This window comes from Lissotriton helveticus, chromosome 11 (assembly GCF_964261635.1).
Source record: "Lissotriton helveticus chromosome 11, aLisHel1.1, whole genome shotgun sequence".
NCBI classification, from domain to species: Eukaryota; Metazoa; Chordata; class Amphibia; order Caudata; family Salamandridae; genus Lissotriton; species Lissotriton helveticus.
The window spans coordinates 735,576,085-735,648,173 of NC_136072.1; the positions used below are offsets into that span (position 1 = coordinate 735,576,085).

Genomic DNA, 72,089 nt, shown 5'->3' on the forward strand with positions numbered 1-72,089 from the left:
GCCAGAAACCGGTCCTTGGATGCTTGATTCCGGTCTGGGAAAGACATGGCTTGGTAGTTCGGACTGGACTGTTCCCATGAGGCACAGGGTCAGAGCTGATTTGCATATAGCCAGTGTCTAACCCAGGGTGGTGTGGAGTGCAACAAAACGATGGATTTAGGCCCAGATCTTTGTACTGGGGTGAATGTATGACATTGTTCTACATTCTGTCCATCAACTGTGTTTTTTGCAATTTTCACCCCGAGTGGGCTGGGTATGCTCAGACGTGAGTCCCAGGCTCTCCACACCACTGGAGTCAAGCTATCCAGTCTGATGAAGGCTGATAACCAGAAACCGGTCCTTGGATGCTTGATTCCGGTCTGGGAAAGACATGGCTTGGTAGTTCGGACTGGACTGTTCCCATGAGGCACAGGGTCAGAGCTGATTTGCATATAGCCAGTGTCTAACCCAGGGTGGTGTGGAGTGCAAAAAAACGATGGATTTAGGCCCAGATCTTTGTACTGGGGTGAATGTATGACATTGTTCTACATTCTGTCCATCAACTGTCTTTTTTGCAATTTTCACCCCGAGTGGGCTGGGTATGCTCAGACGTGAGTCCCAGGCTCTCCACACCACTGGAGTCAAGCTATCCAGGCTGATGAAGGCTGATAGCCAGAAACCGGTCCTTGGATGCTTGATTCCGGTCTGGGAAAGACACGGCTTGGTAGTTCGGACTGGACTGTTCCCATGAGGCACAGGGTCAGAGCTGATTTGCATATAGCCAGTGTCTAACCCAGGGTGGTGTGGAGTGCAAAAAAACGATGGATTTAGGCCCAGATCTTTGTACTGGGGTGAATGTATGACATTGTTCTACATTCTGTCCATCAACTGTGTTTTTTGAAATTTTCACCCCGAGTGGGCTGGGTATGCTCAGACGTGAGTCCCAGGCTCTCCACACCACTGGAGCAAAGCTATCCAGGCTGATGAAGGCTGATAGCCAGAAACCGGTCCTTGGATGCTTGATTCCGGTCTGGGAAAGACATGGCTTGGTAGTTCGGACTGGACTGTTCCCATGAGGCACAGGGTCAGAGCTGATTTGCATATAGCCAGTGTCTAACCCAGGGTGGTGTGGAGTGCAAAAAAACGATGGATTTAGGCCCAGATCTTTGTACTGGGGTGAATGTATGACATTGTTCTACATTCTGTCCATCAACTGTGTTTTTTGCAATTTTCACCCCGAGTGGGCTGGGTATGCTCAGACGTGAGTCCCAGGCTCTCCACACCACTGGAGTCAAGCTATCCAGGCTGATGAAGGCTGATAGCCAGAAACCGGTCCTTGGATGCTTGATTCCGGTCTGGGAAAGACATGGCTTGGTAGTTCGGACTGGACTGTTCCCATGAGGCACAGGGTCAGAGCTGATTTGCATATAGCCAGTGTCTAACCCAGGGTGGTGTGGAGTGCAAAAAAACGATGGATTTAGGCCCAGATCTTTGTACTGGGGTGAATGTATGACATTGTTCTACATTCTGTCCATCAACTGTGTTTTTTGCATTTTCCATATACTCAGCCATCCTGGAGCGGAGACCAAGTACATAGTCCACTATGTTGGTTGCAGGCTTTTTGAGAGGTCTCTCCCATCCTTCCTTCACCAAACACAGGGGTCCTCTTACAGGATGCCCATACAGAAGCTCAAAAGGGCTGTAGCCAACCCCCTTCTGTGGGACCTCTCTGTAAGCAAACAAGAGGCAGGGGATCAGGACATCCCATCTTCTCCTAAGAGTTTCAGGTAGTCCATGAATCATCCCTCTGAGGGTCCTGTTGAATCTCTCAACAAGCCCATTGCACTGTGGATGGTAGGGGGTGGTGAACTTGTAGTTGACACCACACTCCTTCCACATTGCAGTCAGATAGCTTGACATGAAGTTTGCACCTCTGTCAGAAACAACCTCCTTAGGGAAGCCCACTCTGGAGAACACTCCAACTAGGGCCCTTGCCACTACAGGTGCTGTAGTGGTCCTAAGTGGAATAGCTTCAGGATACCTGGTGGCATGATCCACTACCACCAGTATAAACTTGTGCCCTGATGCTGTCTGGGGTTCCATTGGACCAACAATGTCAATCCCCACTCTTTCAAAGGGGACCCCCACCAGAGGTAGTGGTATGAGGGGGGCCTTTGTGGTGCCACCTGACTTACCACTGGCTTGGCAAGTGACACAGGAGCGACAAAACTCCTTGGTATTCTCATTCATGTGGGGCCAGTGAAAGTGTGAGACAAGCCTGTCCCAAGTCTTTGTCTGGCCTAAGTGACCTGCAAGGGGAATTTCATGGGCCAAGGTAAGAAGGAAACCTCTCTGAGACAAGGGGATGACCAGCCTCCTGGTTGCACCAGGCTTGGGGTATCTTGCTTCAGAGTAGAGGAGTCCATCATCCCAGTATACCCTGTGGGCACCTGTGGCATTCCCTGCAGCCTCGGCAGCAGCCTGCTGTCTGAGGGGTTCAAGGGAAGGGCAGTCTAACTGTGCCTTCCCCAGGTCTTCTCTGGAGGGTCCCCCTGAGCCCAGAAACTCAACTTGATCAAGTTCAAGTTCTTTAGGCTCAGTTTCCCTCAGCTCTCTCAGATCAGCCTCCTCAGAGACTTGATCTTCAACCTGGGGCAAGGGGGAAGGCAATGCCTTAACCCTACTGCTCTTCTTCTTGGAAGGTGTCTGGTCCATTGTTCCAGGATCCAGCACCTGTTCAGTGGGGCATCTTTTGGCCTGTGACCTAGTCACAGCAAGCACATGTGCTGGCAAACCTAACATTTCCATGTGAGTCCTCTGCTCCACTTCTGACCATAGTGATGACTCCAAATCATTGCCCAACAAACAATCAACTGGGAGGTCTGAACTGACTGCAACTTTCTTTTGACCCTTCACCCCTCCCCAGGAGAAAGCAACAATCGCCATACTATGACTGGTAGTGACGTTGCTGGCATTGGTCACCAGGAAATCTGTACCTGGCATGATCTGTCCAGGGTCCACAAAGTTAGGTGTCACCATGGTGACACTGGCACAAGTGTCCCTATAGGCCTGAGCCATCTTGCCATTTATCAAAGGTGTCTGCCTGTATTTGCCCAAAGTATTGGGACTGAGGTCAGGGGATATATCCATATCCCCTGTACAGGCAAGGACAGCCTGAGTGAGTGTGCCAACTAAGTTGTCAGACCCCTCAGTTCCCAAGGTTAACCCAACTAATGCCTTGGGAGGTGCACTACCACTACTGACTGTACTAGGGGGTGCAGTTGCCTTAGGGGCTGTAGTGGTAGGAGTTTGCCCTCCTCTCTTGGTGCACTCACTAAACCAGTGAGACTTACTTTTACAGTACTGGCACCACCTTTTTGACTGGCCTTCTGGAGTCTTCTTTTTCTGCTGTGAAGCCTGACCCCCACCCTCTTTGGTTTGTTGGGGACCTGCTGAAGACTTCTGGTCATTTTGTTCACTTTTGTTATTACCCTTCTGGTCTGCTTTCTTCTGACCACCCTGGACTGGGTCTGGTTCTGCTTGATCCTTGTTCTGACCCATTTGTCTGCCTTCTTTCCCAATTCTTGGGGAGAGGTCAGATCTGAATCAACAAGGTGCTGGTGCAACAACTGGTTCTGACAGTTATTTAAAATCTGTTCTCTCATCATAAGATTATACAATCCTGTGTAATCTGTAACCTTGCTAGCCAGCAACCAGCCTTCCAAAGCCTTAGTGGCACAATCCACAAAGTCAGACCAGTCCTGAGACTGAGTTTTCTGGGTGTCTCTGAACAGCAACCTATACTGCTCAGTGGTTAAGCCAAACCCATCAACCAGTGTATTTTTCAGGACCTGGTAATTGTTAGCATCCTCAACTCTAGTAGTGAGGAGCTTATCTCTACCTTTGCCATCAAAGGAGAGCCACAGTATAGCTGCCCACTGACTCTGGGGGATGCACTGGACAGTGCAGGCCCTCTCCAAAGCAGCCATCCATTTCTGGATGTCATCCCCTTGCTTAAAGGGGGGCACTATTTTTGTCAGGTGTTTAGTATCTAAACCCCTTTCCTTATCTCTTGGGAGATTGCTGCCACCAGTAGGAACTATCCCACTCATCTGCTGCTCTCTAGCAAAGCCAAGCTTTTCTTTGGCCAGGGCAAGTTCTTCCCTTTCAATCCTCAGATTAGCCTGCCTCATTCTTGCTTCATGCTCTATTCTCTGAGGGGAAGTCAATCTCCTCTGGGGAGAGTTCCTTCTCCTCTGAGAAGAGGCATTAGAGTGCAGAGATCTATTGGAGTCCCTAGAATGAGATCTATCTCTTCTAACTCCAAGGTTAGGCCTCATTAGGGTCAGTACTGGGGGTCCCCCAGCTCCTCTCCCAAATAGGTCTAAGTTGGCCCTACTGAGTCTGCTGACTAGCTCAGGACCCTTGTCTGCCTCATCCCCAGAGAGTTCCTCTTCTTCCTCCTCCTCAACTGCATTTTCAATGTCAAGGAGGTCTGGATCACCAAGGTGTCCCTCTAGGGCTGGCATATTCCCATCTCCCTGAGATGCTTTCCTAGCATCATATGTCTCTAAGAGACCTAACAGAAAGGGAGTGGTGGGGTTAGACCCCTGTTTCAATTTCCTGGAGGTACACAAGTGTCTCAACTCCTGGAAATTGAGAGCTGCATATCTGGAGATGACCTGTGGAGGGTCAATCACCACTAGGGGAGTCTCTGAAGACTCTCCATGAGTAGACATGCTTTTCTAGTGAGGTGTAAGTGGTGCACTTACCTACACTATATGTTTACCTACTGATCCCTTGCTAAGAGTTGTAGTATAGGGTGTGCTAAGCCCTATGGAACTACAACAGCTGGTTCAGTAGAACTCAGAGTTTTCTAAGCTAAGTTATATGTACCTTGGCACTTATGTGATCTTTCAAATGATATTCTTAGGATACGTGTGGTAAAACAACAGCAAGCTCAAATCCCAACCGCTGCTCACCAATGTGAGAAGTTGGCCTGATATGCAGTGCTCACTATTCTAGTGATCACTATGTATCAGTCCAAACAACCCTTATTGATGATTGGTTGTAAGTCAACCTTATAGACCAGCTATCCTAGTAGCATGGATACGAGCAGTCTAAGGCTAAGACTCTAGAGGGCGTGTTAAGCCAGCTGTTTTACCATCACATTACCCCTTGAACACCAAGTGAAAGGACACCACACAAGTTGTTATGAAAATAAACTGTATATTTATTTATAACAAGACTACCCTGGCTCTTTATGAGACAGGGAGCTAAGCACACAACAAAACTCTTAAAGAAATACTTAAAGTCGCACAATTTACACAAATGCCAGAGGGGCACGAAAAACCATATACTGTACAAGTGGAATGCGAAATTACTAGCAGGTAAGTAATACTTTTCTAGACTGTAGAAACGCTAGGCCTACAATACTAAACCCTTAGATTAGAAGCAGGAGGCCTAGGGACGCCGTGTGCAGAGTGGGAACTCTCACGCGTAAGGCGGGCACAAGTCTAGGAATGCTAGCAATTACAAAGTTACTGTTCTCGGGCGAACCCGACTAGGTGGGACGAAAACAAGAGTGGATCCGAACACTTGGAGTGTTGGACTATGCTGGAGCACCGGAGTACTCGGTTTACCTAGCCCAGGGGCTGCGGCTGCATAGGGTTCAAGTTGCGTCGGAAACCCTCGTTGACGGACCAGGAGCCTGAAGAAAGAAGTTGCTGGCAGGCGGCCAGTGAAGAAGTTCGTGGAGATCCAAGCCTGGATCAGGGAAGAAGAAGACCTGTAAGCAGAGGGGACCAAGTTCTGAATCACTAGCCAGTGATTAAGTGGGCACCAGGATGGCACCGGGCGAAGTCACCTCGACCAGGTGAGTGGGCGCTGCTGGGCTCTGCAGTCTCTCGGACCAGGAGGTGTTGTCGGCGACCAGGATGGAGGTGCGAGCTGTCCCGCGAAGATACTTGCTGTCGACGTCGCTGGACCCAGGATTGGGGCAACAAGTCTTGGCAAATTCAAGCCCACGCGGTGGACTCAAAATGGCGTCTGAAGTGGACCAGGAGGGTCCGGGGTGCTCCTTTGTTGGAGGGGAGCAAGGGCCAGTCTGGAGCAACCAGACCAGCAGTGTTGTCGTCGACGTTCGTCGTCAGGAGGGCCACTAGCCAACGGGCAAGTGACCTGGACAACGCGGTGAGCAGCAAAGAGCAGAAGGGCCCCACGCAGATCTCGTGGATGCAAGGGGGCTGGACTTCGGTGCTGGAGCTGCTCAGGGTCGGGGCTTCTCGGGCCCCAAAGCACTCACGTGAGGATTCCTCAGAAGTCGTGCTGGGCAAGCGTCGTGCAGTTTTGAAGATGGCCGGTCCCTCGAGGTCTCGTCGCACCCACGGATCACAGCTGGGCTGATGATGTAGGTTGAGGTCAGAGGTGCCAGGGAAGCCGGTTCTCGTCGTGCTGGGGCAGTCTTGATCCGGAGGAGAGACTTACAGCAAACCGCGATGCTTGGATGGTGCCTGCTGCTGCAGGGTGACTACTCCTTAGTCACAAGGGAGAAATCTTGAGAAGAAGTCTTGAGTTCCTTTCGTGGAAAGTCGGTTCAGGATTCAAAGATTGATCTAATTTGGAAGGGGGCCTGCTCCTACCTTTATCCTGCAAAAGGGGGCTGGCACGCGACTAAGTCCTGCCCTATGGGTGGGACTAGGAAGGGGGGTGGTTACACCCCTCTCCCATGTCGGGCTTTCCTCAGCTCAGGGGCTGGTGTGCCCCTGGAACTGGTTCTAGCCGGCATATGCACAGTGAGCACCGGGGTGCCACTTGCAGTCACCTTCCTCTATAGCCCTGCCTACCTGGGATACACAAAATCCTGTCTGGGACGGTGCTGGCACCGCCCCAGGCAGGAAACCCTTTGTCCTTGCCTCCTGCTCTGGGAGGACTCCCAGCAGCAGGAGGGCAGACTTGTGTCTCGGTGGCAGCATCCATCTTGTGGAGCTGAGGCTATGTTCGACTTTAACCGGGGTTACAGGTTACCAACATGTCTTCTCCCTCTAGAGGGGTGGAATGCTACCCCCGTCGCCAGAATTGGCGAGGGGGTAGTATTCCAAAGCGTATGACCCCTTACACAACATGTTTTGATAATGTTATACCAAAGTTAGCATTTGACTGCGAGGTACATAATGCACTTAAGAATATATGGTATAGCGTTATCATGGAACAGCTATTAGGACTTCGTTCCACAAGCTGCAAACGGGCTCGGCTCATGCCAGAGCACCATTTCACATTATTCCAAGCACTCTGCCTTCAGGATTGTTAAGGCCTGCCATAGGAGTGACTGATAGGAATATATGTGTCCATTTTAGGGTTAGATATAGGAATACTATATCTAAAGCAAAGGGGGATTACACCACCTTGCCCCAGCTGTCAAGCAGCCAGTTGTGTCTGTTTAGTTAGTCAGCCCAGGGGTGGCATAATACATGCTTCAGCCCCTGGGAGACTTCTGGGTGCACCTCAGCCCTGGGTACAGGGACTTGGAGAGGGCCCAGTGCCAATTCAGTACCTGAGTACAATTTGGATAGAGAGAACAGCTAGGCTGTGGGTCTGATTAGCAGGCCCACAGCCAGGGAAAGTCGTAAACCAGTGAAGCAAAAAGCAAACATCTGGGTGATCATAGGATTGCAGACCCTACTGTCCTACAGGTTTCACCTTGTTTTTTTTATTTTTATTTTTATTGCAAACATATATCCATCAACACATGTCCATAGCAATCTTTAAACCGAATATTTATGTAAAAATAACATAAAAGCATATTTCATTAATCAAGTGCTAAGAAGACAATAAATATACACATTTAGGCCTGCTAATATATTTTCCTCATGCAACAACATTAGGAGATAAAGTGCCCGTGCCTCATATAATTGCATGCAGATACAATTTATTGAGGGCGTAATTCATTATATTAGCATTGGAAGAAAATCCCCATACTAATCCCTCCCTGGAGCCAGCCTCATTAAACCATGAAGTACTCGGAGTCCAGATCTTTCGTCCCAGAGTTTTTTTTCCTTTGTCCTTTCATATTGTATAGGGAAGTTTCTATGTTTTAAATGGCCAAGGCCCTAGCCCTCCAGCTACAAAATGTGGGTGGATCCGGACTTCAGCATTGCGAAGTGATACAGAGCTGAGCAATAGCCATTGCCAAGAATAGAAAGCCTGGCTCTGTCATCTCCACCTCACTTGTTTCAGTGCTATCTAATACCTTCAAGATCTTTCCTGCCAGATTAATAGAAACTGATGAACCTAAAATATTTTCCAGAAGCTCCTCGAGGTCCTGAAAAAATCTGAGCAGCATAGGGCCAGAATAAAACATACGGAGGGTATCGGCTGCTTGCAGCCTGCATCTGTTACATTAATCCCCCCTTCCTGGTGCCCCATTTAGCTAGCTTCGCAGGTGTGTACTGGAGGTCGAAGATAGACATATAGGGGGTGATTACAATGGTGGGCGGATTGCCACCACTGGGCCGGCGGCGGCGATCCGCCCCGCATCCCAACTGCATTTAACCCCCACCACATTATCATGGCGGGGGTACCGTGGTGGACAGAAAGTCCGTATGCCGTTTTTCCACTGCTCGGCAATCGTTACGATTGCCGACTGGGCAGAGCTGGGGCATGATATGGTGGCGGTGCCTTGAAGGCACCGCCATCCATATTACGATACAGGGTTCGAAAGGCCTTTCCATGGTGGAAAGGCTGGTGGGGAATGCTTTGAGGGTCCAATGTGGACCCCCGGAGGGGTGGGGTGTGGGGGGCTGCACTTGGGGGGTACCTATGGAACCCCCCGTCATTGCCATTCACAAGGTGACAGGCACAGCGCAGTGCCTGCCACGTTGTGCATGACAATGCACAACATGCCTCTTTGACATTGCAGCATGTGCTGCTTACAGCAGCACCCGCCACAATGTCAAAAATGCGGAATGCGACCGCCACAGCACCGCTAGGGTGGCGGGTGGACTAAAGTCCGCCTACCATCCTAGTGGACACCATAGTGTTGACTTCTAAGGCTCCGGGTGATTAGCACCTTAGTTGCCAATTCCAGTGAATTCTCCAATGGAAGTGGTTACACCTTGTATTAATTATCTTCTAAGTATTTTACCTAGGAGGTACTAGAAGGATTTATGCAAGTAAGTTAGTGTCTGTAATAATTCACGTGAAGCAGATACAGAACCAATGAAGACACCTCCAGTGCTTTTCTAACCCTTGCCCCCATTTTATCCCAACCAATTTCATAGCCGCTGAGCTTCTGCCGCTCAGAGCCACGCCATTGCCCGAGGGTGGAGTCTTGGTTATTAGCATGGGTATCCACCAAACGTATCCCCTGAATCTTGAATATCACTGGAGGCAGAAAAGATGTAGATGAGGATCAGTGATGACATATGTTATATCTTTGCGTATTGACAAGCGATATCAATTGTATACCTTTTTTAATATACTACCGAAACCTTTGCCTTACTGCACACTAAATATAAGCATCCAGCAATTTTGTACTTCAGTGTTGTGCATTGCACACTTAGCCATTTAGCCTGACTGTACAAGTAACATAGCCTTGTGAAGTTGGCATAGCCATGAACGGACGGCAAATTACGTGGTCAGCTTTATGCTACAGCCCACTGTATCTTCCTTCCAAAGTTTTCTCCGCTTTCTTCACAGGAGATGATGTGAGCTTGGCATCTGCTTGTTAGTGTTGATTTTGAAATTCAGTTTAATCATATGTTCTTCCCTCTGCTTAACTGCGTTGAACGAAATGTATAGAGAAGTAGAGCCAAAATGTATAGAAATCATCATGAGGTGCTCCAACTGTTCAGACTGCAAAACTCTAGTTCATTGACATTGCGAATCGTATTTAGAATATTTTTTTGCTGTTAAGCTATGTTTTTGCCTTAAACATGTTATGCTTCCGAGAGCTTTCTGAGTGTCTGTTTTCTTTCACACTAGTAAGACCAGAGCTATGAGAGCCAGAAGAGATTCTAGGCATATATTTTAGGATAGGCCCTTAGTTGCCAAAATCACACCACTTATAAGACTTTCCTAGTTATTCTTCTTTGGCCACACCTACACCCCCTTTAGAGATCCCCATCTTTTTTATCACTAAACGCACTGTATACAGCGCTGGTCAAGGAAGGTTTCTGATGGGACTTATCATGACTGGCCTTCATGCATGCAGCTGCAGGGCAATTGCAGAATACCTCCCTCCCCTCTTTCTTCTCTTTCTTCAAAGATATTATTGTCTACTACTGATTCAATCTGCTGCTTATGCGTCACACCTTATTTCTCATGAAATGTCCCCGAACGCAAACACGCCAATGTTCTTCCGCACACTTCCCGTGCTATCTTCGGGATAAGTATTTTAATTTTTTTCAAATCCCATCAGCACGTCAGCGGTGCCGGTGTGGGCTGAGTCATCGGAAGGGCCTGCTTTCAATTAAACTGATACAGTTCCAGCTTCGGCCATTCGGCAGTGACTTCAGGTTTTACAAACGGATGACATACATGTACCCTTTCGTACTTCCAAGGTGAATGCAGTGAGGGCTGTTTATGTGCGTGATGCTAAAAATAGGTTTACAACGATATGAAACTGCATGTCTCTGACAGTAGGCACTAAGTATGTACATGAGTTCTATTTGTACAGCGTGAATCTAGCTCAGGCAGCAGAGCGCTCTACAAGGTCGAAGGCAAGGATACCGTCTACAGGTGATTTAAGAGGTAATGAATTGGTTTGTTCACTGTTGCTCCACTATATATTAATACAAATTAATATCACACTCTATTCTAATATTCATATCAGAGGCGCAACTAGAGCCAAATTTCGGGGGGGGCTAAGAAAAAATTTCGGGGGGGGGGGGGCTGAAACTTTAATCAGTAGGCAGAGTGGAGCTGCAGGGCCTCCAACAAGGGGTGAAACAACAGCAAGGCCTAATTAACATTCAAATGGTCTTTTAAAGACCTGTGAAACGTTCGGGTGTGGCTGTGTGTGTGCCCGGGATCTGTCTCATCCCGGGCTGCCACACACGACGGGGAGGCGGGCTGAAGCCCGGTGAGTCCAATGGGTGTTACGCGCCTGATTCATATGTATTTCGGGCCTCATTTACGAAAAGTGACGCATTGCTGCGTGAAAGCAGCGGTGCGTGACTTCTCAGTGCACCCTCCTTGCGACATGATTGATGTGTCATATTTACTGTATGATGCATCATGTCGCAAGGAGTTACAGATACGTCAGTATTTCTGACGTATCTGTAGGGCGCAAAAGTGACACATTGCTGGAGTGTGTCACAAAATTGACGCAACTCCAGCAATGTATCCTTTCACATAGGGCAAGAAAGGGCTGTGTCAGTCTTACACCTGCTGTGAGGCAGGCCTGAGATATTGACGCATTTGCGTCCTAGAAGTGGCGCAGTCAAATCTCATAGCTTTCACTGCGTCACTTCTACGACCCTTTCTTGCGTCAATACGCCCCCCCTTGCACACATTATACCTGGCGCAGGCTTAATGTGGTGCAGTGGTTTACAAAGTGACGCATCTACCTAGATGCGTCACTTTGTAAATATGGCGCAACAAGGCACATTTTTCACGCCACTAGTGTGTCACAAAAAGTGACGCACCAGCAGCGTAAAAGTGACGCACAGCTTCATAAAGAGGCCCTTCGTTTTTAAAAGCTGTATATGCATTTTCTGGTAGCCAATTAAAATTGTTTCATATTATTGATTTTTCAAAGCGAAGAATTATGTGTCACATGACATTACTATGCGATAACCGTCCCAGCTCTGTAGGACCTACATCCTGGCAAGTAACTGACTTTGCCACAGCCCTAATAGTATTTCGTTTGACACTAGGGGCCTCATTTATTATGTTTTGCCGTAGGGCAGCGCAGCTGCTGCGCTTCCCAACGGAAAAGAAAAGGGCAGGAATGCGCCCTATCTCTAAGATACGGCGTATTCCTGTCCTTTTCCCCTGCGCCGGCGCACAATGGGCTGCCGTGCGCCAATGCAGACACCTTTGCACCATGGTGCAAGGGGGCCTGCGTTGCGGGCATGAATATTTTTCTACAGGAAGAGAAACCTTGCTGTACAAAAACATACACAAGAGGCTTTTTCCCCTTTCTATGTGTGCTGCAGAATGGAAAAAGGAAAACACGAGGAGAAATAAAGATATTTCTCCTCGTTGTGCCTCCCTTACACCGCCCCAGGGGAGGCGTATGGTTTTGGCGCTGCCTCAGATTTACGATTTCTCGTAAATCTGGGTCAGTGTCAAAAGGCCATGGATGTTGCTGGGAACACCCCCATCAACACCCATTGCACGCCCCTTTAACGCAGAACACTGCGTTAAAGGGACTGATATTTATCAGGCAGCATTAAGCCAAAAAAAGTGGCTTAGTGTTGCCTGATAAATATTATGCAGGCTTCTGCGCCACGGAACGTCACAAAAAGTGACGTATCAGAGGCGCAAGGAGTCTCATAAATGAGGCAGTCAGTTCCCAAGCTTACAGCCTTTCTGGACAACTAGTCTGTCATGTAACTGACAGTGCCCAACTCTGCCAGCATTTCAATGGACCCAGTGGTGTCAGGAATGTAGAGTGTGTACAGCTTGGAGTCTAGTAGAGCATAGAGGAGTGAAGAATATGATGAACTTTGCCCATGATCAATCCCTTTTTCATAGACACCAATTTGTCTTAGTATATGGCTGACTTTGGCCAAGCCCTGCCTGTCACTGTTGTGATATGTGATGGAGCCTGCCCTAAGCCACCCTCATGGATGTCAATAAGGAGGCTTGCCCTTTGCTACCCCCAGCACTACCTTTGCGACCCCCGTCCTCAGAGCCGACAAATTCCATGAGTGGCCTGTGCAGGTGGGAGCGGTGAGGCGGGGTGGGGGGAGCTTAACAGCTAACGATGAGGTAAAATGTAATAAATAATTCATTTTCCCTCATTGTTAGTTGAGTCCCCCCAACCCCAACCCGCCCCACTGCTCTTACCTGCACGGGCCGCTCTCTGCAGATTCAGTGCAAGGAACACAGAATTGGGAGGACCAGAAGGGGGAAGAAGAAGGCCAGGATAATTTAGGAGAAGTAGTAAGAAAAATGTTATTAGTACCAGATGTAAAATGTGGACCAGGCACATGAGGAGAAAGAAGAAGAGGGCCAAGAGGATGAAAAGGATCAGGAGGTGAACCTGAAGGAGGAAGACAAGGAGGAAGGGATGGACTAGGAGATGGATCAGGAATACCAGCAAAAGGAGGACCAGGACCAGAAGCAGGAGAAAAAGGTCAGGCAAAATACAAGTAGGACCAGGCGGAAGGAGGTTAAGGAAGTATGTGATCTTGTGCTGATATCTTACTTCTCCTGTGTGTACCATACTGAAACTGCATACATTTTTCAGGTGTAAAACCAGGGTAATATGGCCATATTGCGTAGCATGTAAAAACAACTGATTGAGGGCTTTCAACAGAGGATCATGTAAGCCAAACGTGTGTACTGGGGTGTCATACTTCACAACCATTCTTTCCATGTCACGCTGGAGGCACCCTACCACTATTGTACTATCTGCTGCTTTTCAGGTACCTGTTTTGTGTGCATGTTTTGGAGACAAGTCCTTTACAAGCACTTGTATAGTACCTGATTTGCTTGATTCCTATTGAAGGCACTAGGTCAAACCACACACACGGGGTAGTGTTCTTATCAGCACAAATTTGGGAATGCTAAATGGTAGAAATGTTGTGGATTCCTGCAGATTCTGGAACTTTAAGTCACAGAAATGTGAGGAAAGTGAACGATTTGATTCAAAGTTCAGGGCACTGTGGTTAGGAAAATGTAATGGAATCCATGTAAGGCACACCACTTTAGGGTCCCCATGGTCTCATGTTTTCAGAAATGGCTGGATTTAGTAATTTTCCTTGGGTTGCAACTGACCCCAAGCCTGAATAGTGTAGCCATGCAGCATGGCAAGTGGAACAAAAGTGGGATTTATGCCCACTTTACTGGTCCATGTGCTAAAAACTACACCCAGAAGACTAGAAATGTTCTTTTGCTGGCCATAGAGATGGAGATGCTTTAGTTCCCAGAGGAGTAGAAAGACGTTTGAGGCTTTTGAGGTGAGTTGATTTCAGGATGGGCCAGACACCACCCCTCTATTTTATAAAAAAGATATTCCTGGCATAAAGTAGGCTTTCTTCCCCCTTGTGAGGCAAATTGGGACAAACCTTCCTCTTTGCGCCCCCGGTGGTGCAGTTGCTCCTTCTCATACTAGGGTATGAACTAAATTCAGGATGGGATGTGTCTACCCTTTGTTTTGCTTAAAAGTAAAATCCATAGTGGCTAGTGGACTTCCCATCCCCCTCTAGGGCAGATTAGTGGAAAAACTTCATTTGGGCAGAAAGACTCTTTAGCTGTTCTGTGGTGAGAGTTTGGCCCCATAACAGGATGGTCCTTTGTTTGTTTTGGCATTGTTTTTAAATCCCTGGTGTTCGGTGGGCTTGCTATCCCCTGGGACCAGATATGGAGCAAACCCCCTAATCGGGGCAAATTCCCACCTTATCTGCCTCCTGACATGACATAACATACATTGTAAAGAGCACGTTCACCCAGAAGGGTATCTTGGCACTGAATAACAGCTCTTTATTTTTACCCAACTCAATAGTGCTCATTTTATTAACCTCGGAAGGATGAAAGGCTGAATGGACTTGCCGGGACTTGCACCTGTAACCATGAGGTGAAACACAGGCTCCTACAGAGGACGTATTAGTCCACTAAGCCACCAGACCCAGCTTCAGGGTCAGAAAGACTGTGTTGGGGTGGAGTCATGGCCCTAAGCCATGAAAGGGAATGTCTGACAAAATATCGAGATTCACAATATCGACGTACAAAAATATCAGAGCAAAAATATCGAAATCAAAAATATCGGGTTCCTATACTTAACTAGATATATACACAAATATCGATTTTTTAATATCGATATACAAAAACATCGTTTACTTTTATATCGACTACATTAACATTGGAAAACAAAAATATCGCTATCTACAAAAAATAATGACATTAACTATAATATCGACATCAAAAATATTGTGCACTTCAATATCGGATTATCAGCTATATCGACTTTTTATATGCATCTGTCTGCATAATTAATTAACGTTTTATATGTTTTCACATCTAAATAAACACACAATACTTAAATTAATACTATAGACACACTATTAATTTGTCAAAAATATCCTATTGGTATAATTATATCACCTAAACATATAAAAATATTCTATACTACTTTGTATAATTTTATAATTTGTTTTTGTTTTTCACTTCTATTACAAAGTAATCACAACTGAAATTCAAATATACTAACTAACCAATCACAAACCTAATTTTTTAAATGAACCAATAGCAAAGTAATTACTACTGACACTCCCCTATATAAACAATTAAAATCTAAGCACAAACTACTTGCCAAAAGTCACTGAAGGAGATTCATCTCTATCCGAATTGCTGCACAACAACTAGAAGAACCAGACTATCAACCTACTATCACATCTTCTAAGTAAGTAAATAAAATAGAAAGTGCATTATTTGCTAATACTACTTACTTACCTGCTAAATACCCAGTGCCCCTTTGCTATTCATACTACTTAACATGCTAAATAATTATATGAAACTATTTTTTTTAGATACAACGAGTACTGAATATTCTACTCAAAATAACTGTGAACAAACCCTAGGAATACAGATTCTAATAACTATGTAAGTAATTTCACATTGATTCATTATGTGCACATAAATCTAAACACACAGAAATAATGACTTTTGCCCCACATATTTCTTTTTTTCTGTAGATTCTACTACTGAAAACTGCACTACTAATGAACTAAGGACATCAGTACTATTTCTCCAATACATTTTACTACGTAAGTATTATGCAACTGAAATAAATGTGGAAAAACAATACAAACATTTAGAACTGTTCTAATTATGTTCTATTATATATTGTTTATTTACAGAGCAAACACAATGAATAGATATACAGACATAATACAGAACTCCACATTCTGAATAATACAGATAATAATCACAAAGTAAGTATATTAAAGAACATAATTACCAGATAATCTATTAAAAAACATACCAACATGGTGATTATTCTGATACATATGTTCCTTTTTTATTTAAGATAACACTACAAACTACTCTCCAGAAGCTGAAGAAACAACTATACTGGCAAAGACCAACCTAAAAAAATATGTAAGTATCTTCACAATGTGAATCATGAAGATACACTTTTGTAGTAGAAATGAGCTCTAACATTGCAAATGTACCGAAACATTAATTAATAATATACTACTTTCATGTTTTTCATAACAGCTACAACAACATCACAAACAATTATCCCCAACTAAAGAAGCAAGCAGCTCCTAATTTTGCTGTAAATTCAAAAACACGTAAGTATAAACATTCCTACTTATCACTTACATAGATTATTTATCACATTTAATTTGACATTAACTATTATATATACATTTTATAGATATACAAAGTACAAAATGACTGAAGGAGCCGAATTTGTGACCAGCCAGAAAGGAAAACTATTACTATGCTACATGGGTTACACTTATACACAAGAAAAGCAATATGGCATGCAAGTTAATTGGAAATGTTGTAAATATTATTCTAACAAGTGCTATGGCAGAGCAACAACTAAAGAAGCTACAGTACTGTATACTAGGGAACACAATCATCCACCTAATGTTACTGAAATAGAAGTTAGAACAGCTTTGGAAAATATAAAAGAAGCTAGTACAGGTTCCCAAAAGCAAACAAATGTCATTTTAAAAGAAGCCATTCCTAAAATCCCCAAAACTGCCACTACTCAAATGCCAAATATCCTCTCCTTAAAAAGAACTATAGCACGAACTAAAAAAGCTACTACTTCTACAACACCATCTCCCAGAACATATCAGGATATAAATTTAACTGCTAACCAAATAATAACTTTAAATAAACAACCATTTATAGTTTACGACAACGAAAACAATGACAAAAGGCTTATAATTTTTGGTACCAGTATGAATTTAGTTAAACTGCAGCAAAGCCAATATTGGATGATGGATGGAACATTTAACATCTGTCCCAAACCATTTTTCCAATTATACACAATACATGGCCTCTACCACAACTGCAACATACCTTTGCTATATGCACTATTACCAAACAAAAATAATTCCACATATATGGAATTAATAAATATAATTAAACAAAAAACTAATGATTTTTCTCCTGAAAGTATCATTCTTGATTTTGAGCAAGCAATGCTCTCAACTATCATAAAAATCCACCCCCATACCTGCATTCAAGGCTGCTATTATCATTTAAACCAGTGTTTATGGAGACACCTTCAAAAAACTACCCTAAGTGTCGAATATGCTACAAACTCATCTTTTGCTTTCCAAATTAAAAAACTCATTGCACTTGCTTATGTACCTGAAACAGACGTAGCTGAACACTACAACATTCTTATAGACAGCCCCTTCTACAAACAAAATGAAGCTAAATTAAGTCCATTTCTCGACTACTTTGAAGACACCTGGGTAGGCAGACTCCACAGATCTGGCCACAGACGAAATCCCAAATTCCTCATACCCTGGTGGAACGTTTACAGAAGTACCCTTAACGGAGATTCAAAAACTAACAATGCAGTGGAAGGTTGGCACAATGCATTTGTACAATCAACTGGCAGAACCAAACCTACTCTAGAACATTTCATTAAATGCCTACAGAAAGAACAGAGCTACCAGGAATTTAGAATGGACCAATCTGTAACTGAACTTGTCCCTAAAACATCCAAGCAAAATAAACAAATGCACAAGTACCTGGAAGAACAAGTTAAACTTTACCCTAGTACAAAAGGCATAGAATACCTAAATATCATTGCCAAAACACTACTCTAATTAATTCCCAAAATGTTATAAAACACTAAAAGTATCACCTAAGTATGGAAAAATATGTAACGTGAGCTTCTAAAGTATTTAATGTATGCAATATATAGAGATATTATTATAATATATGCACACATTAAAACTAAATAACAAGTAAAAAACTATTCCATAATAAAAATAACATTACCCACCCACACAAAATAAGAAAGCAAGGACTTACCAATCATGTTGTCAATCCAATAACCTCCTTGTCCACCAAAGTAATCCAGGTAGTGCCAAAGTAACCCAAAAAAAAATGTACAAATACAACTGTTCCAAAATTAAGACATCCACGTTATCCAGAGCCATCGAATAAGCATAAAAAACCCGAAAAATTAGAAAAATAGAAAGAATCGCTCCAGCAAAACCGAAAAATGTAAAGAAGTGTTTGTAAAGCAGTGTTGAATTAAACAAACAAACACTTCCTTTAAAAAAAAACGGAACTTCCGATGTAGCGTACACCTATGACAAAAACATAGAAAACAGACATTCCCACCCACATTAATTAGCTAGTAATTAGGTACCAACATATTAAAATAGATGATTTCACTTGTAGATATACCGTAAAAGACTAAAATTCACTCTATATATAATGAGTTAACTAACTAACACTACATGTATATACCATAAGTAATTATCTGTTTTCGAAATCTAAAACATACCTCCCTCACATTCAACAACACAAAATATAAGGTCACTAATCTCAAAAAATCATTAAAATACACATAAAACATATAAAATAAACCTTACCTGAAGCGACGTGAAGTGTCTCCCAACCGCGATCAGCCCTTCTTCCAAATAACCCAAAACGACCTAACCCGGTTACAAAATAAAGCACCCAAATGCAATAAAATAGTCCCAAGTATAAAATATAATATATATACTTCACTAAATATGCAAAAATGAACATTAAGTTTCTATTATTGTAAAGAAATATTTACTTTAATCCTACAATGATTTGATTAACAAATATGTAAATGAATGTAATAAATACATATTATGAAAAGAATAATATTTATATTAACAATGTCTAGAAATATAACTACATTGTCAAAAATTATAATAATTGAAAAATTTGTTAAAAATATGTGACTTACATAATAAATATTTTATGTATTGAAATAAAGTGTAAAAAATACTTTTGTTATTTCTACATTTCTTTATGAAATTACAATATGTAAAAGAGATAATAAATAATATTCATTTTTGTACAAAAAGTATGAAAATAATAATGCTTCTGTATAGTTGCTTATCATTGTGTTTATAAAATATGTTTATAAAACCAAATGTAATAAAAAGATTTTTGTAATGAAATATTTTATTTGTGAAACATAAATAAAAATAATGTTTCTACAATCATGTTGAACTATTTGTATCATTATCTTACTATAATGTAACAATCTTATCAGAAATTTTGCACTGTATATTAAATGTGAGTATATGTTGGTCTCTAATAATTTAATTATTACTATACCAAATCCAGCGTACATTAAATTAAAACTGACCCTGAACCCAAAAAATACCCTTTTACCCAAAAACTGAAAACTGACCCTGAACCCTAAAAATACCCCTTTACCCAAAAACCCAAAACTGACCCTGAACCCTAAAAATACCCCTTTACCCAAAAACTGAAAACTGACCCTGAACCCTAAAAATACCCCTTTACCCAAAAACCCAAAACTGACCCTGAACCCTAAAAATACCCCTTTACCCAAAAACTGAAAACTGACCCTGAACCCTAAAAATACCCCTTTACCCAACAACCCAAAACTGACCCTGAACCCTAAAAATACCCCTTAACCCAAAAACTGAAAACTGACCCTGAACCCAAAAAATACCCCTTTACCCAAAAACTGAAAACGGACCCTGACCCCTAAAAATACCCCTTTACCCAAAAACTAAAAACTGACCCTGAACCCAAAAAATACCCCTTTACCCAAAAACTGAAAACTGACCCTGAACCCTAAAAATACCCCGTTACCCAAAAACTGAAAACTGACCCTGAACCCAAGAAATACCCCTTTACCCAAAAACTGAAAACTGACCCTGAACCCAAGAAATACCCCTTTACCCAAAAACTGAAAACTGACCCTGAACCCAAGAAATACCCCTTTACCCAAAAGCTGAAAACTGACCCTGAACCCAAAAAATACCCCTTTACCCAAAAACTGAAAACTGTCCCTGAACCCAAGAAATACCCCTTCACCCAAAAACTGAAAACTTACCCTGAACCCAAGAAATACCCCTTTACACAAAAACTGAAAACTGACCCTGAACCCAAAAACTACACCTTTACCCAAAAACTGTAAACTAACCCTGAACCCAAGAAATACCCCTTTACCCAAAAACTGAAAACTGACCATGAACCCTAAAAATACCCCTTTAACCAAGAACTGAAAACTGACCCTGAACTCTAACAATACTCCTTTACCCAAAAATAATTATTATTATGTAATTACAAATTAATTATTAATTAACAATAACAATAAAGTTAATATATTAGCACATTAGCTGTAAAGAAATAAATTTAATTATTATGATTATTTTTTCCAAATTAATTTACAATAAGTAAAAAATATATATTAAACTAAATGAAGCTAATTAATATAATTAACTAATTTATATTAATTAATTACCAATTAATTATTATTTAAAAATATGTAAAAAATTATATTAATTAATTAACTAATTAATAATAATTAATCAACAATTATTTATTATGTAAAAATATATACAAAATTATATTAATTAATTAACTAGTTAATATTAATTAATTACCAATTAATTATTATTATTTAATTACCAATTATTTATTATTTAAAATTATGTCCAAAATTATATTAATTAATTAACTAATTAATAATAATTAATTACCAATTATTAATTTTGTACAATTATGTACGATATTATATTAATTAATTAACTAATTAATATTCATTAATTACCAATTAATTATTATATAAAATAATGTACAAAATTATATTAATTAATTAACTAATTAATATTAATTATTTACCAATTAATTATTAATACATTTTTTTTACAAATATATATTAATTTATTAATTATTTTTAAATTACTTCCCACCCTTATCCCCTATAAACCCAATAACCCGCTCCTAAAACTATATATGTTTTTTTTAAATATTTTTATATTAAATATATTGTAATTTTTTAATATAGACCTTTTTATCAAATTTTTATTTACAATTATTATATTTTTTCCTACACTATTTATTTTTTCCATTACTACACGATATTTTGTATTGTCGATATTTTGTCATACGATATTATTTTTTTCGATATTTCTACTTACTTACCCATTACGATATTTTTGTATCCGATATATTTGCTTCCCAATATTTTTTACCTTCGATATTTTAACTTCGATATTTTGTCTTTCCGATATTTTATTTTCGATATTTTGTCTGTGTACCCATGAAAGGCTGTTCTCACCACATTTATTGTTTTACTTTCAGTTCCCTGGGTCAACCAGACTTTCTAACACCCACAATCTACTTTAGGATGGGGGGACAAAAATACTACATTTGCCCCTTTGGGGTGGTGGCACACCCTCATGTCAGGAAGGGCCTCACCCACCCCTGTTCCAATGAAATTTCCAGGTGTCTAGTGGGATTTCTGCCAGCACAAAAGTGATTCCTACCCTGAGTACTTTGATGTGACCTTAAGACCAATTCTGGCTGGCCATGAGCACTCTTGACATGAAGGTCATGTCAATAGCACCCATATGGGTAAATTTCATATTTCTCTTTTGTTGATGATCTAGTTCATAACTGGGTTGAAGAAACCTTGGATGTCCTTATCATCTCTTCACCCACTTGCATTGATGAGCATGTGGTATTTTTAGACCTTGAAGCTAGCCAAAAGGCAGGAAAGTAAGGTCAAAGACAAGCATACAGTCAATGAGTGAACAAAGTGGTAGATGGGTTGTGGACAGTGAATGCATTGTGGTGTTGTTCAAAGAGGTGAGCCTTCAACTCTTTCCTAAACTGGAGCAGTGTTCGGGCAGTCCTGATGGATATGGGGATGTTGTTCCAAATCCTGGACGCATAGATCGAAATGACCTGCTCCCGTGTTTGTTTTCTTTTTTACACTTCTGAGTCCACAGACTGATGTTTTCCTGGCTGCAAGTGTGTGAAGAATCACCAGAGCTGATAGTGACCTTATCTGCAAGATGAGGATGGAGAGAGTGGTCATGATGGCTTTGTTAAAATGCTGTAGCAGGATTTGAAGATGGTGTGGGCCGGCAAGGAGAGTGAACTGAGTTCCATCACGATGGGGGAAATGTTATTACATTTTTTCAGGTCATGAATATGCAGCGGTGTGTTTGATGCTCTTAATGGGTGTCAGTGTGGAGTCTGAGTGGCCATGGAGCAGGGCATTATCACCATCCAGATGCGAGAGCACGAGGGCTTGAACAGCAGTTTCACTTTCTGTAGAAGAGAGAGTTGGTACCAGTTTTTTGTTGTTGCAATATGTTCCTTGAGGATGAGGTTGGTGTCCAAGGTGAATGCCAGTGACCTGGAATTTGGTAAAAGTTTGCGTTTGAAGTCATCAAGGTTCATGTCCTTGAGCCAGATTTGTACTGTTTCTTGTTTTTTGTTTTTGGCAAATAACATGCATTTGGTCTTGATTGGTTTGAGTGTCAGGTAAACGCTCAACATCCAGGTCTGGATGATGTACAGGCTGTTTGAAGCATTGCATGTCGGAAGTAGAGGAGAGTTTTATATAGAATTGTGCATCAGTGGGATTCCAATCTCTCGAGAAGACACAGCTGCTGGCCCAATGAGGGGCAGCATGGATGCCACCACTCAACATAGTAACATACTAGCATAGCATCCTGAGCCACCACTTCTTACCCCAATAAGATACAGCAAGCATTTACTGATAGCAGGAGCTCAAGTTTCCTGACATATTGCACTGTGTCCCACAGCAGCTCTCCTTGGGATGTGCATTCTTAAGCTGCATAAGTGGTGATTTCTTTTTAGGTTTCTGCCATTGGGGTTGAAGGGATTGTAAGGTTGGCTGACTAGACAATGGGTACCTACATCTCTTGTAAATGTTATCCAAATGATGCACAGAAACTACAAGTATGCCACTGGATACAAAACGACCCACAGCTTAGTCCAATAATGAATGTTGTATGGCGATGTAAAGCACTACAGTAAATAGTATGGAAATAAATATGTTTTAGTGTGGCAAGGAACTGTAGAATAATATTGCAGTGGGTTAAAAGGTCATGTAACAGTTACACTACCAGGACAGACCTAAAAATCCATATAGATAATGACTGTACTCCTCCCATCTGTGCACCTGCCAGAGAAAAAAAACATCTTGCTATTTAAGAGGTTTCAAAAGCATTACAATGTCTTGTGTGTGCCCTTGAAAGTTCCAGTCTCAGATTGCTCCATAAATTAACACAATGATCACTGCTGTGTGGAGGGCAAGCACTTTTTTTGTGGAAGCACATCACTTCTGAACAATCAAAACATGTACTCCTGGCTCCCAACACAGACCTTAAAAACGACATAAGAAACATGCATCCACTTTAATTGTAATTAAAGTAACTATGTAAATGTGATAAAATACATGCCAGGTTCTTCTTTAAAATCAAGTAATGTGTTTTTTTTTCTTATTTAGCATTTTTTTTATTTTTTTTTATTTTACAGAGTTTTATATAGCGCGAACTTGACCCGAATCGGGTATCAGTGCGCTTTACATAGCACCAGTTGCATTACATGGGGACACATTCATTTTTTTCTTTTTGTTGGGCAGGGGGAGTTTAAGTGGTTTGCCCAGAATCACAGGATGTTAAGCGTCATTGCCGAGACTCGAACCCAGTTCCCCAGATTCGAGATTCTTTATTAATAACATTGGATAAATGTTGTAGTGCACTGAAATGCTTATTTAGATCATACTTATGTAAGCATTTGTTTATCATGCAGATTTTATCGCTTTTAGTTCAGGAATTCCTATTTTCAAAATAATTTTCGCTTTGAAGAAAGTAGTTTTATACTTCCTGCCAATTACTGCTGCTTCTGGAACATTTCCACTCTTGCATTGTGATGCAATACTCACTGTGCGGTCTAAAAAACCTAGGGGCATATTTACAATAACTGGCGCATCCCTGCAAATCAGCAGGTATGCGCCAGTTATTGTGCGCCACAGCTCCGCCATCATGGATGCGCCGCATTTACAATGCGGCACACCATGGTGCAAAAACGGCACAGATGCGTTACGCATCTGTGCCGTAAAAGTGACACATTGCTGGAGTTGCGTCGCAAGCGCGACGCAGCTCCAGCAATGCTCTGGGGGCCCAATCTAGTTAATGCTGCGTCAATCCTTACGCCTGCTTCAGGCAGGTGCAGGGTTTTGACGCAGCATGGGCCTAAAAGTGACTGAATGAAATCTTGTAGATTTCACTCAGCCACTTTTAGGAGGCGTTCCTGCGCCGGAACGCCCCCCCCCCCCTGCACAGGAACGCCTACATGTGGCGCAGGGCATTACAAAGTGAATCATCTCCCAGATGCGTCAAGTTGTAAGTACCCCTGCACCATAGAGCAGGATTTGCGCCGGCGCTGCGTCACAAAAGTGACGCAACAGCGGCGTAAATGAGGCGCAAGGGGCTTGTAAATCTGCCCCCTAATACCAGCATGGCAGTAAATAATGGGAAATCCTGTTGGTGTATCGACAATACACATGATACTTTGAAAAAGCAAATGTCGTTCTCAAACCAGCCAATTGCTGACGTAGAGCCTCTCTTTATATTTTTTTTATTCATTACTTGAGTTTTGGTAGAGTGCTTTATGCCAGACCTAAAAAACAAAATCCTGCACCATTCCTCTTTCATGTGTTCATAATGGGATGCTGTGCAAACATTTTTAGATTTACTTTCTCCTTGATCTTGAATCCTAAAACATTCTGTAGTAATCGTGGCATGAGGTAAACATGACTAAAGGCAGCTTGAACTTCAAAAAAAGTTTATTCATCATTTGAAGATCCCATCCAGAGCCCAACAGCTTTCCTACCACAACATTCCAGTTTCCTTGCTGACATAGTGACGTTCTAATGACAACATTCCACCATGTCAGCAGCAGCCAGCCAGGGATCCGGATACCACACATTCCATGTTCAAGCAGAGCCAACCTTTGCTAAGATAGTTCTTGGGTGTTGATGGAGAGAAATGTGGCGCCCTTCCTGATGGTAGTGAATTAAATGAGGCTGCAGGGGTTCCTTTTATGTTCACTGGTCAGTACCTGGAGGAGCAGTGACTGGCCCCTCGAACACAAACTTCCCCAGACCTCCCCCAGCTCACCTAAACCACCAATAGCTTAGCTGCCTCATGCAGATGATGGTTTTGTAGATGTGTGCTAGCAGGGTTCAGAGGTAGAAGGAAGGGCGAGGGGTGTTGAAAACATCACTCACAGTCAATCAATCAATTGATCACATCATTTGTATAGCGCGCTACTCACCCGGAGGGTCTCAAGGCGCTGTGGGGGGGGGGGGGGGTCCGTTACTGCTCGAAAAGCCAGGTCTTGAGTTGCTTCCTGAAGGAGAGATGGTCCTGGGTCAGTCAGAGGTGGATGGGGAGGGAGTTCCATGTCTTGGCTGCCAGTTAGGAGAAGGATCTTCCTCCGGCGGTGGCTCTGCGGATGCGTGGTACGGCGGCGAGGGCCAGGCTGGTCGATCGTAGCTGGCGGGTGGGCGTGTAGAAAGTCAGGTGGTTGTTGAGGTACTTGGGGCCCAGGTCGTGGAGAGCCTTGTGTGCGTGGGTGAGGAGCCTGAACGTGATCCTCTTGCTGACGGGGAGCCAGTGCAGGTCTCTCAGGTGGCCGGAGATGTGGCTGTGTCGGGGGATGTCCAGGACGAGTCGTGCGGAGGCGTTCTGGATGCGCTGGAGTCTTTTCTGTATTTTGGCTGTGGTTCCGGCTTAGAGGGTGTTTCCGTAGTCCAGTCGGCTGGTGACGAGTGCCTGGGTGACTGTCTTTCTGGTTCCGGGGGGGGTCCATCGGAATATCTTACGGAGCATGCGCAGGGTGTTGAAGAATGATGATGAGACGGCGTTGACTTGTCTGGTCATCGAGAGGGAGGAGTCTAGGATGAAGCCCAGGTTGCGTGCGTGGTCCGTTGGCTTGGGAGTGGTGCCCAGGGCAGGGGGCCACCAGGAGTCGTCCCAGGCGGAGGGCGATGATCCCAGGATGAGGACTTCCGTCTTGTCTGAGTTCAGTTTCAGGCGGCTGTTCTTCATCCACTCGGCGACATCTTTCATCCCTTCGTGTAGGCTGGTTCTGGCGGTGGCGGGGTCGTTTGTGAGGGAGAGGATCACCTGGGTGTCGTCGGCGTAGGAGATGATGTTGAGGTTCTGTTTGCGTGCGATGGCTGCGAGGGGGCTCATGTATACGTTGAAGAGGGTTGGGCTGAGTGATGATCCTTGTGGCACGCCGCAGATGACTTCGGTGGCCTCGGATCTGAACGGGGGGAGGCAGACTCTCTGGGTTCTTCTGGCGAGGAACGAGATGTTCCACTCCAGTGCCTTCTCTTGGATTCCGATGTTGCTGAGGCGCTGCACTAGGGTGCGGTGGCAGACAGTGTCGAACGCTGCAGAGAGGTCTAGGAGGATGAGGGCCGCTGTGTCCCCGTTGTCGAGCAGGGATCTGATGTCGTCAGTGACTGCGATGAGGGCGGTTTCGGTGCGGTGGTTGGCTCGGAAACCGGACTGTGAGGGGTCGAGGGATCCGTTCATCTCGAGGAAGGCGGCAAGCTGTCTGTTGATGGTCTTCTCGATGACTTTGGCAGGAAAAGGGAGGAGCGAGATGGGGCAGAAGTTCTTGAGGTCGGTGGGGTCCGCTGTTGGTTTCTTCAGTAGGGCGCTGAGCTCGGCGTGCTTCCAGCTCTCCAGGAAGGTGGCGGTGATGAAGGAGGCGGTGATGATGTCCCAGAGTTGGGGTGCGATGATGGAGTCGGCCTTGTTGAAGACGTGGTGGGGGCAGGGGTCGGTTGGTGATCCGGAGTGGATGGTGTTCATCGTGCGGGCGGTGTCTTCGGAGCTGACCGGGATCCAGGCGCCGAGGGTGGTGGTGGGGGGTGTTGGTTTGGTGGTAGGGTGCGTGGTTGGTGCACCGAAGCTGTTGTGTATGTCGGCGATCTTGCGGTGGAAGAACGAGGCGAGTGAGTCGCAGAGGTCTTGCGAGAGAGTGATGTCGTTGTTTCCGGCGCTGGGGTTGGAGAACTCTTTGACGATGCTGAAGAGTTCCTTGCTGTTGTGGGCGTTGTTGTCCAGTCGTTCTTTGAATGTTGTCCTTTTGGTGGTGCGGATCAGCTGGTGGTGTTTGCGGGTGGCGTGCTTGAGGGCAGTCATGTTTTCTGTGGTCTAATCGTCGCGCCAGGCTTTCTCGAGGGTGCGGCAGTTCTTCTTGGAGTTCTTGAGTTCGTTGGTGAACCAAGAGGCTTTCTTGCTGCCGGGTCTGCTGGGAGGGTTCTTCAGTGGTGCGAGGTCATCTGCGCAGTTGGTGAGCCACTGTGTGAGGTTGCTGGCTGCTTCCTTGGGGTCCGTTGTGCTGGCGGGATGGTTCTGGCTGAGGGAAGGTGATGAGCTGGTCGGCGGTGATCTTGCTCCAGCTTCTGCGGGGAGCCTGTTGCGGGTGGTGGTTGGTCGTGGTTCTCCTGAAGCTGAAGTGGATGCAGCTGTGATCAGTCCAACGGAGTCCGGTGGAGTGGCTGAAGGAGATGTGCTTGCTGGAGGAGAAGACGGGGATAAAGCGTGTGGCCGGCGTAGTGGGTGGGGGTGTTCACCACTTGCTTGAGTCAGAGGTTGTTGAGGTTGTCCAGGTTGTCCAGCAGGATGGTGGTGTTGCTGTCTGTGTTGTTCTCCAGGTGGAAGTTGAGGTTCCCTAGGAGGATGTAGTCTGAGGAGGCGAGGGCGTGCGGGCTGATGAAGTCTGCGATGGCTTCGCTGAATTGTGTGCGTGGTCCCGGGGGTCTGTAGATGAGGGTGCCTCTGAGGGTGGTCTTGGGGTCGGTGTGTATCTGGAAGTGGAGGTGTTCGGCGGCGGTGAAGGTGTCGTCGGAGTTGGTCGTGATGCGGATGGTGTTCTTGTGTACGATGGCGATGCCTCCTCCAGTCTGGTTGACGCGGTCCTTCTGGGTGATCTTGTATCCGTCCGGGATGGCTATGGCGATGTCGGGCGCAGAGGAGGCGTTCATCCAGGTTTCTGTGAGGAAGGCGACGTCTGGTGATGTTGTGTCGAGCAGGTTCCAGAGTTCCACGGCGTGCCTGTGGACGGAGCGTGTGTTGAGCAGGATGCACTTGAGGTGGTTGCTGCTGGTGCTCGGCTTGGCGGGTGCGGTGCAGGTCCGGAGGCAGGTGAACTTGCAGGCTTGGCAGGTGAAGGGTCCGTGGGTGCATTTCGGAGTGGCTCGGTAGCAGGCGGGGTTCCGGTCGGGATTGAGTGCGTTGAGGGTGGTGGCGTCGTAGGTCCGTCGTGTGGGCTGACATCCTCGGGGGCCAGGGGTTCTGGCGCTGGGCGCGGTCCAGGCACGGACGGGCATAGACGGGCTTGCCTTTGGCGCGCCTTCGGCGCACAATCGACGCGCGCGCTGTGCACGTCCGCTGCGCTTCCATGCAGCGACCTCCATAAATGGCGAAGTGGGAGGGAGGAGCAGCTGGGAGGCGGGAGTGGGGTGGCCTATGGCGGGAACAGAAGAGAAAAGGGGGCGGGGCAGCAGGGGAGCAGCAGCGGGAGCGGGGAGGGGAAGAAGCGGCAGGAACAATCACGGGTGCACGGGGACGGCTAATTAACAGGTGCACAGCTAAATACAAGACTGGCAAAAAACAGCAATACAGAAGAGATAGGGATTGGAAAAAAAATTGGGGCACAAGCAGAGACAACACAATACTGGCACAAGTCACAGGAATAACGCAACAAACCGGTGCTCAGCCAGAGCGAGGCAGCAGCGGAGGGGTCAGGGGTCCTGGCACTCACGGGGGGGGGGGAGCCGCACGGTGTATTGAGCGACCGGCCCTGCAGGCAGGGTCGAAGGTCACAGCTCAACACTGTGCGGCGACCTCCATAAATGGGCAAGTGGGAGGGAGGAGCCGCTGGGAGGCGGGAGCGGGGTGGCCAATGGCGGGAACAGAAGAGAAAAGGGGGCGGGCCGCAGGGGAGCACCGGCGGGGAGCGGGGAGGGGAAGAAGCGGCGGGAACAATCACGGGTGCACGGGGACGGCTAATTAACAGGGACACAGCTAAATACAAGACTGGCAAAAAACAGCAATACAGAAGAGAAAGGGATTGGCAAAAAAACGGGGGCACAAGCAGAGACAACACAATACTGCCACAAGTCACAGGAATAACGCAACAAACCGGCGCGAGGCAGGAGCGAGGCAGCGGCGGAGGGGTCAGGGGTCCTGGCACTCACGGGGGGAGCCGCACGGTGTATCGACCAACCGGCCCTGCAGGCAGGGACAAAGGTACGATAATGAAGAACTAAAACTACTTTGATCTGCCAAATTAGACAGAAATTAACTGGCAGGGACAAGGACAAGGCTGGAGCAAGAAGAGAAAGGCGCTGCTGTTCGCATAACCTTAATGCATACAGCTCCAAGCGCACCTCAGAAATTAGCGCCCTGGGTCTGGGCCCAGCTCAGCCATGCTAAACGCCAGCACTGCGCGCAGGTACCAGGTTATGAGGACTTGTTAAACTGGGGCCCCAGCAATAAGGGGTTGGGGTGTCAGAGACATATATGGCAGGAAATAAAAGCCACCTCTCATTCGCATACCTTTAGCACCTAACTATATAACATTCAATGCACCACTTTCACTTTACTTCCTGAAAAACTGATCTTTTTAACCAAGCATACGATTCCCTTCTGTTAAAATTCCATGTTGACTCATTCATAAGGTCAGGTCCTAAATAATTGGAAGATATGCATGTGATTTACAGTAGCAAAATAAATTAGACAATGTTTTCACCTCTCCATTTGGGATAAATGTATAGTCTGTTTTTTTATAATGCTCAGTCACGGGGCATTTTCAAGGCACTAATAAAAGCAAGACAAGATATTAAAACTCTTAGATCCCAGCGTGTGATTTATAATCAGAAATGTGCACTGTGTATCGTATATTAACATGCATATGTAGTAAAAATTGCCAAGCTTTTACCTCACCTCTGTCTGTAAAAAAAGGCACAATAAAGTTGTACAGCTCTTCATATGATGCACTGGCGTTGATGCACATTGTCCATTCTAATTTCCCCCTCCTATTTTTATTAGGACTTGATCCCTGCTTTCGGGATGGCAAGCTTGGGCGTCAAGCACTGGCTGGTTGTTGCTGCACAAAATGAAAAAATACGTTTCTTATTAATTCTTCCTAAGTTGTGGCTTGTTCTTCCATTTTAGGTTCTTCCCGTGGACCATCATGCATGTGACTAAGGATGTCCTGTGGGACATATTCTCCATCTTGCATCACCAAGGTACTGCTAACATAACATAACATAACATAACATAACATAACATAACATGTGTATTTGTAAAGCGCACGTTCACCACTACGGGTATCTTGGCGCTGAATAACAGATCTTTGTTGTTACCCAACTCAATGGTACTCATATGACCGTGGCCCTACCAAAACAAAATGGCGAACCTGACTCCCATGGTTCTTCCCCGATCAAAACTTAAATGGTTGGATTTGGGTGTTTTTCAACGTAGCTCCTGTCTTTTAATTAAATGTCAACATGGATAAATCTGAATTATTGGCTGTGGTCTGTTCTTCATTAAATATTTTCATGATTTGACCAGTTTCTTGCTCTTCCTTCTAAATTATCTAGGGGCATATTATCAAGCCTGTGCGATAAAATTATCGCAGCTTTATCGGCCGAAAACGGCCGATAAAGCGGCGATAATGGGCTTGATAATATGCTCTAAGGAATTCCAATCGAAGCCCATGTTAGATGTGAAGACATCAAACATGGGCTTCGATTGGAATTCCATAGAGCATATTATCAAGCCCATTATCGCCGCTTTATCGGCCGTTTTCGGCCGATAAAGCGGCGATAATTTTCTCGCACAGGCTTGATAATATGCCCCCTAGTTTTGTGTTCTTCTTTTGTGATTTTATTTGGTTGTTACACACAGAGAAGAGCTTGCACAATACATCAGCAAGTAGTGCTGCACTGTCCTTTCTTGGAACGGTAGTCCTTGCGGCTGTTGTAGCTCTGCATTAAAGTGATGGCTTCATGTTGTTTTAGAGGTGTACAGTGCACTGTAATGCTAGACCAATGTATAAGCATGCACTATTCATAAATACGTATATGTTATTTTCAATGCACACGACACTGTATTATTTTGCTCCCTTCCCCTCGCCACATTTTTACTCTTCCTGACTGTGCTGCAAGGAGAAGAGATGGGGCTGCGAGGAAAAAGAGGAGGCGTAACATAAACACAGTTAAATAGCCCGTTATTTCCCTTGAGGCTTACACTTCTAAACTGCACTGTTGGAGCTGGAACAAGAGAAACACAATATTAGGCCTGGTCAACATATGCATAATTTCCTTAATGAGAAATTACACGAAATGCCCCAAAAATATACAAAATTCCACAAATGTCAGCCTGGCGTTTTGTGCTTTCTGTTTAGTGTATCCGTGCATTTATTTTGGACTGAATGATTTTTTTCAGTGCTAAAAATAGCACAAAATCATGTATTACGCAGACATCAGCCACTCTTGCTCTGTTTCTTCCTGTCATGCATCAATAGAATTTTTACCCGAACGAAATCTCAATTACATGAAGTGGTATAACTGCATAATCTCTGGCATTTTGTGTAACAAGATCAATAAAATGCTAGAAATTATGAGCGATTAATACGTAGTAAACCAAATATCACCTGGGACTAAAAAATATGATGTCTGGAATCCTCATGCTGCAGACAGTGTTTTGACTCTTCTCTGTCCCCCTACTCACAGCACCAGGTGTCACTGTGGACTGGGATATCGGTAGATCAGACAACCTCATTGCATACTTTTATGCTCAGAGTATGACATAATGCACACACGCAGTTAGGAAGCATTTCCTAAATTATCTCAGCGGTACATTGCATCTAAATGTAGAAGACAAGAGGCAATTTTTCAGTGATAGTGACAGCACTACTTTCATGCTGTCGCCAGGTCATTAATTGGGGCGGGTCATTTCAGGATTTCAGACACAGCATTCATTAAAATCTGACAGTTATGACAGGCCAGGCCTTATATTCATTTCCTTAACTTTAAAAGCGAACACACTGATCAAGTCCTCAACAATGTCTTAAAAACCCCTTAAGATAAAATATAAATGTCACGTTTTACTTCTTCTTGTGTTCACTAAGAGAATTTGCTTTTTTCGGACGTTGTGATTCCGAAATTTGTGTTTAAAACATCAATCTTGAGAAGCTTTAATTTAAAATTAAATGGGCGTGGCCAAGTGGACAAAGATGGCCTCCTGAGGCATTCTCTGTCATCCACCGCCCCAGCGCATGTCATTGACCCGCCCCCCCAAACACCTTCTTTTACTGCCGAACACGTCGGGCTACATGCTGCTGGGAACAGGGAGACAGCGCAGAGACATTCAGGAGTCATGGGTCTGCATAGCTAAGCTGCACTACATGCCGGTACCTGGTCCTCAACACCAGGTTGCAGCGGAGTGGATTGTTTGAAGAGCTGCTGGGGCCCTTGGACACGTGGCCAGTGAAGATGAGGGAGGGGAACAGCTTCGCCTGCATGGCTGTGGAGAGACTCATTAGCGGTTGGACCTACCCAAGACGAGGTACCCAGAAGTGCAGGGAGGTTGGGTAGTACCATCATGGCAACAGGCCCCCACCCCTCTTAGCATGCATCCCGCAAATAAAACACTCCACACAAGTGTTAACTTGGGAAAAACTGCTGCAGGTTTATTACATACAACATTATGTAATCATTGTGGGTTAGCTTACGGGCAATCCAAGGGCAGGCAGCATTCTCGCCACCTGCCCACCTGATGAGCCAAGCAGCACCGTGGCGAACCACCTATGTACTGCCCCTTCTGGTAATCCCTTTCCAGGATCACATGACCATTGGTCCCTTGTACTCAAGCCCCTTTCGGGGCGGAGCGTAGCTAGGCAAGCCCCAGGTTACTCAGGCCCACAACCGCCCGAAGGAATAACGGGGCGCCGACACAGGTTCCAGGAACCTCCCAGGAGGCCCCTGGGGTTAGGCTCTGGCACCCTTATGTGCCGCGCTGAGGTACCCTTCTGTACCCATATGCTTCCAGATCGCCCTGTAACTCTGCCACAGCCCTGGAGGCGGCCACAGTCGCCGCCAGGGCCCCCCACTACCCCGCTCTTGTCTTTTACCTGCAACTATTCTGCTCTAAAGCTTCTTGCAATTCTAGCAGGAACAAGTCCATCCCTACTGGTGATAGGTGGACCCCATCAGCTTCATAATATCCTTTGATCCTCTCCTGGATCAATTTATGTCTAATGAAACCCAGGCCCCTCTGCTCAGTGAATTTGCCCTGGAGCTGTTAACGTGTCTCCTGGAGCGCTCCACCGCCTCACAGGATTTTGCCCTGTGCCACACCCTAAACTGCACAATCTCTGACCACCAGAGCTCACACTGCCCCATGCGCTTGCTGACCTCCAGCACTTGCCCTACATCTCTTATGGGAATTTCGCCCACTCAGCTCCCTCTGGTGAAGCCCCCTAGGCCAGCCAGCTTAGAGAATCTGTCTTCTGTTATGTTATGTTATGTTATAAGTTTATTTTTATAGCGCACGGCTACTCCGGGGGAGTGTCCCGGCGCTTTATCAGGCAGCTCAAAATAAAAAACATAACACCGATGCAGACAACAAACAAAATGAAAAAAAAAGAAAAAAAGGGGCTCCTAAAGATTAAAAAGCCAAGTCTTCAGGCCTTTCCTGAACAGGAGCAAATTCGAGGAGGAGCGTAGCGTCAAAGGCAGGGTGTTCCACAACTGAGGGGCCCTCAAACTAAAGGAGCGACCCCCCGTGCGTGCCTTCCTCACTCGTGGCACCACGGCCAGAAACAGAGACTCTGAACGCAGTGATCTAGTTGGACGATAGAAGGTCAACCTGCGTTGCAGATACCTTGCTCCTGCACCAAAAAGCGCTTTATGCGCCAAGGTCAAAGCCTTGAACATAACCCGCTTTCGGATGGGCAGCCAGTGAAGCGACTGCACCAATGCGGAAGCTCTCGCTCGCCTATGAAGGCCGAAGATCGCACGGGCCGCAGAGTTCTGCACAACCTGCAGCCGCTGGACAAGATAGTCCGGGAGTCCTAGATAAAGGACATTCGCATAGTCCAATCTAGAACCCACTAAGGCTTGTACGGTGATCTTCCTATGCTCTTCTGAGAGCAAAGGTAGGAACTTCCGGAGCATTTTGAGCAGCCCATAGCAAGTCCCCGTCAGACCCCGAATATGTGCAATCAACGACAGGTCATTATCCAGCTTCACTCCCAGGTTTTTGGCCACCAACGATGCCTGGGCAGGAGGACAGCTATCCACGGGCCACCACGCACGCCAATCAGGGTCTTGGGAGCAGCCGAAGAACAGCACCTCCGATTTACTGGGGTTGGCCTTAAGACTGTTCCGCTGAAGCCAGCTGAAAACCAGCTCCAAACACCCCCGGATGTTCTCTCCATCAAAGGCCTGATCCTTCCCACACGCAAACAGCAATTGCGTGTCGTCCGCGTAGGACACGATCCGGGCCCCAAAAGACTCCACCAGTGCCGCCAAAGGTGTCATAAAGATGTTAAAGAGAGTCGGACTCAACACAGAACCCTGTGGAACCCCGACTCCCAATGGCAGCATTTCGGCGGAGCTTGGAGAGGCCCAGACCGTTTGTCGGCGGCCCTCAAGAAAAGATGTAAACCAATTGAACACCGTCCCCCTCAGACCGATGTCATGTAGTCTGACAAGGAGCACCCCATGGGGGACGGTGTCAAAGGCCGCCGATAGGTCAAGCATGACCAGCATGGCCCTACCTCCAGCATCCAGAGTCTCCCTAATGATCTCCGACACCTCCAACAGTGCCGTCTCCGTGCTTAGATTAGGGCGGAAACCGGACTGTGAAGAGTGAAGCAGATCGCTGGACTCGAGATAGCCGGAGAGGACGCCATGCACATGCTTCTCCGTAATCTTAGCCAACGCTGGGAGAAGGGAAATCGGCCTGTAATTGGCCAAAACCTCAGGGTCCGAGCCGGCCTTCTTAAGAAGGGGGATCACCATGGCCCTTTTCCAGGGCGACGGGACCTTCCCCTCACTGAGAGACAGATTCACAAGTGGATTAACCAGTGGGTTAACCACGGTAGCCATCTTAGCCAAAAATTTGGCCGGACAGGGGTCTAAAGGTGAGCCCGATTTGAGATTGGCCAAGAGCGCTAGGGAGGCCTCGCTGGAAATAGCAGGGAACTCTGAGAGAACCGCAGCCGGCACGGACAGCCGTGCCGGTCCTGTCCCCGCGCTCACACCCTCCCCTGAAGACTCCACTGTGAACGAGTCCTGGATAGTTTTAATCTTCTCTGTAAAGAATTTAGCCAAGTCACAGACCCACAGCTCCGATGGAACAACCCGGTGAAGGTTGGATCTGGGGGCCATAAACTCCCTGACCACCGTAAAAATATCCTTACAAGAGTTGGAGGCGGCATCAATCCTCCTAGCCAGATAGTCTCTTTTTTCCTGGAGAATATCGTGATGGTATGACTTAACCATGGTCTTATAGGCCAATCTCGCCCCCTGATCATAATTAAGGCGCCAAGCCCTCTCTGCAACCTTGCACTGGCTACGGACAACCCGCAGTGCCTCAGTGAACCACGGGGCCGAAACCCTCTTAGCCGTCTCCCGCAGGGCCATCGGGGGGGCCAAATCATTCAGCCTCTCCAACAACCATCCCTGCAGGGACTCGACGTCCTGTTCTAAATCGCCTGTAATAGGGCACGGATGGTCCGCAGCGGCCATGGCTAGCAGATCAGGCGTGACTCTATGCAAGGCCCTCCTAACAGGGCCAAGTTGCCTAGGCGCACTACACGGGAGAGACTCACTGGCCAGTATGGAAAATCTGGCCAGCCTATGGTCAGTCCAGAGCACCGGCAGGAGCTCAATGTCGACCAGAGGGAATGAGGAGAAAATCTGATCTAGAGTATGCCCTTTATCATGTGTGGGGCCCGTAAGAAAAGGGACAAGACCCAAAGGAGCCGTAATGTCCAACAGTTTGTTGGCATCCGAATCGTCACCCACATCCAAATGAAAATTAAAATCTCCTGCCAGCAGGCAATGCTGTGTGCTCAAGGCCAAACCAGCAATCACCATCTGAAGGTCGTCGAAAAAAGAACCAACTGGACCAGGGGGTCTGTACACCACCAGTCCTTTCACGGCTTGTTGCGGGGTCAATCTAATAGTGAATGCTAAAGACTCAGATCCTGTAATGGTATTAAGAGAAAGAATAGAACAGGATACTGACTTATTCACTACCACCGCCACCCCTCCTCCTCTGCCTTTAACTCTATCCTGTCGGAAGATATTATAATCCGGTGGAATTGCCGCCATGATGTCCGGATTGGACGTCTCCCCCAGCCATGTTTCCGTCAGGAGAAGAAAAAGAGGTTTTTCTCTGACAAGGAGATCAAAGATTTCCAAGGCATGCTTACCTACCGATCTGGTATTTAGCAGTAATCCGAGGTGACTAACCCCGGCATCCCCCCTCCCTCGTGGCACAGCGGGGGTAAAAGTAGGCGCCCAACCACATCCAGGACACAGACGTTTCCCCCTATAGCGGGCCGGAAACACTGACCGGCAGGCACCAGAGTATTTATGCAAAGCGCCGAGTTCCAAAGCTTCGATACAGGGCGCACTGTCTGTAATATGGTGCCTAACATTTGATGTGGGAGATGCCACACCCCGCCTAGGTCATCTGAACCTTAAGGAGCACACCATTCTCCCCCATTCGTACCTTAAAATGGGACTGGCTCCACCCCGCTGTAACACTCCTAATGGGCTGTGTAAATGCGGCCCCGGATGACCTTAAACAATCAGCTTGGTGTGCCCATTGAGCTTGACACCTTGTTACCCCATTATTGGGACAGCAACACACTAGGTTGGCTGACCGCATCCCCACCAACCATGGTAAGTGTCGGAAACCCAGGTTCAGTTTCATGTTAGCTGCAGCACACTTCCAGTACCGGGAGATACCACAAACCGCATTGGTCATGAGAACATTAAGAAGCACCCAATTCTCGCCTAGGCGAGCCTCTAAATGATAGTGGCTTCACACACCTCTTAAATCTATTCACTGGTTCTTGCTACTTGGCACCCTTGTGGTTGACGCTCAGTCTGTGCAGCGCACGTGCCCGTGGAGCATGAAGCTGCTGAAGAGCTAGTGTCTGCTACCCACTTGCTTGTACTTATCTACTGCTAGCTGCCCTTACCTATATTTAAGGAATGCTGGATGCATCCTAAGGACTGTAGACTTAATGCTCCCACCAAGTTTGACCCCATAGCTTGGAGAAGACCCAAGTAGTAATCAGGCCCTTCATGGTACATCTACCCCAGTGTAGACTATCAATTATTTCGGGACACCAGAGCAGAAGATGCCCCTTCAAGTCTCAGGCTCTAACCCATAGAAGTAGAACCCAGGGGGCAGGCCAGTATGTGGGAACACAATGTGAACTTTCAGTGCAAATACCTGCCCCTTCCTGAATACTGAAAAATGCCAAAGTCAATAATACCCTGTCGCCATATGGCTCTAATGTTGTGTTTACCAAACTTATATGCACAGCTGCACCCCTGTTAGATGACACCTGCACCACCCGCCTGCTGCCCTGGCTACAGCGTGGGTGAATACGTCTTAACTGAAGTGACCTGAAACCTGCCCTTGGATGCAGAGGAATGCCCCCCAGTGTATATCTAGACATGTTTCTATATGGTGCCAGCCGATGCTCCTCATAAAGGCCCTCAAAGCCAATTGCCCTATGCAGTCAGCCTTTCGCAGCGCCTCTTTGTGCATACCATTCTAGGGTGACTAAGTCCTAAAGGGCCCACCTTACCTGGATGATCCCCGATACGAGGGTACCGACTGAGAGCCAAATGCTGCGACAGCCAATGAACATGTAGGCATGGCGCGAATTTACACTATCTTATGCCCTACAAGGCCGCTCGGTGTGCCACTTCGCCTAAACCAAGGCAAGGGTGGACCACCCCGTCCTTATAGCCTGCAAAACCCCTCTGTCATGTGCACTGACAGATGCTGTGTCGGCACCTCCTGGATGCATGGTTAATGCATATGTGTGTGGGTGACCCATACTCTGACATTTTGCCTAAGCTTAGTGTGCGGCCGGCTGGCATTTCGCAGTTTCTGTTCTTGCCTCCAGCTGTATAATGCACAATGACACTATACCTGCAAAACGTCGCTACCATTGTCTTAAGCCTGCTTGTTTAGTCGCATATGGTAAATTAGGCCCTAATTTAATACTTGTTGCATAGCGCACTGAGAATGCTCCATTCTTTAATGGTGGGTCTGTCACTCTTAATGTGTTGATCATTGAATTAAAGTGTCTCAATTCACTCGAAACAAGTTGAGCCGCAAATGAGATAATCTCACATCACGAACCAACGGAGGTCCTGTACCGCTCCATGAGGAAGCTAACTGTGTGTAAAACCAAGCGTCGCCAAACGAAACCTCTAGAAGGGAAGTGGGACTTCCTTGGTACTTCCACAACAGCCAGACAGAACACCTGCGTGCATGCCAGGTGCCGAAACCAGGATGCGGCAGCAGGGTTGAAAATTAATGGCAGTGCACAATCCTCCCATAGGAGACAAAATTGGCTTGTGCCGGCATCCACCCCTCACTGTTATGTTATGTTATATGTTATGTTATGTTATATGGGGGGATTTCTATAGCGCTCGGCTACTCTGAGGAGTGTCCCGGCGCTTCAGATCCTCCACTGAACAGAGGGGTGGGAGAGCAGAGTTAGTTTACTGAGTGAACAACAGGGTTTTTAAGTTCTTCCTGAAAGCAAGCAAATTGCCCGTGGTTCTAAGGGACACGGGCAGGGCATTCCATAACTGAGGAGCGAGGAGTTTAAAAGAACGACCGCCACACCTGGCCCGCCTCGTGGTAGGAACCACGGCCAAGGCCAGGGTGGCCGATCTAAGTGATCTGGAAGGCAAGTAGAAGTTCACCCGCTTCCGAAGATACAAGGCTCCCAGGCCGTGCAGTGCCTTGAAAGCCAACGTCATTGTTTTAAAGAAAATCCGTTTTTTTATCGGGAGCCAGTGAAGAGTGGTGAGAAGAGCACTGGCACTGGCCCTCCTGGTCAGACCAAAAATGGCATGCGCTGCCGAGTTTTGAACAACTCATAGGCGAGCTAAGAGGAATTCGGGGAGGCCCAGATAAAGTACATTTGCATAATCTAGGCGAGCACCAATCAGTGCCTGTACCGTAACTCTTCTGTGGTCAACTGATAGAAGGGGCAGAAATTTCTGAATCATCTTTAAGATGACAAAACATTTGCCCACCAGGCCCGATATCTGGGATTTGAGGGTGAGGCCATTATCAATTTGAATCCCAAGATTTTTGGCGACAACAGAGTCGCAGGCAGGGGTAAATATGGCGGGAGGCCACCAGGCCTTCCATCTGGGATCAGGGGGGCAGCCAAAAAAAAGTACATCCGACTTGTCAGAATTGCACTTGAGGCAGTTCAGCTGAAACCAGCCGAAAACCGCCTCAAGGCAATCTCTGATGTTCTTACCATTAAAGTCGGAGCCCTTGTCGCATGTAAAAAGGAGCTGAGTATCATCAGCGTATGACTCAATCTGAGCTCCGAGAGCCTCTGCCAGAGCCGCCAGTGGGGACATATAGATGTTAAAGAGCGTGGGGCTCAATATAGAGCCCTGATTCACTTCCACTTCCAATGGCGGCATCCTGGCAGAGAAAGGGGGAGCCCAGACCATTTGTTGGCGATCGGCAAGGAAAGATTTAAACCAGCTGAACACCGACCCCCTTAGACCGATCTCCCAGAGTCTAGAAAGGAGACGGTCATGGGGGCCGGTGTCAAAAGCCGCCGATAGGTCAAGCATCACCAACATGGCTTTTCCCCCGGCGTCCAAAGTTTCTCTTAAGGCCTCAGTGACTTCGAGCAATGTAGTTTCGGTGCTCATGTTGGATCGAAACCCGGACTGTGATGGGTGAAAGATATTGTTAGATTCAAGAAAGTCGGCAAGAGTACGATGGACATGCTTCTCAACCACTTTTGCTAGAGCGGGCAAGAGAGAGATCGGTCTGTAATTTGCGTGGACTTTGGGATCAAGATTGTTTTTTTTTTAAAAGAGGCAGGATCAGGGCTTGTTTCCACCGCAAAGGGACCATTCCAGTGCTCAAGGAGAGGCTAAGTACAGGGTTAATTAGGGGGTTGAGCACATGAGCCACTTGTGCAATACATTTTGCAGGGCAGGGATCTAAGGGGGAGCCGGATTTTAAATTAGACAATGAGTCAAGAGAGGCTTGAGAAGTAATAGGTGGAAAATTCCAAAGAGAGGGGCTCAACTGGTTAAGAGAGAAAGAAGACAAAAACACATCGGTAATTGCAGGAGCAGCAGCTGCAGCAAAAGAGGCTTGAATGGACTGGATTTTGTTCGCGAAGAAATTGGCCAGCTCAGTGATCCAAGGCTCGGAGTGGGTATTCCTGGGGGTGCACCAGGGGGGGAGGTGAAATCCTTTACTATTCTAAAGATCTCTTTACAAGAGTTGGAGGCAGCTTCTATTCTTGAAGCATAGTAGGACTTCTTACCAGCAATAATATCCTGGTGGTAAACCCTCAGCAGAACTCTATAGGCTTCTTTAGAGTTGGCGTCATATTGCTTTCGCCATGCTCTTTCGGCTTTTTTGCATTGCCGCCGTTTCTCCGCCAACGCAGAGGAAAACCAGGGTGCAGACGCTCTAGACTGATTGGTCTGAAGGGCTCGGATGGGAGCGAGTTCATCTAATTGCCGGGTCAGCCAGGACTGGAGAAGCTCCAGGTCAGTCTCGAGCACTCCTGTCAGCTGGCAAGGGTGAGTACATAAGGCCTGTGCCAGCATATCGGGAGAAACCCTATGGAAGGCCCTGAAAACCTGCGCTTGGCGGGCGGGCCCACTGGGTGGCCCTTTCCCGGAGTGAAAGATCTGAAACTCCACCAGAAAATGATCGGACCAGAGGACTGGGGCGAGGGAAGATAACTCAATCGGGGTAGTGGAGAATACCTGGTCCAGTATGTGACCTTTACAATGTGTAGCGGCCGATAGATAGGGGATAAGACCCAAGGAAGAGGTGATTTCCGACAATTTGATGCTATCTGTAGAATCTTCTATGTCCATGTGGATATTAAAATCTCCTAGTAGTAGGCAGTGATTGGACCTAAGACAAAGCATGGAGATAACCGAATGGAGTTCTTCAAAGAAGGGACCCAAGGGGCCCGGGGGCCTATACACCAGAAGCCCAGTGCATGATTGATTGGGTGTCAGGGTAAGCGAGAAACCCAAGGTTTCGCAGCCCTGAATGTCATCCGTGGGTATGATATAACAGGCCGTTCGCTTATCAACCACCATGGCGACACCCCCCCTTGCCCGCTTGCTCTGTCTTTCCTGAAGATCACATGGCTGGGGGGGATCGCAGTGGCAATATCAGGACCAGAGCTTTCTCCCAGCCAGGTTTCAGTCAGGAAAAGACATGTGGGATATTTGTCACAGAGTAAGTCGTGTAAGTCCAGGGCATGCTTTCCCAGGGATCTGGTATTAAGTAGCAAACAGTTGCTTTTGGTGGGGGGGGGTTTGGGGAGGGAAATGCCTCTCTTACCAGGTAGCCATCCACACCCTGGGCAGCGTCTGTTACCCTTAGGTGGTGTGGGAAAGACCGTACAGAAATTGGTTCTAAGGTCCTTGAGAGCGAGGAGCTCTTCATGGGTATACCTAAGCATCCTGGCAAAAAAAGCCCACCCGACATGCACCCGTGCGCCTCCGGGACGCTGACGGGCGCAGACGGGCTTTCCTTTGGAGCTCCGCAGCGCGCCTCCGCAGCGCGCGTCCGCTGCGCGGAGGGGAGTGCACCTAGTTTTAAGGCGTCGCTGGCCGTCCGGCGCGAGTCAGCACCACTAGACTGCCGCCCGCGAGCCTGCCTACCACCAAGATGGCCACCAAAGAAATGCGCGCCTGCAGATCCAAGAGTATCCCCCAGCACCTCGATGTACCGGCTGGAAGGGTAGGAGTACTTCGGGCAGAGCAGCGCGGCACGAGCAAGGGTGAAATGAGAGGTAGGAAATATGAAAGGTGCTAAGAGGCCTAAGGTCACCCGGCTTTACGCCTCAGGTGCCTGAGAGGAGAATAAAAAGTGCAATGTGCAAATAGCAGCAGCAGAAATGAAACGAAAGCTAGTAGTCAGCTTTTAAAATACAGTACAGTTTATCAGAACACCACAGGTTAAAATAATGGGTAATAAAAATGTTTAAAACCGCTTGTAGTCAGCACGATAGTTGTCACTCGCCCACACCCGGCTTCCGCCCCAGGTGAATGAGAAAAGTGAGGATCTGCGCTGATGGGGAACACCGACTATTGCCAGCTGGACTATCTCTTTTATTTGACCATGGTGCTTTCAGCGAACTGGAAAGTCATGAGGGGAGCTACATCTACCCCTAACCTGGCAATTCTCACCGGCACCACACACTCAAAAGTCAACAACGCTGGTGCTCCGAGGTCCAAGCCGGTAAAACAAGGCACAAAACCTTACCTCACTTACCCAATGGAGGGCTCTGTACATGTTATGCTTCTGGCGAGAAAAAACACAAACCCCACTTTGCAGCACCAGACAGCGGACTTTGCAGAAAACTAGTGGAAAGATATTATCGCCATGTTTCCAACTTCCCCACAGCATCTGACCTAGTAGGAGCCCTACTCGAAGTAGTAGGATAAATGAGGGACTAAAGTGTTAGTGCCAATTAAGTGCAGTCATAACCCTTCGCAGTGGGTTAATTCACAAACTGCACTGTATCACTTAAAGCCGTTCCAAACCAGTGCCCCCCATGATTTGGCCCAGGGCAGCTGTTATTACAGCAGCAGTGCTGTTGCTTACGAGTAGCTGCACTCCTGACCGCCAAACACCAGGATGCCATGTTTTAAATGCGCCAGCGCCACGCACGCGTGTTGAGGGATGCAGTGCCTAGCCTGGTATTTAGCAGCTATGTCCGTGCATCCTTGTATTTATTGCCAACGGAGCACTACTCCTACGAAAGGCCCATCTATTAGCTTAGTTAATGCTCATTGGTTGCATAGCCCGCCGAGATCTGGCCGCCCCCCTCCATAGCTGCCAGGTTTTAATTGCCATGTGTGACCTTTCTATCATTTCAGTGTCTTATGAGTGGCCTTGACTGATTGGCAAATATGCAGTCAGTCTGAAAGCCTGGCACCGTCAATACCGGAGGTGGGCACATACAAACTGCCAGCCTTGTGCGATGCTGTAGTGTAGTTCCTATATTCCCAATAGGCTCTGCGCATTGGAATAATATATTCAGCAGTGTAGACGTAGGACTGAGGTTAACTAGGTCTCTACTGACTATATTAGACTTAAGGTTTGCCAGCTAGCTCAGAGGTCACTAGAAACTTTTTCGAATGTTCAGGAAGGAATTAACGTTCCTGATTAGAGAAGAAGGGATTAGCTTTCGACAACCATATAACATGACAACTTTGCTCCCTCAGAATAAGAGTGTATCTCTAGAGTCGTGTGAAAACAACAGACAGCTATTTCACTCAGTCAAGTGTGCATACTTAGTTTCACCAGAGTGCAGAGAAAAGAGAGACGGGCGTTTTCAATAAAAGGTGTTATTTATTGAGCAGTCTTCTTTCTCATGCAAGAGAAATGAATTGCCACAATTGCAAAACTCATTGTAAAGTAAAGTGCGTACAGTAAAAGGAGGATTATAAAATAATACTGTAAAAGCATTGATATGGTTTCTTAGCCATATGATACTTTAAAATAGATCAAATATATATACATATATACATTGACTAACGCACTAACTGGTGCTTCTAAATACGCCTACCCCGGTGTACCTGACCTAAGCCTAATACGTGGGAAGGAGTAAGTAAGTAGCAGTTTAAGTTAAGTTGGTTTTGCCAAGAATCTGACTCAAGAATTCTCTTTAAGGTTTTAGTCAGCTCCGTACCTGGGTAATTAGAAAGCAGGAGGTCTTGTATCTCTCAGGACTCGATATCCCAGTAACCTGCGAAGGTATCTGAAAACACCGGAGCTGGATTTCTTGGCAGGAGAAAAGACAGCGTCTCTCTCAGTGCGTCAAAAGGGAGGGGCAGCATCCGTGGGCTCTCGCATCAGCTGGACTCTCAGGCAAGTAGATAGCTGCTCTGCTCCAAAACCACCACCGTGTGTTTGCTTAAGGCAACGTTGGTATATTTATACCTGAAAAGTGCCGGGTTTGACGTAAGGTTGGACATAAGACGTCAATAAAGATGTCACTAAGAACTGGCCGTTCTTACAGTGCTTTACAGGAGTTCTAGGACGAAATCAAAACAAAAGCAAGGGGGATTTCCCAGGTTGCTGGAGGTTTGGTTTGTTTAGAGAACTCGTTGTGCTTTCTAGGAGGCCGGGGAAGTAGCCTTGCTTAATGTGACTGCATGGGCTACTTTTAATATGGATATGATTCCTTATGCCATTATAGGGATATTATTGATTATAGCCGAACAAGGGCATAAAATAGAAATATCGATTTAGGTTCCTAGATAAAAACACAATACCCACTCCACGATCTAATGTCCATCATTACTAAAACTAAGCAATAGTAAACATATAAAAGTGCATGTGTATTTCAACCCACCCCAAAATACATTTTTAGCATTTGAAATGGTGCATACGATATACACGAAAATGATTATAGGTACTGTACGCTATTCAAGCAGTGTAATCATTCAGTAAAAAAGATGCAGATATATATCAGCATGAATGATTTGCGAAATTTACACATGAAATGGCTCTTAATACAGAAAAGAAGGTTGAGACCATTCCATCACATATAAATACAGTTGCTGTAAATGTGCTAGAGGCTGAGGTAATATATTGTCTCTAGAGTTCCTAAAAATAGAAGCTCTGTTCTCTAAGAATAGTTCTACTTTAAGCAGAGTACATGTGCCAGAAAAAAGGTAAATATTTTGGAAATGGAAAAAAAATAATTTTGCTTTCAGCGGGAAGAAGAGAAAAAATAGTTCCAAATATTTTCAGTAGCTTTTGTTTATCAAAGCCGAAGGCCGAATTCAGAGTTCAGGGAACGCTGTGTACTTTGTCGCTTAAAAGTTATTCTTTTTGCTCAGGGGAGAACATCATTTCAGACAGACTCGCAAAAAAGGTGGTCTACCGCTTCAGGTGAAAGTTCGACCAAGTTGGAAAATGCCGCAACTGTGCAGTCGTGAGAATGATTGCTATCATCGATGTCAGGATCAGCAATGCTCACAGAAGGTCGTACCTGGATGATGTTGCTCTCATCTCGTACTTCACTACCCCCTAATTGTAGTGGTGAAGTCTCAACGAATGCCGTCATCAGAATGGGTAGCCGCTGGGGACAACACGATGCATGAGCCGTTACAGGACTTAGCAAAGTATCTATATCCAAAGGTACTGCTGATGGTAGTGTAAGATAGACGTCTAGCACGCATTCTTCTCCGCATAGCATACATCGAAGCACAGGTAAGATGCAATTCTGCCAGATGGGTCTAAATGAAAGAAACCAGGTCATATTTAGATCTCTTAGCCGGGCTAACCCAAGGACTTTAGTTATGCGGTCCCGATAGCTTATAGCTAGGATCGTTTCTTCAATCGTTGCTGGAGTCTTGTCTGCGACTTGGCTTGCCATATCGGAGCAGAAGTATCAAAAATAAAATTCCTGCTACGAGTCCCAAAAGGAGTGGTAGGCCGCCAAAGACAGAATGGACAAAATTAGGAAAAATGCCCAGAACTGTTTTGAAGGGTGTTAACAGTCCCGAAAAAATTGTCTTAAAATATATGTGGGATACCACTGGTATCAGACATATTTAGGATTTGGCTTAGCATTTCTGCCAAATGCACGGGGCAATTTGTTGATAAAAGGCTATGTATCTCTGCCGTTGTCCTTGCAACTTGCAGATCATACGTTTCTTTTGATGACGTCAAGGGCACAGTTGTCTGTAAAAGAACAGACTTCATTCTGCTTAAAGTATCAATTCGAATAGAAGAGATATTCAAAAAAGGCAAAATTTTCGCCTCCGTGTCTGAAGTGCTGTTTGGATACAATACTTGCATACAGCAAGTGACCATGGAACTAACGCTCACAAGATAAGCTTTTCCTGGCACCATGCCACAACAGCTGTGGTCCACTATTAGAATATAGCTCCCGTTAGAAAGCCGTCTAAAGAATGGCTCTATTCGTGTTGCAGGTGTGCCATGCTGGTGACATGAAAGGTTATTTGAAGTCCCCTCACAGGCCCCATGCAAGTTAATACCTTGACACAGAAGTATACCGCTTAGTGATCGTTTACAATTGTTACCACTAAGAAATACATTCTGTTTCTTTTCACTATAACATGTGTGTGTGTAAGGCAATTTCCATGATGACTTAATGTACCCTTTACCCAACCTTTCATACTGGCCTGCAGGTATATACTCTTGACAGCATTTAAATTGGAAAGTTGTTATCGGAATTGTTATTATTCCGTGTATTATCCATTCAATGACTGGTCTTTCTGACATTGTCAATGGTAATCTCTCAAATTTTTCAATGCTCAGAATCGTATAGTCTGCTCCTTTTTGTGCCTAACTGATTTGTGTATCAGTAAGGTTAAAGATAGAGAATAATGATGTTGTGTTGATTAAACGCCAGGGCACGTAGCCTGAACGCAGATTTTGCAACGTCCAGCCAAGCTGTACAATAGAACGTAATTGGGACAGACCGTGTTGTAACATTAGTAAGTCCTGCTCTATTATATCAATAGCAGATCATACAATACTGTCCAGTGAATATATTCTGGAAGACAGAGTGATTAACCCATTGTCCACAACAGAAAGTGATTTTTCCAAATTAATACGGTCAATTTCCCGTATTTTTTCTGCTGTTTCAATTTGCATTACTTTCCAAGCTTCGTTGTACGCAGCATATACACCCGCCGCTATGAAACGTTTTTGACGCTGTTTGCGTGGTCCCATTATGAAATCACGCAAGTCAGCACCGTCTTTAAGTAAAGTCAAGTGTTGCTTAATTTCTGCCAGTGTAGATTTCTGTAGCCAATCTAGGCAGAGTTTCCCTACACTGTATGTTGTAACTATCTCTGGATGTTGTCTCTGGGAGTATCTAGGGTCTGGCCTGGCCAATTTGAACCCCTGTATTTTGTTCAGGAATCTATCTTGACAGTTATTTGTGTCTGTGGGCCAGATCAACCATTTTTTCCAATCAGGATGTGTTCTGTTTTGGTTAAAAATATGGGATACGTCTATCTCAACATCTGTAGTGCTATTACTGTCAGGTGTTGGCTTTGGAATAGACGGTTTGTTTAAGTCTTTAATTTTGGCTAGGCCAAGACAGGTTGTCTGTTGAATGGTGTCATTCAAGAATATAATCTGTTCTGGGATCATGCAGGCTCTAAATATTGATTCTATACCTTGGACCTGCCAATCTTTGGTATCCCAGATGGTTTTTGTTTGAATGTTTTTTTTCCAAAAATCAAAACCAAATGTAGTCATTTTTTCATAAAATGTTTCTGAATAAATCAATTTAGTATTTGTCAGCATTGTTTTTACCCCTGTCTTATTTAACAGTTTGAAATAAAACGTTTCAGCATCACTTGTGTTAAACTCTGAGAAGTATGGGAATTTCTCGTAAAATGTTTTTGAACTACCTTTTGGTGGAGTTGCACAATGTTCCCATTGATTATAATTAAAAACATTTCTAGGCTGAGCAGATTTATGCAAATAGTGATGTGCAAAGTGGTTGTAGCAGTACATTTTTTCATAATTCGATGAACCCTGTAAATAATCATGTTCTGTAAATTTTGCTGACATTACTAAATCTGACATCATATCATTAATACTTTCAAAGTCCCAATCATCAGAGAATGTACTCGGTTTTACAAAGTCACTTAATGAAACCTTGAACTGGTGTGGATATTTCAAGAGCTCGACCGGGCCATAGATTTCGTAATCAGTTTTGTCCCAAGCTACCCCACCGGGTATTGGATTGGCTGTGACATTCACTGGTGATAGTTCTCTTTTCTCGATGTGAGATGACTTGTGTGGCTTTAGGACCAAGTTGATGTTCTGACTTGCTGTGTCCATTGTACTGTATTTTCCCTCAATGAATTTTCCCAAACAAAGAACCATGATGAGCCAAAGCAGGAGGAAAAGTACACCTAACACAATCCAAAATTCAATCCATGGAGAAATCAGATAGGTTTATTTGAGTTGATGAAAGAGTTCTGTTGCTTTGTCTTTAAAAGTTTTTGTTGTTGGCTGTTCTTCAGGCTTGCTTAGATCTTCAGAAATGTCATCAAAATTGATGAAGTAGCCAGATGCAGTTCTGTCAATTGTTGGAATCGCTTCCGGATTTTCATTTGCTTTTGGAATTTTCTTTGTTTCATTAGCATAGTCTGAGGCTACATCGTTGTAGACAGGTGTTTCTTGACGAACTGTTGCAATTTGGGTGTTAAGAGGCATAAGTTCCATGGCTTTGTTGCATAGTCCTTTTTGATTCACTGTAGGTTTATCGAATGTGATTAGTCTCTCAGTTTGAACCTCTTGTATTGTAGCACATTTTGGTGTTCTGCTACTTCTTGGGAGTCCACTGGGCCTACTACTTATTATTGGCCACATGATTGTGGTTTTACCAGGTCGATGGATACAACTCGGTTCTCCTTTTTACCAGCAAGGGGCGGTAGTACAACTGATCTTGTTCCGCTGATAGCTAAGACAGGTACTGCTTTTTTGTAAGAAGGCCCAAATTCCTTCTTCACGCGATCTTCTCTCTGACCAGATCCCCAATCTTTGGAATCCAGACAGGCCTTGCTGGGACAGGTGGTTTATCTTCAGTGTGTCGTGTATTTCTATAGGTTCTGAATCGATCCCCCTATTCCTGACCCTATTCTGGTTAAACTAACTATCAAGTTAACTAACAGTCAGCCCATGAGGCAAGAAAACCCCCATGATGCAGATACCGTTATCTGACGCAGTCACACTACGGCACAGGAACGTGTTATCTGATTAGGTCATAACGCTTGAGATCTAATTAGACAAGCGACATTCCTCCAGCCCCTGATAAGGCATACGACGTTCTCATAACAAATCAAACCTATGACAACCTGTAAAATCCGTGCGGCCATTGTTTTGATTTCACAGAGAACTTTTGCAAAAGAATGTGCTAACGAGCAAGTCGTATGACATCTTTATTGACGTACCTATGTCCATCCTTACGTCAATCTCGGCACCTTTAAGGTATAAATATTGCCGACCTTGCCCTATGCAAACACACGCGTGGTGACAAGACGGAGCAGCCATACTTGCCGAAGCCGAGAGCAGAAGCAGACCCCGCTGGCAGCAGCCCCGCCTTCCTGACGCGCTGAGAGACGCGCTGCTATCTCAAGCCGAGAGACCCAGCACCGGCGCTTCTGGGCAGCCCTCGCAGGCAGCCTGGAATATCGGGAGCAGAGAAAGAGATACCATTCCTCATCCATCCTAAATTCCAGGTACAGAACTGAATAACCCCTCACAGAGAATTCTTTAGTTATTCACTTGGCAAAAACAAACTTAACTTAAACTGTAACTTTCTATTCCCGCCCACGCATTAGACTTAGGTCAGGTACACGGGGTAGGCGTATTTAGAAACACCAGTTGAGTACGTTTAGTCAAATGTATATGTGTATGTAAATATATTTTAATCATTTTAAACATCATATGGCTCAGAAACCATATCAATGTTTTTACAGTATTATTTTATACTATTGCTTTTAATGTATGCACTTTACTTAACTATAAGTATTGCAATAATATCGATCCATTTCTCTTGTACGAGAAAAGAGACTGATCAATAAATAACATCTTTTATTGAACACGCCCGTCTCTTCCTTTTCTCTACATTCTGATGAGACTAAGAATGCACGTACTGACTGAGTAAAATAATTGCCTTGTGCTCACACGACTCTTGAGATTGACTCTTGATTAGGGGAGAGCAAAGTTGTCATGTTCTATGGTTGTCAGAAACTAAATCCCTTCTTGTCTAATCAGGGGAGTTAATCCCTTCCTTGAACATTCGAGAAAGTTTCTAGCGAACTCTGAGCTTAGCTGGCAAACCCAAAAATTAAGTCTAGTATCGACAGTAGTAGACCTAGTTAACGTCTGGTCTAGGCCTTTACTGCTGTAGGTACTATTCCAATGCGCAGAGCCTATTGGGAAAATAGGAGCTACACTACATGGCGCCCAACACGTTTGGAAAGGGCGATAAAACTAACGTAAGACATTTAGAGTAACTCAGTCGTGCTTTCTCACTCAGACCCCTTTTCCCAAATACTCCAAAGACGTCTGGAGTGGGTGAAAGGTTATATCCTCCAAAACCTCGCAGGAGGGAACTCCTATGTATGGTTCTTGGTCAAGTCAACGTTGAAGGATAAAACAGTTCCGAAATATTGTGCATCTAATCTCTGTTTCCATAAAGAAACCTGATCTGCAAATAAATATAATACCATTCTGTCAGTAAAATGGACAGCGATGAAGAAAGAGAGGCTACTAGATTAGCAGCTGAAATGGCAGCAGCTGATACTACAGCACTCGAGGCAGACCCGGATATAATACTCATCCAGGTCGCCAAAAGAAGATCTATAACTCTAAAACTTATAGAAAATGGACTGACACCTAGAGGTGGCACAGTCATATTCGTAATCGAGGCACACGAATATCGGCAGACAGAGGTATACTATTCATGGATACATTTTCCAGCAGCAAATGCTGTAACAAAGTACTTCCACTATTACAAAGTAGAGGAACCTCCTGAAACATACAATCCTTTCGAGGAGGTGGAAGTACCACTCAAATTCCAAGAGCATTTGCTCTTATTTGATGGCGCCCTAATACATAACAATCACATTACAAGGCTCGGTCCTTTAGGAAGACCAGGAGCAACGTGGCCGGTCTTAGCCGGATACACACCACATCCAGACATCGAAAGAATGCCTGCAGCAGAGCTGTTAATACAGCTAAAACAACTACTAAAAATTCATAGACAATTAGTTCAGTATGTAATGCGGACTTCAACAATTCAGCCAGCGATTAAACTTCCACAGCTGACCCCTCACCAGGGGAACACAAATAAAATTACACCACAGAACATCCAATCCTGCCTAGGTAAAGTTCCAGCTAAACGGGAACAAATACCATTCTGGTTGGCACAGAAAATCACCCAAATAGAGGCGGTGTTTCCTGACACCACCCCGCTGGAAAAACACAGGATTCTGACTATATGTCTCCCAATGGGAATCGCACCACACATTGAGGACTGTGACACTTGGGGTACAGTCTTTGCTTCCATCTACACAAAAACGCACGGTGTCCCATCCATTTCGGTGATACCAGATGTGCTAAAACAAATTCAAGATGAATACGGTCCAGAACCTGCTTTAACTCTTGGTATGAAATTACTAAAAGACTTCAAACAGGTTTCGGCTATATTACTAGCCAACATAAAAGGTGAAGCAGCAAACGTGGCGATCCGCCAGAGGTTAAAAGAGACAGATATAGCAGACCAACCAGCTGAAATTGCCAGAATCATAGAAAAATCCTATGAAGAACTAGGCAGAGATAGTCTAGGTGGAATACCAGTAAAACCGCAACTGACTACAAGTCCAGAAAAAATATTTTTTAATAATAATAATTCACCAAAAAAGAACTGGGATGGAAACAAACAATCCAATCCTAAAGAAAAGAAATTCCAGTCCAGAGGAAGGTCTCCTAGGCGAAGAGAGAAATCTCCAAACCAAAGACAGAGGTCACCGCAGAGTGACCCCTCTGGGAATAGATATAACCTTAGAAATAGGGATAATATTAAAAAACCTGATAGATATCAAGACATTGATACACGTCCCTCTCAATCTTTTCAGACTTCCTCGCAGAAATCGGAAAGAAGAGGACGATCAGAAGAGCACGCCAAGTCCAAAGACATGGAACCTGCTCAACTAAAAAAGAAATTACAATTTCCAAAAAAGAAGGTAGCCAGTATCAAGGTAGTTAACAATGCCGAGAATACTGAGGACACAACTGAAAAACGGAGAGTGGGCTCAGACAATGCTAGACAGCGCAGCAGAGGTGAGCATAGCTCGCAAAGTCCTTATGAATCATCTGGAGACAGTGGACACGAATGAATACCTTCAAGTGGAAACTGCAGACACCAGAGTTAGCAAGCCCCACAAGATATACGAGATAACATTACGTATAGAGGGAGATAAGACTAGGAAAATAAGGGGACTATTTTGGGATAACCTCTCCAAAGGCTATGACATCCTTCTAGCTGAAAAAGACTGGCCACCAGAGTTTGTCAGGAAGTGCCCTCATGGCGAAGAAGTAATTATGCCTGCCTTCTCGAATCAAATACCGATTCATAAAAAATACACACTTGCTAGAAAGTGGGCAGTGGCCTTAGCACCTGCTTTATATAAAAATCATGTAGGATGGGATGAGGATTCTCCTCCTCACAAAATCCAGTTAAAATCACAACCAACTGCACAAAGGCAGTACCCAATTAAGCAAGAAGCTAAAAAACAAGTAAATGAAATACTAGATCAGCTAGAATACCAGGGGGTGATTGAAACTTGCACCTCACAAATGAACAATCCTTTGTTTCCGGTCTCCAAACCAGACAATTCGTACCGTCTAGTTTTGGATTACCGACACCTTAACACATGTTGCAAAACCTTTGCAGTGCAAAACTCACACAGTGCTGCACTAATGAATAACATAGTGCGCAAAAAATACAAAACAACCTTGGACATCTCCAATGGATTCTTTTGTCAAAACATAGCACCAGAGAGCAGATCTTTAACTGCATTCTCAGTAAATGGCACTCAAAAACAATTCTGTCGGTTAGCCCAGGGGTACAAGAACAGCCCGGGGGTATTCTTAGCGAGAGTAACAGAATTACTACAACTATATGATGATGAAGCATTATCTTATGTTGATGACATTTACTTAACAGATGATGACTTGGAGACTCACTTGAAAAGAGTGAACACCATAATACTTGGGTTCGCTGCAGAGGGTTACAAATTCAACTTCAAAAAGTCCAGAATTGCCCATCTGACGGTCCTATTCTTAGGATATGAGTTATCAAGTGAAGGCGAAAGCCTGGCAGACAATTTCCTAGAGAAATGTGCCGTAATCCAAGCTCCTAAAACACAAAAAAACCTACAGTCAATTCTAGGCTTCCTAAATTTCGGAAGAACATACATTGCAAATTACGCAGAAAGGGTCAAACCCCTTTATGATCTAATTAAACCAGACTTTAAAAGATCCAATTGGACTCAAACACACACAGAAATTTTGAGATCCTTACAAACAGACATGCTAATTAAAACAAAATTAGAAACACGTGATAACACACGCAATCTTGTGATCCGAATCATCCCAGGGAGATGCGGATTCACATACCTAACCTCTAATGAGGGAGAAAAGGTACCAATTGCATTCAAATCACACTTGTACACAAAAGCTGAACAGAGATTCAGCAACAAAGGAAAAATTGTTCAAGCAGTTCAAACCGCAATAGCTAGAGAAAAAGACATAGCTGACGGTAGACATATCACAGTCAGAACAGCAGAATCAGCCTTTGAGGCACTAACAACACCGTGTAATTTACCAACAACAATATTGAATCCTGAATGGATACAATGGGTGAATTCAATCACAATGGACAAAGTATACTACTACTTTGATCCAGAACTAGAAGAATTAAAAAATCTAAAATACGAAAAGACGTATCCTCTGCCAATCGACATTCTGCCTCTACGACATTACGCCTGTGTAATCTATACAGACGGACATGCTCAACCCTCCGTTTGGGGAGAACATGCATACAATCCCACATGTGAGATTACAAAAGAAGTGTGGCGCGGAGGTAAACTAAGACCTCTATTAACAAAATCACACTCAGTAGAAACTAATTCAGAACTACAAACTGAAATAATAGCTTTGAAAATGGCGCTAGATAATGCGGGTCGCGAATTCCCGACACTTATAGTGTCAGATTCATATTACTGCGTCAAAGCATATAACAAGGATTTGCAGACATGGATTCAAAACGGTTACAAAGATGACACAGATGCACCAATAAAGCAGAGACTGCTCTGGGAACAAATAGCTCTTTTACAAAAAGAACTACCAAAGACTCACGTGACACACTCACTGAGTCATCAACGTGATGGCGTTCACGTTGTGGGGAATTCATTGGCTGAAGCAGCCGCAGCGGCAGCCACTAAATCGGCTCCCGTAGATCGAAAAAAGCGTACATTAAAATACATTGACGGTGAAACAATGCTGGCGGTGAAAACGTCATCAAAAGGCGACTGCTCAGCGTTACCGATCAACTATCCACTCAATTATACATACATAATCGATGCAAACTCCGTCCCTTTTGCTCGAATCCCTGAAGTGGGGGATAGAGTGATTCCAAACATGGACAGGAGAAACTTGTTAATCGCAGACGCACACATGGGCGAGGGTCTCAGACACCTTAAATTAAAAGATTCTCTGGAAGAATTACAATCACGGTACTGGTGGCCAGGCATGAGCCTGCACTACACCATGTTTGTAAAAAACTGCCCAAACTGCAACAGAGATCGCAGTGGGGAGAGAAGCAGTTTAATACCTCGTCGAATCAAGGCAGATAATATTATCAGCAAAAAGAATGGCTTGCGATTAACATATACAAGCTAGTTTCCACTTATAATGTAGATCACCAGCACTCGGCTGACGTCCGGACTGTTATACAAGATTTGCGAGTCTAAATGGCATATACGCTAAGAGCATGCTACGTTCGACCATTGTTTTCACTCAGGCAATCCAGCCTGGGGGGGAAACATGGCCAAATGAGCACAGCCCAGCGGGAATCTTCTCACTTCCTTCCTGAGGGTACGGGATGGTGTAAAGAAAAAACCAAGGCAGAAAGCAATCTATAATAGAAAGGATATTAGGTTCGGGAGCTGGGTGGGTCAAACATCTAATAAGTGTCCAACGTAGTCTAAATAACTTGCCAAGAAATTCTTTGAAGGGATTCAGTCCGTACGAATTATTATTCGGAACTAGGATGTTGATCTCTGACCTTGATAGTCAGACTTCAGTGGTAATAGAAAAAACCTTTGATGTCAAAGACCGTTTGGCTATTTTGCAGGACTTAAACAAAACAAGAAAAGACCTGAGCAACATACAGTTGAAACAACAGCCAACGACCACTGAAGAATCACCACCTGTCCCAGCAAGACCTGTCTGGATTCCAAAAGTCGGGGATCTAGTCAGGGAGAAGATCGCGGTAAAGAAGGAATTTGGGCCTTCTTACAGAAAAGCAGTTCCTGTCTTGTCTGTCAACGGGACAAGATCAGTTGTACTACCGCCACTTGCTGGAAAAAAGGAGAACCGAGTTGTATCCATCGACCTGGTAAAACCACAACATGTGGCCAATAACAAACAGTAGGCCAAGTGGACTCCCAATAAGTAGCAGAACACCAAGGTTTGCTACCAGTACAGAGGTCCTAACAAAAAGGCTCATCACATTCGAAACGCCTAAAGAAGAACAAGAAGGACTATGCAACAATGCAATAGAACTCAGACCTCTGAAAACCCAAATAAAAACATTTAGCAGAGACACACCAATCTATACTTAAGTACCAAGTGACAATGCAAAAAACAAAAATCCTGAACCAATTGGAACAATTGACAGAACTGCATCTGGTTACTTCATCAACTTCGATGATTCCTCTGAAGGCTTCAGTGAACCAAAGACACAGCCATCATCAAAATCCTTTAAAGACAAAGCTAAGGAACTTTTGAAACAACTGAAAGAAACATATCTGGTTTCTCCATGGATTGAATTTTGGGTGGGTTTTGGTGCATTTATCCTCATACTTTGGCTCATCATGGTATTTACTTTGGGACGCTTCATTGAGGGAAAATATGCTAAAATGGACACAGCAAGTCAGAACATCAACTTGGTCCTCAAACCACACACATCTTCACACGTCGAGAAAAGAGAACTTTCTCCAGAACTTTCTTCAGCCAACTTCACAGCCAATCCTATACCTGGTGGGGTAGCCTGGGACAACACTGACTATGAAATTTATGGTCCGGTCGAGATCCTGAAATATCCACACCAAATCAAGATCTCTTTGAGTGACTTTGCAAAACCAAACTCATTTGCTGATGATTGGGACTTTGAAAGTATTAACAATATGATGTCTGACTTAGTAATGTCTGCTAAATTTACAAAACATGATTATTTGCAAGGTTCTACAAATTATGATAGTATGTATTGCTATAACCATTATGGTAACCATTTCTTGCATAAATCTGCACAACCTAGAAATGTTTTAAATTATAATCAATGGGAACATTGTGCTACGCCTCCAAAAGGAAGCTCTAGAACCGTTTACGACAAATATTCATATTTTTCAGGTTTTAACACAAGTAATGCTGAAACATTTTATTTTAAATTGTCAAACAAGACAGGGATGAAAACCATGATAACCAACACAAAATTGATATATTCAGATTCATTCTTTGAAAAAATGAATACTTTTGGATTTGATTCTTGGGACAAAAATGTTGATTTGAAAAGTGTTTGGGGTACAAAAGAATGGCAAGTACAGGGTATAGAAGCTTTGTTTAGAGCCTGCATGATCCCAGAACAAATGATATTTTTAAATGACACTGTTCAACAAACCACCTGTCTTGGCTTAGCCAAAATCAAAGATTTAAATAACCCGTCTATTCCGAAGCCAACAATGTTTAGCAATAGCTCTGATACAGATGAAGAGATAGACGTAAACCATATATTAAACCAAAACAGAACACATCCTGATTGGAAACAATGGTTGATCTGGCCCACAGATACAAATAACTGTCAAGATAGATTCCTGAATAAAACACAGGGTTTCAAAATGACCAGGCCAGACCCTAGATATCCCCAAAGACATCACCCAGGGATAATAACAACCTACAGTGTGGGCAAATTATGCCTTCAATGGCTACAGACTTCCACACTGCCTGAAATTAAGCAACACCTAACTTTACTTACTGATGGTGCTGACTTGCGAGATTTCATAATGGGACCACGCAAACAGCGTCAAAAGCGTTTCATAGCAGCCTCTGTATATGCAGCATACAATGAGGCCTGGAAGGTTACTCAAATTGAAACAGCAGAAAGAATACGGGAAATTGACCGTATCAATTTGGAAAAATCACTTTCTGTAGTGGACAATGGGTTAATGACTCTGTCCTCCAGAATTTTTTCATTGGACAGCATTGTGTCTTCAGCAATCGATATATTATCGCAAGACTTACTGTTATTACAACATGGACAGTCACAATTGCGTTCCATTGTACAGCTTGGCTGGACGTTACAAAATCTGCGTTCAGGCTATGTGCCTTGGCGTTTAATCAACACAACGTCACTATTCCAAATCTTTAACCTTACTGATAGACAAATCGGTATGGCGCAAAAGGGTGCTGATTATACAATCTTGAGCATTGAAAAACTAGAAAGATTACCAATGACAATGTCAGAACGACCTGTCAGTGAATGGATAATCCACGGAATCATAAATATTCCAATCTCAACCTTCAGGTTTCAATACTGCCAAAAATATATACAGGCTGGCATGTACGAGACATTGGGAAAGGGGTACCTTAAAACAACTTGGAACCTGCCCTATTCACATGCATGTGTCAGTAATAAAGGACAGAAAGTGTTTCTTAGTGGCAACAATTGTGCTATGTCACTAAGCGGCACGCTTCTGTGTAACGGAATTAGTTTGCATGGAGCCTGTGAAGGGAATTCATACAACCTTTCATGTCACCAGCAAGGCGCACCTGCAACTGAAATAGAACCATTCTTTCAAAGACTCTATAATGGGAGTTACATTCTTATTGTAGACCGCAGATGTTGCAGTCCTATGCCCGGGACTCCTTATCTAGTAACTACAACAGCGAAGGTCAAGTGCTGTGGACGTTCTTTGTTCCCCAGCTCCTTTCCAGACAGGGAGGCAAGGGCATGGCCCAGTTTGAAAATTACTTCTATTCGAATAGACACTTTAAGCAGAATGAAAACAGTGCTTCTTCAGACGCCTACAAGGCTCACGTCATCAAAAGAAACGTATGATCTACAAGTCGCAAGGACGACTGCAGAGATACATACATTATTATCAACTAATTCCCCCGTACATTTCGCGGAAATCCTAAGCGAAATCTTAAATATTTCTGATACCACTGGGGTCTCAAAGGTATTTAAGACAGTATTTTCGATGGCATTAACACCATTCAAAGCCATACTGGGTATTTTTCCAGATTTCGTCCATTCGATTTTTGGCGGACTTCCCCTGATCCTGGGACTAATTGCAGGAATCCTATTCCTAGTCCTTATTTTTCGTTATGGCAACCCATGTCACAGATCAAACTCTCGCGACAATGGAAGATACGATCCTAGCCATTGGATACCGGGACCGGATATCAAAAATCCTGGGACTCTCCCGGCTTAGAGACCTGAACATGACTTGGTTTCTATCATTTCGACCAATGTGGCAAAGGTGTGTTTTACCTGTACTAAGGTGTCTGCTATGCGGAGAAGAATGCGTGTTAGACACCTGTCTGACGCTACAATCGGATGCGCCAGTGGATGCAGATACACTGTTGGTTCCTACCAAGGTTCACGCTTTGTGCTGCCCTCAAAGGCTGCCAATCCTGATGACGGCATTCCTGGAATCTTCACCACTGCGATTGAAGAGTAGTGAAGTTCAAGATGAAAGCAACATCGAACAGGTACGACCTTCTGTCAGCAATGCGAATCAGAATGTCAATGGAGAAAATCATGCGCACGAATGCATGGTTACCCCTATTTCCGACTTAGTGGAACTTTCCCATGAAGCTGTTGACAGTTTTTTCGAAAGCCTGAATGATATGATGTTCTCTCCAGAACAGAAATAGAGACTTTTGAGTAAACTCGCACACGGCGTTCCCTGAATTCGGCCTTCAACTTTAAAAATAAAGTCACATGAACAATTACAATCCAGTTCACGGACAGCAATTTTTTCAGCATGCCCCTTAAAATATTTTTCTACATATTTTTTCCCGGGACACTGATCTTCTGCTTAAAGTAAGAAACTATTCCTAGAGAACTAAGATTTCTATTTTTAGATACTTTATATAGACTTTAGCTGCCGGCTGGTAGGTTCACAAATATTTTATTATGTGATGAAATGGTCTCGAACTTCCTTTCTGTATAGCCATATTAAGAGCCATTTCATGTGTATTTCTCATATACCAAAAAGCAATAATGCATAACAATGCGTGTTTACTTTTGCATTTAATTCATAGCTTAAGTGCATACAATATATATGACTGCAATTTTTCAGTATATTTGAAAATTTCGAAATGCATTTATGTATTTTGGGGTGGTAAGGTATACACTATACTCTATAGTATGTTGTACTATGTTATACTATGCATAGATTAGTAGATATGACCATAGTTAGCGTGGAGTGGGTGTCGTGTATTTCTATAGGTTCTGAATCGATCCCCCTATTCCTGACCCTATTCTGGTTAAACTAACTATCAAGTTAACTAACAGTCAGCCCATGAGGCAAGAAAACCCCCATGATGCAGATACCGTTATCTGACGCAGTCACACTACGGCACAGGAACGTGTTATCTGATTAGGTCATAACACTTGAGATCTAATTAGACAAGCGACATTCCTCCAGCCCCTGATAAGGCATACGACGTTCTCATAACAAATCAAACCTATGACAACCTGGAAAATCCGTGCGGCCATTGTTTTGATTTCACAGAGAACTTTTGCAAAAGAATGTGCTAACGAGCAAGTCGTATGACATCTTTATTGACGTACCTATGTCCATCCTTACGTCAATCTCGGCACCTTTAAGGTATAAATATTGCCGACCTTGCCCTATGCAAACACACGCGTGGTGACAAGACGGAGCAGCCATACTTGCCAAAGCCGAGAGCAGAAGCAGACCCCGCTGGCAGCAGCCCCGCCTTCCTGACGCGCTGAGAGACGCGCTGCTATCTCAAGCCGAGAGACCCAGCACCGGCGCTTCTGGGCAGCCCTCGCAGGCAGCCTGGAATATCGAGAGCAGAGAAAGAGATACCATTCCTCATCCATCCTAAATTCCAGGTACAGAACTGAATAACCCCTCACAGAGAATTCTTTAGTTATTCACTTGGCAAAAACAAACTTAACTTAAACTGTAACTTTCTATTCCCGCCCACGCATTAGACTTAGGTCAGGTACACGGGGTAGGCGTATTTAGAAACACCAGTTGAGTACGTTTAGTCAAATGTATATGTGTATGTAAATATATTTTAATCATTTTAAACATCATATGGCTCAGAAACCATATCAATGTTTTTACAGTATTATTTTATACTATTGCTTTTAATGTATGCACTTTACTTAACTATAAGTATTGCAATAATATCGATCCATTTCTCTTGTACGAGAAAAGAGACTGATCAATAAATAACATCTTTTATTGAACACGCCCGTCTCTTCCTTTTCTCTACATTCTGATGAGACTAAGAATGCACGTACTGACTGAGTAAAATAATTGCCTTGTGCTCACACGACTCTTGAGATTGACTCTTGATTAGGGGAGAGCAAAGTTGTCATGTTCTATGGTTGTCAGAAACTAAATCCCTTCTTGTCTAATCAGGGGAGTTAATCCCTTCCTTGAACATTCGAGAAAGTTTCTAGCGAACTCTGAGCTTAGCTGGCAAACCCAAAAATTAAGTCTAGTATCGACAGTAGTAGACCTAGTTAACGTCTGGTCTAGGCCTTTACTGCTGTAGGTACTATTCCAATGCGCAGAGCCTATTGGGAAAATAGGAGCTACACTACAAGTGGTTGTTGGCTGCTGTTTTAACTTTACGTTGCTCAGGTCTTTTCTTGTTCCATTTAAGTCCTGTAAAATAGCCAAACGATCTTTGATATCAAAGCATTTTTCTTCTACCACTGAAGTCTGACTATCTAAGTCCTGAATATGCATTCTAGTACCGAACAATAGTTCGTACGGACTGAAACCTTTTAGAGAATTTCTTGGCAGATTGTTAAGACTACGTTGGACACTTGTTAAATGTTGGACCCACCCATCACCCGAACCTAATACCCTTGCCGTTATAGATTGCTTTATGTCTCGGTTTTTTCTTTCCACAATCCCATTTCCCTCAGGATGGAAGGGACAAGAGTACCGCATTGCAATGCCCATGCTGGTCATGGCCTCCTTATAAGCTCGAGAGCTAAAAGCAGGACCCTGGTCAGAATGTAGCATGCCAATTGCGTATGTGCCGATCTAGACTCGCAAATCTTTTATAACAGTTCTGGCGTCAGCCGAGCGCTGGTGTCTACATTTTTAAGTGAATCTAGTCTTAAATATTAATGGGACGCATTTGTTTCTGGGTATTTCGTATTGATAGTCTTATGCTATCTAAAAGAAGGGTCCTGGCAATACTCCAGGCGGTTCGCCACTGCGATCTCTGTTGCAGTTTGGACAGCTCATTGCAAATTTGTAGTTTTGCAGGCTCTTCCCCGGCCACCAGTATTCTGATTGTAATTCTCTCAGAGATTTCAAGATTTCTTGATGCCCTAGACCTTCTCCCATGTGTGCGTCTGCTATTAATAAGACTCTGCTGTTCGTTTTTGGAATTACTCTATCCCCCACTTAAGGGATTCGAGCAAAAGGAACGGAGTTTGCATCGATTATGTATGTATAATTGAGTGGATAGTTCACGGGTAATGCTGCACAATCGCCTTTTGAAGACGTTTTTACCGCCAGCATGGTTTCCCCGTCTATGTATTTTTCTGAATGCTTTTTTGTGGCTACGGAAGCCGGATTAGTTGCTTCCGCTGTGGCTGTGTCAGCCAATGAATTCCCTGCAACGTGAACGCCATCACGCTGATGACTCAGTGTATGTATCACGTGAGTCTTTTGTAGTTCCTTCTGCAAAAGAACTACATGTTCCTGAAGCGTTTTATGCTTGATTGTGGCACCTGTGTCATCTTTGTAACCGTTTTGAACCCAGTTCTGCAAGTTATTATTGTAGGATTTGACGCAGTAATGCGAATCGCACACTATTAGTGTCGGGAATTCGCGATCGGCAATATCAAGCGCCATTTTTAAAGCTAATAAATCAGTTTGTTGACCTGAATTGTCTTTTACAGATTGAGACATAGTTACCAGTGGTCTCAATTTACCTCCGTGCCACCGGCATTTAACAACCTCGCACGTAGCATTGTAAGCTTGCTTTCCCCAAACTGAGGGTTGAGCAGATCCGTCTGTATATATTACACAGGAGTAAAGTTGAAGAGGCAGAATTTCGATTGGCCGAGGATGTTCTTTTTCATATGTTAAATCTTTTAATTTTTTCATTTCCGGGTCAAAATAGTATTTCACTTTTTCTGTAGCAAGAGAATTTTCCCATTGTATCCATTTTGGATCTAATGCCACGGAAGTCAAATTACGTGGGCTTGTTAATGCCTCAAAGGCTGATTCTGCTGTTAAAACAGTTATCCTTTTGCCTTGGGCTTGGTCTCTTTCGTTTGCTACAGCTGTTTGAACCGCATTTACAACATTTTCCGCAAGACTGAATGTTTTTTCAGCTTGTGTGTACAAGTGTGATTTGTAAGCTATTGGTACCTTTTCTCCCTCATTAGAGGTCAGGTACGTGAATCCGCATCTTCCTGGGATGACTCGGATTGCAAGGTTGCGTGTGTTTTCGCGAGTTTGCAATTTTGTTTTAGCTAACATGTCTGTTTGCAATGACCTCAACATTTCGGTGTGTTTTTGAGTCCAATTGATTGGTTTAAAATCAGGTTTTATTAGTTCATAGAGAGGTTTAACCCTCTCCGCATAATTTAGAATGTAAGTTCTTCCGAAAGTCAGGAAACCTAGTATTGATTGTAAGTTCTTCAGCGTTTTAGGTGCTTGGAGTACAGCGCACGTCTCTAAGAAATTGTCTGCTAGGCTTTTGCCTTCACTTGATAATTCATATCCTAAAAACAGGACAGTTTGATGGGCAATTCGTGACTTTTTAAAGTTGAATTTGTAACCCTCTGCTGCGAACCCAAGTATTATGGTGTTCACTCTTTTCAAGTGAGTATCCAAGTCATCATCTGTCAGATAGATGTCATCGACATATGATAATGCTTCATCATCATATATTTGTAGTAACTCTGTTACTCTTGCTGAGAATAATCCTGGGCTGTTCTTGAATCCCTGTGGGAGTCGACAGAAATTTTTCTGCGACCCCATTATTGAGAAAGCGGTCAAATACCTGCTTTCAGGTGCAATGTTTTGACAAAAGAATCCATTTGAGATGTCTAATGTTGTTTTGTATTTTTGGCGCACAATGGTATTCATTAGTGCTGCACTGTGTGAGTATTGTACTGCAAATGTCTTGCAACATGAGTTAAGGTGTCTGTAGTCCAAAACTAGATGATATGAATCGTCTGGCTTGGAGACAGGAAACAAAGGATTGTTCATTTGTGAGGTGCAAGTTTCAATCACCCCCTGGTATTCAAGTTGATCTAAGATCTCCCTGACTTGTTTTATAGCTTCTTGCTTAATTGGGTACTACCTTTGTGCAGTTGGTTGATATTTTAACTGGATTTTGTGAGGATGAGAGTCCTCATCCCATCCTACATGATTTTTATATAATGCAGGAGCTTGGGCTACTGCCCATTTTCTTGCATATGTATATTTTTTATGAATTGAAATATGATTTGAGAAGGCAGGCATAATCATTTCTTCGCCATGAGGGCACTCCCTGACAAACTCTGGTGGCCAGTCTTTCTCAGCTAAAAGGATGTCACAGCCTTTGGAAAGGTTATCCCAAAATAGACCCCTTACTTTCCTAGTTTTATCTCCCTCTATAAGTGATGTTATTTCGTATATTTTATGAGGTTCGCTAACTCTGGTATCTGCAGTTTCCACCTGAATGTATTCATTCGTGTCCACTGTCTCCAGATGATTCATCAGGATCCTGCGAGCTATGGTCACTTCTGCTGCGCTGTCTAGCATTGTCTGGGCCCACTCTCCGTTTTTCAGTTGTGTCCTCAGTATCCTCGGCATGTTTAATTATTTTAACACTGGCTACCTTCTTTCTTGGAAATTGTAATTTTTTACTTTGATGAGCAGGTTCCTTGTCTTTGGACTTGACGTGCTCTTGCCTGTGTTCTGACCGTCCTCTTCTTTCCGATTTCTGCGAAGAAGTCTGAAAAGATCGGGAGGGACATGTATCAATGTCTTGATATCTATCAGGTTTCTTCAGATTATCCCTATTTCTAAGGTTGTATCTTTTCTCAGAGGGCTCCCTCTGGGGAGACTTGTGTCCTAGGTCCGGAGATCTTTCTCTCCGCCGAGGAGACCTACCTCTGGACTGGAATCTTTTTTCGTTGGGAGTGGATTGTTTAATTCCATCCCAGCTCTTTTTTGGAGTGTTTAGATTACTTTTAATAAATATGTTTCCAGGATTTTCAGTTAGTTGGGGTTTTACCGGTTTCCCACCCAAACTATCTCTTCCTAGTTCTTCATAGGATTTTTCTATGATTCTGGCAAGTTCAATTGGTTGGTCTGCTATATCTATTTCTTTCAATTTCTGGCGGATCGCCACAGATGCTGCTTCTCCTTTTATGTTGGCTAATAATATAGCCGAGACCTGCTTGAAGTCTTTCAGTAATTTCATACCCAGAGTTAAAGCAGGTTCTGGACCGTATTCATTTTGAATCTGTCTTAGTACATCTGGTATTATCGCCATGGACGGAACACCATGTGTTTTTGTGTAAATGGAAGCAAAGACTGTGCCCCAAGTGTCACAGTCCTCGACATGTGGTGCGATCCCCATTGGAAGGCAGATAGTCAGAATTCTGTGTTTCTCAGTAGGGGTAGTATCCGGAAATACTGCCTCTATTTGAGTAATTTTTTGTGCTAACCAGAATGGAATTTGTTCCCGTTTTGCGGGTACTTTACCCAGACATGATTGTATGTTCTGTGGTGTATTTTGTTTGTGTTCCCCTGATGAGGGGTCAGCTGTGGAATATTAATAACTAGTTGGACTGTTGAAGTCCGCATTACATATTGGACTAATTGTCTATGTATTTTAATTATTACTTTTAGCTGAGCTAAAAGTTCTGGTACTGACATTCTTTCGATGTCTGGATGTGGTGTGTAGCTGGCTAGAACCGGCCACGTTGCTCCTGGTCTGCCTAGTGGACCGAGCCTGGTGATGTGATTATTATGTTTTAGGGCGCCTTTAAACCAGAGCAGGTGCTCTTGGTATTTTAATGGGATTTCAACCTCCTCGAAAGGAGTGTATTCATCCGGAGGTTCCTCTATTTTGTAATAGTGGAATTCGTGTGTTACAGCGTTTGCTGCTGGAAAGTTTATCCACGAGTAGAATACCTCTGTCTGCCGATATTCATGGGCCTCTACCACGAATATGACTGTACCACCTCGTGATGTCAGTCCATTTTCTATAAGTTTAAGAGTTATAGTTTTTCTTATATTGACCGGAATGAGTATAGCATCCGGGTCATTTTGTTGGAGACTTGTGTCATCCGCTAGGAGTCGAGCTGCTATTCTAGCTTCCTCCCTTTCGTCTTCGCTTTCCCCCATTTTACTGGCAGAAAGGTTTTTGTTGTAGATCAAGTTTCAAGGAAACAAAGATTAGGTGCACAATATTTCGGAACACTGTATCCTTCAATGTTGACTAAACCAAAAAATATACATAGAAATCTCTTCCTACTAAGTTCCGGCGGATTTTAACCTTTTACCCCCTCCAGACGTCTTTTGGAGTATTTACGGGAAAAAGGGGTCTGTGTGAAAAAGCACGACTGAGTTACTCTAACGTCTTGCTTTAGATTTATCGCCTTACCAAACGTTGGGCGCCATGTAGTGTAATTCCTATATTCCCAATAGGCTCTGTGCATTGGAATAATATATTCAGCAGTGTAGACGTGGGACTGAGGTTAACTAGGTCTCTACTGACTATATTAGACATAAGGTTTGCCAGCTAGCTCAGAGGTTACTAGAAACTTTCTCGAATGTTCAGGAAGGAATTAACGTTCCTGATTAGACAAGAAGGGATTAGCTTCCGACAACCATATAACATGACAACTTTGCTCCCTCAGAATAAGAGTGTATCTCTAGAGTCGTGTGAAAACAATAGACAGCTATTTCAATCAGTCAAGTGTGCATACTTAGTTTCACCAGAGTCCAGAGAAAAGAGAGACAGGCGTTTTCAATAAAAGGTGTTATTTATAGAGCAGTCTTCTTTCTCATGCAAGAGAAATGAATTGCCACAATTGCAATACTCATAGTAAAGTAAAGTGCGTACAGTAAAAGGAGGATTATAAAATAATACTGTAAAAGCATTGATATGGTTTCTTAGCCATATGATACTTTAAAATAGATAAAATATATATACATATATACATTGACTAACGTACTCAACTGGTGCTTCTAAATACGCCTACCCTGGTGTACCTGACCTAAGCCTAATACGTGGGAAGGAGTAAGTAAGTAGCAGTTTAAGTTAAGTTGGTTTTGCCAAGAATCTGACTCAAGAATTCTCTTTAAGGTTTTAGTCAGCTCCGTACCTGGGTAATTAGAAAGCAGGAGGTCTTGTATCTCTCTCTCAGGACTCGATATCCCAGTAACCCGCGAAGGTATCTGGAAACACCGGAGCTGGATTTCTCGGCAGGAGAAAGGACAGCGTCTCTCTCAGTGCGTCAAAAGAGAGGGGCAGCGTCCGTGGGCTCTCGCATCAGCTGGGCTCTCGGGCAAGTAGATAGCTGCTCTGCTTCAAAACCACCACCGTGTGTTTGCTTAAGGCAACGTTGGTATATTTATACCTGAAAGGTGCCGGGTTTGACGTAAGGTTGGACATAAGACGTCAATAAAGATGTCACTAAGATCTGGCCATTCTTACAGTGCTTTACAGGAGTTCTAGGACGAAATCAAACCAAAAGCAAGGGGGATTTCCCAGGTTGCTGGAGGTTTGGTTTGTTTAGAGAACTCGTTGTGCTTTCTAGGAGGCCGGGGAAGTAGCCTTGCTTAATGTGACTGCATGGGCTACTTCTAATATGGCTATGATTCCTTATGCCATTATAGGGATATTATTGATTATAGCCGAACAAGGGCATAAAATAGAAATATCTATTTAGGTTCCTAGATAAAAACACAATAATGCATCTCTCTTGCGCTGATGGGGAACACCGACTATTGCCAGCTCCGCCTAATACTGAGCAAGCCACTCACTGACCCATGGTACCTTCAGCGAGCTGCATCCCAACGACCCCCAAAGCAGCAGCTGCACCTAGGGAGCCCCAAAAGACCTTTATTTTTGATTGTCTCACGCCTGACATTGCCTCAGCTTCAGTTAGGTCAATAGGGGAACTACATTCACCCGTTTTTGTATTCATCTCAGGAGGATGAACGAGGCCTATGTGGGATAGGCCTAAAGATCATCCCTTTCAAACTTTCCCCTTCACGTTTTGCGAGGTTAAGCTGCTGCTGATTCCAACCGCTAAAACTAGTGACTAGTGTGCCGTCCGGTTTGTAAATGGCTGTTTCCTACCTTGCATTCAGGATACGAGAGACCCTACCAGGCCCGCAACCTTCATAAAGTCCACATTTGTAAAGTCCACATTTGTAAAGTGCACAATCACCCGTAAGGGTCTCTAGGCTGTAGGGTCCAGTAATGAAAGTAGCTCCTTAGCGCGGGGACACGCCGTTGTTGCGTCACCATGCGCTTTACAAAACTCCCTAAATAGAAATAGAAATAGGCGCTGGGGGCCGTCGGGGAGATTAAGCGAGCTATTGCCCAGAGTCACATGGTGCTGGGCTAACCTGCCGCCGGAGCCGGGGATCGAACCGTGGTCCCCAGATTCCAGCGTCAGTCGCCCTGGCCACGGCGCCACACCTCTCCCTCATCCAACAGTTAGCACAATGCCACCCCAACCGTATCATTAAGTAACTGCACAAGCCTACTATATTTGACAATGGATGTTGGGAGCCTGAGGGGAAATAAACAACTCTGAAAACGGGTGGAAGAGGGACCTAATTCCTTGAAAATAGAGTTTTCAAGGTGGGCGTGTGGAGGTCTAGAGATTTGCCCAGCATCACTGGATGCTGAGAAGACCCCGAGGCCCGAACCCGGTTCCTCAGCTCCAAAGTCGGTAACTCTAGCTGTGAGGCACCGTCCCTTCACCATAACTTAATTGCCTTCTTTCAGTTCCTACAACGACGGGTGCTTCTCGAGTTTGGGTGCACCAGTGAACCCTGGAATGCCACGGCACTTAGGGTTGCAGAAGCACAAACGCGGCACGGGGAACCGAAACCGCAGCATGGAGCGCCGGCCCCATCATTCCAAATCGATGTAAGCCCACGGCCATGCAAGGCCCCCCACCCCCTTCCCAAATCTGCGCCTGCTTGGCGTCCAACTCACCGCTGAGGGGACGGGGGTAACTATAGACAGCGCCTGGGATGGCCACCGAATGCGATAACAGCCAGTCGGCCAGTCGGAGGTACCAGGGAGGTAGGGCGGGGTACGAGGCACTGCTGGGCACAGGATACATGAAGTAGTGACCCTCACGAAATGAGTAGAAAGCACTGGTGACTAGCGAGGGTTGCCGTGGGCAGTGCAGCATGGAGGGGGCCTCACTCATTGCCCCGGGTAACACTCTGTGCATGCCCTCACCCTTTGCACGCAGGCCCCACACTGATCAGTGAATGCTGAATGCCGGCTGTCACCGAGGGAAGGTGGTGTGCCCACAGACAGGTGTGGAAAACAGCGGAACAGACGCGGGCCACAAAACTGGGCTATCTCGAACAAAGCAGCACAGGGCACGTCGTTCATGCATTTATTTTTTCAGCTATTATTACCCGGGCCTTTCCTGTCCCCCGTGCCTCACATAGTTTGAAATATTGTCCTTGTTTGCTTTTGATACTTGCACAATTGCCACCATTGCCTCATGTAACCTAACGTTTGTTCTTGTGTTTTCAGTATCTGCCCTGTAGTGTAAAATTTTATCTCGACGTGTACTTTGTACGCTTTTGTACTATGCACACAACACTTTCTTCCTCCTGTAACGTATCATTTGCTACCTCTTGTATTTTACTTGCTCTTGATACATGGACATTTGTCACTATTGCCTTATATAACACAACATTTGCTTTTGTACCATGCTGCCTTGTAATTGTTCCTCATGTATCACCACTGTTCCTATTGATAAGCGTGCACAATACTTTTTTTTTTTTTTTTATTGTGTGTTTTTATGTCACATTTGGCACAGCGCAAGTCAGCCCATATCGCACCCGATGCCCAGGCTGCTGGTGCAGGGCGACTCTTAGTTCCCATCTTGAATAATTACCAAATAAAGAGACGGGCGCTGAAGGCAGGAAAACAAGAACAGAGTTTATTACTCATGAGGAGAGCATGTCATTTCGGACACTCGCATAGTGTCTTCGGGAGGTGCTCTAACAAGTTTCTCTGAGGCTTCGTCTTTTATACACAGGTTTGTGGCACACAGGCATCCTTTATTACAATCAAGACATTGTGAAGTACGAAGATATTCCAACACGTGGCTACAGTAGGGGCCCTTATCCTCCATACAATAGGAGGGGGCTGTCATGCAGCTGAGTGTTCTGCTGATTCCTTTGGAATGTGTGCTCCTGATCGAATCTCAGGGGGTGGGGAGGTCGTGATCAATAGTGGCTCTTTTTTAAGAGAGGCGAGTGCATACAGTAGTGGGCAATAAACTGTATCCTCAGGCTAAGGGGTGACCAGCGGTCCATGTAGACAATTTGGTTTGGAGGAAGAGGTCATCAAAGGAGGGGTATTCATGGAGGGAAAGGAGGTGTTGGTCAAGCGCGGGGTGCGATTTTCAGAGACAGAGTCATGCGGGAGGGGAGGGCTCATGACTTGTGCATGTGAGAGCGGGGGCAGTCAGGGAGCATGGGGGAAGCTTGCAGGGTCAGGGAAGTGTGCCGACGATCGATCGTGAACAAGGAGACCATGATACCTAGAATGGCTGTCGTGTACGTGTGTGCATGGGTCTATGCTAGCGGGATAACACAGTCAGTGTTTTAGCGATATCCGTTCTGCTTACAACAAGGGGTACTGTGAGCACAAATGAACGCCGCTTATGTACATACACATTGCTATTTTCAACAGTCGCCGCTTTTTTACATAAGCAAGTTCAATTTCAACCTAGTCGATGCTAGAGGCAGAATGCAATATATGTTAATTTACATCTGTTGGGTTCTTCATTCAAGCCTAGAGATCGGTATAATGTTTAGTCGGTGTAGAATCAAGGAAGAATGTTCCGACACATTAAAAAAATCAGGTTCACATTTTCTCTCCAGTGACATCAACATACAGGAAAAAATGCTCTGATACCTTCGGGTCTTGTCAGTACTATAAGAGACTTTTGAAAAACTAACCACATGAGTGACCGATGAAACATTTTAAAAGGCAATACAAAATGGTTGAGGGGGAGATTCAATTCGATACAAACAATTAGTCAAGGGGTGAGTAGAAAGTTCTGGAAAGGGGGAGGGTCTTTGTCGCAATGTCTTTTAACAGAGTCCATCTTCTTTTGTTGGCGCTGCTGAGCACCGGCGGTGGAGCTATAGGTCCAGCTCGGATTCATCCTTACACGTTGCAGGGTGCGATCAGTCCTCTGCTGTTAGATCACAGTCCTGTTTCCTAACTTATTTTCTTAGGGGTGCCTCAAGCTGGGCACCTGCGTGTCTTTTCTTTTTCCGTGGCAAAACCTCATTCTATAGTCAAAAGTTTATGCGAAAAGGGTGAGTTTGTTGGATAATCGAGGGAAGAGAGGGCGGAGTGGGGCCAGATCTTTGAACACACCAAGGGACCAAGGGAGCAAAGGACAACGAGCAGGCAAGCCCAACAGTCGGACTCAAAAGGGGACGGGGGACTTCAGGCACGAGTGGGTCAGCGAGTCGAGGGCTTCAAGGCAGCCCTTCATTCCTCCATCTGCTGAGTTTGAAAGTTATGCCTCGTCCCGCGTCTCGTTGCTCTGCAGTTCCACCTTTGGTCATCACACGTGCTCCATGATCTGTGGCCAGGCTGTGCGTTACGTCCAGCTCCTCTCCTCCGGTGATTGTATCTTTGAATGGGTAGAAAACAAGTTTTAGAAAAACTGGCAGGAGAAGACATTTATACATCTCAATTCCGTCCCCTATCCTATGTAGGTGGGGAATAAGTTCATCGGTCACAGTCAGAAGTCGTCACTTATGGAGTCTGTAGAAGGGCATTGCTTATTGAATTCATAGACCTGCTTAGCGTTCATTCGCGACATATGATGAGAGAAGTTGGACTTTTATACACAGTGTATTACGTCAAATTCAAAATCGAGTCCTTATGTAGAGACTCGTCCTTCCTTTTAACACAAGTATCGACAATCTTACATCTCCCTTCGGGGTCGGCTAACTCTTGCAAGCAGGGGCGTTATCGTCATGAAGAAGGGGGAAGGGGCAGATGTTAAACATGGCTTTCCTGGGAAATGACCGTTAATCAAGGTCATCAATTACGTTTCGTGGGTAGCTGACATGAGGCTAGGGTTGATCGGGGGCGCGTGGGTGCTTTGGACAGGGAGCTGGGGTCGATCGGGAGAAGTGGGGTACTCTGGACATCCGCACTTAGGCGCAGGGGGGTGGGGCAATCGGGGCATTGGGGATCGCATTTCTAACGAACTGAGAAACAGAAGACCATTGAGGTTATAGTTCCCTT

General features: G+C 44.7%; 1 long non-coding RNA gene across 1 annotated transcript; it reads left to right on the top strand.

Moving 5' to 3' along the window:
• Positions 1–15,425: 15,425 nt before the first annotated feature.
• Positions 15,426–16,416, top strand: LOC144791130 (uncharacterized). Its single transcript, XR_013602304.1, has 5 exons — positions 15,426–15,750; positions 15,843–15,914; positions 16,008–16,082; positions 16,178–16,248; positions 16,369–16,416. It is a non-coding gene; the product is annotated as an uncharacterized LOC144791130 (long non-coding RNA).
• Positions 16,417–72,089: the final 55,673 nt, after the last annotated feature.